Here is a 72,089-nt window from a genome sequence, read left to right on the forward strand (position 1 = left end):
CATGTTTGTATATATCTCAACGTGCATGCATGCATTCGGATAATATTATGTACCTGGTTGGTAAACCTAAGCGTATTCCAAGGATTGTCCCAAGCTACCAACCAGTCAGTGTCTTCGCCCTCTTTGTTTTTGCCACGATAAACGACGGTGCCCATCGAGCCGGAAGCCGCCGCTGTTCTTTTCACATGAAAAAAACAGGCCCACTGCCCATTTTCGATGATTTGTGGGTAGGGCAAGTAAATGCTCCCCCACCAATCATTGTCAGTGTGGTATGTCAGACGTTCACCGGTTCCATTGTAAAGCACGCAAAGTGTTGAGACTCCATTGCCCCATCGCCTCTTCACTTCCCTCACGTAGTCCACGGCGGCGGTGTAGTTACCACCTCGATCTTTCCACTGCATGGCCACCACTGATCTGTCCAAGCGTGCTCTGTTCGCATACTCCGGGATTCCCATCACAAAAGCCTGGTCAATTACCGGCCCAAACAAGTTACTGCCTGACCTAGCTTCGGACAAAGTTAACTCCAAGGCTGCTTCGTCCAGCACATTAACTTCCTCAGACTCAGTAATCGGCTTCTCAGACGCCGTGTTATCTGCCTCCGTAATTGGCTTCCCAAACACGTTCTCCTCCGCCATTGTTGATGGATTGTGGGTGTATATTATGTAAGCTTTATTTGCTTTCTGCTGAAATATATGTACACTATCGTCCTATATATAAGGCTGGACGGTGTCCTTTCTTTCTCAAAATCCAATGATTCTATTCGGATAGACTTTGTCAGACCAATAATAATAAATTTATATTTTAATACTATTCAACATATGTTATCAATCTTTATATTTGTAATTTTTATCGTTTTACTTAATGAGAAAATAAAAATAGTATTATTAATTATTCTTTAAGAAAATCTTTTATTTAAAAATGTTTTATTTTTAATGTAAGTTGGTTTTAATTATTAAATCGACAAATGAGTAAAAGTATAAATCAATTTTTAAAAATAGTTATTATATATGTGTTTTATTGCATTTTGTAATTTTATATTTTGTATTATATTATAATAAATTTATATTATAAAATTATTTTATTAATTTTCGAATTGTACTTTTCTTCATTAATACGATGGCACATTAGTACACACAATTTTTATGGAAAACATTTTTCTTTTGTTGTCTATTTTTGTGGAGGGGTTCTCCTGTAAATTAAAATTTCCCAATTTTTTTTGTGGCCACTTTTTTTTTTGTCCTTCTTAGTATTTTCTTTTGTTCCTTTCATTTCATTTTATTATTATTTTTTATATGTGAGAAAGAAAAGCTTAACTTGATAATTGATGTGTGTGAGATTATATTTTAAATTATATAAATATAATTAATCCTATGACACACAAATACAATTGGACTTGTATCAACAAGTCCCATAGCAAGTAAGAGAAGGTTTACCATTGTACTTGTGGAGATACAAGTCTTCTTGGGTATCCACACAACTCTAGTTGTATCGATACAACTAGATAATTGTTTCAATACAACTGCCTTAAAATTCTTAAACAGTTTATTGTTTAACTTATGTCGATACAACTCAACAGTTATATTGATACAAGTTCCTCAAACTTGGTTAAAATGGTTTTATGAAGATATTTTTTAAAAACTTTTAAAAGTTTAAACTCATGAAAAATATTTTAACACATGCGGGATCATTTTATGAGTTTAAAATCACTTAAAATAAAATTTTATAACTTTATCATTCATTTTGCAAATTCAATTAAAGGAAAATTCTAAATTAATTTTGTTTTATCAAAACGTTTGAAAATAGAGGCTAACGAGCTATATATGGCATATATAAGGCTCAACAATGGTTTTTTTAATTAATACAACAATTTGTATATACATTAATATATTTTACTATTAAAATGTTATATATATATTTCAACACCTATATTATTTAATTAAATTCTTAGTGATACCAACTCATATAATAAAATTACTAAAATCGAAATTTGGTCATAATACATTTATCAAATAAGGGTAATTATCCATTTACTTTTAAGAAATTACTCACTCTTAAAGACCCAACCCACTAATATATATTTTTCCTTTTATCTATAAATAACTACCATTTAAAATTTATCAATTATTTAATATAATTAATTAATTTATTTTTATTTAAAATATAATATATTGAAGACTATTATTAAAATTATTGTTTCTGTAATAGGAATTTTAATATTAATAGTTTGTTATATCCAAGGTAGTCAGCATTAACTAGTGGATTTATCAATTTTGTTCTAATATTAGACATATTGGTATTAATGTGTTTTGTGTAACATTTCGAGTTTATTGATATTTTTCATATATATTATATATACATGTAAATTTTTCCTAATTACATACACATAAATATATTTATGATTATATATTATTTTAAAAATAATATTAAAAAAGAATAATTTAGATAAAAATATTAAAATTAGTTTATAATATAAAATGGTGTTCCAACCAATATTAACCAGTACACATTAGCACAAATTGAAATGAACCAAGGCATCTGATACTATCTAGAATTTACATCAAAATAGAAATTAGAATTTGTTGTTCTAGTTTATTATTTAAAGGAACATTCAAACTGAGATGAGTGATATTAGTATGAAATAAGCTTCCTTAGTTATATCTATACTATATTTAATTTACAGATTAAATTAGTGTCACATGTCAATGAGACATAAACTTAGTTGAAAAATAATTAAAAAACTCTTTTATTATGAGTACAATATATAATATATTTAAAATAATACAAAATATGATACAATAAGAAAATGGGAAGAAAAGAAAAGAAGACAAACCATCAATAATTAAATGCGACACGTTTATATTTTTGTATATGTATAGATATTGGATAAGGTTACTTACACACCATCAATGCATTAGGTGGGGTCTTGTAATATTGATAATGTAATATATGGGACACATTTTACGAATAAAACTTGTGGGGTTGAAAAGAAAATTTTAATTATATTTGTTTTTTATATATTATTTAAAATTATTCGTAAATTTTTAATTTATAAATAAGAAAATAATGTATTTTTATGTACTCAAGCTTATATCCTTCCTCTTCTATTGACAATAATATTCATATTAATCGAACTAAAATTTAATTGATTCAAAACATGTTTTTACATGATTATAATTTATAAAAATAAATATAAGAGTACCGACGTCAAGAATTTTTACTTAGTTAATATATTATTATATTTTTAATTTATTTATTAGATTTATCACAATTATAATAAGACTATAGTTTTATTGAAAGTTAGAAATAGTAGCTGATTTTCTCCACAATTTTTGGATTATATTTCTTTATTTTATAAAGTTATTCCTAATTAATTTTCTTTATCAAACAGTTTTATTTGTTAAATTAAAGTTTGTTTGTAATAATATGTTAAAAATATGGTGCTAATTATAGTGAGAGTTTTTGAAATAAGAATAATAAGAATCAAAATAGTTTTAACCCTTAGATGAAAATGATTAAATATATGCTTTGGGTTTAATATTTAATCTACCTCATTAAAATAAAGACCACAACACTTAATCTTTCCTCTTTTTTTTTTCACCATGTAATAAAGTTTGAGGGTGAAAAAATAGAAAATCTCTTACTTTTAGGTTTAATTTTTTTAAAAAAAATTGAAAGCAGATTTACAACAAGAAGAAAATAAGAGATTAAAGTTATCAAAATTAAATAATTTAGATATTCACTATTTGTTTTCTTTCCAAAAAGAAGGATAAAATTTCACTCTAAAAACTTTGGATATTCAATACTTGATTGTGCTGCTTGAGATTTGGATACTGATGTGTTTCATGTTGTATTTTGGGTTCATTAATATTTTAAATATTTTTCACATATATTAGATATACATTTAAATATATCCCAATTACATACATATAAATATTTATATAAAACATTAATTTAAAATTATTAATTATGTTCAATAGCTTAATTAAATGATTATTCTTAGTTTTAAATACAATTATAAAAATAAATAAAGTTAAGATAAAATATTAAAATTATGTATTGACCGATAAGGGCCAATACATATTGGTACATACCAAAATGCACAGGTGTGAATGATATCGGTCGAAATTTACTGGAACATTTTCAAACAATTTAAAATTTTCCAACTTGCTAGTTAAAATTTGCAATTTCGACATTCAAACAACGACATTCCCTTCATGTTGGTTTTGCAAAATAGTCCATGCTTCTTTTGCTTAATCACAAGTAGAAATAATCTTAAATTGTTCCATGCTAACTCCACTAAATATAAAATTTAGAGTTTGTAAGTTTCCGTGAGCAGTCTTTCTTTCTTTAGCAATGTATTTACTTCTATCTTTTGGACATGTGGTGCAATCAGCAATCGTCACAATGGGTTGAGTCCACCCTTCTTCAATAGCTTCACAAGTAGCTTTATTACTAGACATGTTGAAAGTCCTCATACAAGCCTTCCAATATGCATAGTTTTTTGAACCAAGTAGCAATGGGTGTTGAGCAATCGAAATACTTTCCCTCATGAATTCCATAGGTGCAAATCAAACATAGAATCACCTTCAAACAACTCTTGAAGCCTGCTCTGGTACCAATTGGAAAAGCTTTTGGTTTGCACTTGAAAAATAGTTTTGTTCAAATTGTTGTAGCAACAAAATCAAACAGAATCAAATTAAACAAATTAAATGAAAAGTGAAGCAAGGAGGAAAATAAAAAGAGAGTTAACATATGATATTTGTTAATGCAGTTCAGATTTACCAATCATATTCTGAGGAGCCTCGCTCAGTGTGATTTTTTTAACAATTGTTCGAATCATCTATTGGCTTAAGTCAAATCTACCCTTACACCAAAGTAGTAATGGTAGCCCCAACACCGAACACAATTGTTACAAATTTGTAACTCCCCATACTTAACCTAATCACCAGGCCCAAGCTACGAGATGTCACATTCGTTGTCAAAGCAACTATAATCAATGATGTACAAATTTCATCATGAATCATTAAATTACAGTTGTTACGAGTATAAAAGATGATATATAATAATTTTTGGGTCATATAAGAGCTTACGAAAGCTCAATACCATCTTGGGATCAAATATGGACTAAACTGTAATATTTTTAAAACTTTTTAGGCTAATGTCGCGACTTTCAGGGTTTGGTGTTGTGACATTGAAGACAGTATACAAGCCTCCCAACTTGAGGACCAAGTTGTAAAGTTTTAGAAATAAAACAAAACTAACGTCTCAACCTCAAACAAAGGATATTGCGATGAGGAGGACTGATGTCACTACATTTAAGGTGTATGGCCACGACTTCCATGGCAGACCCCTAAGCTTCCATTTTCCCTTAGTTTCAACTTATCATACTTAACATTAGTTAACCTCAAGTCCCCAATCAACCATTCAAAACAATCACAACATGTTGAAAGCACAATTGTCAAGCCAATAAAACCATTTCTAAGTATGACCAAAACCAAATCCATATATCCTCAACTTATATACAACCATTTTGACCATTTCCAACATTGAACAAAATATTCCTAAGTACATGCTACTGACATAATAAAAGAGTTGTAAAAACTTAGGTTTAGTCGATTGTTGTTGTTTGGATGCTGACTTCACTTTCCTAGGGCTTCGAGAATACCTATACCTGTGCATAGAATAAACAAACCGTACTTTGAATGATAATGCTCAGCGGTACTTCTATGATTCAAGATAACATAAGGAATTAAAATTGGTCATTTATAGCACAATAACATGATTTATCCAAGTTATAATCCATAAAACCAACAATTTCACATCTTAGATACAAGTGAATACATAAATATGACAAATAACCAATTCATTCCTCAACATTTGCTAAACAAGTGATCTATGCATACCATTTGAAAATTACCATTTCTTATACCTTATTAACTATCATTATCACTCCTATAATCACATGTCTTTATATGTCATTAACTTTATGCCATTCATATTCCATGGTAACTCATATCATCTATCTTGTTGTCTTACCATTCAAACTCATTTTTGGAGTCTATTGACTCATTCGCATTCACTTTGGCCCTCAGGGCTCATTTTCAACTAATTCATATAGCCATTCACATACTCTCTTTATTTTAATTCATATATGCATACAAGTGGTTCCATATTATTATACCATTTCATTTCATTATCTTTAAACAAGCTTACCATTTATAATCCCTATTAACATGACTCGAAATCAGAAAGATACACGGATCGTCTAACCAACACACCAACTGACATCATAGTGCATTTTTAGATAAATCAAAATAGGGGAAAATTGGTAGATATAGTGCATACTGGCACATAAAGAGCATCCTAGTACACAAAGTACATACTAGCACACAAAGTGCATACTGACACATAAAATGCATCATGGTACACGAGGTGCATCTTGGCACTTAAACGCATAATCCTATACACAATCCAACCCTATGACATGCCAACTATATCCGACTTGGCCTGACTTGTTAATAGGGTAAGACCATTCAATTTCATTTTGCAATTTAATACATATATCATTTTTCTATTTATTCACAACCATAATCCAATTGATCATCAAATTACATGTATTATATGTCATACAACATATTTCTTTCCATTTACCATGTCACATAACATAATTTAAGTAATTCATGTAATTTTTCATTTTATTCATTTTAGTCCTTTATTTTGATATCCCACGTCAAACTTAATCAAAACAATTCATACTATCACCATATACTCACCTCAATGATAAATCAATCAATAAACATGCATATAAAAGTAAATATTTCTATCCCAAATCATAAAAGTACAAATTGGGATTTCGTGTCACTCGTCGATAACTTTTGCTTTTCCTTTCCCTATTGAAGGTTCCACATTGATGTTAGTTAAAAATAGTCATAAAACATATAACACCATTAATTTCCATCCAATTCACAATCAAGAATCAAGTCATTCATATTTTTCAATTTATTCAATTTAGTCCCTAAACTCGGGACAAACATAACTTTCGATCTAAAACTTCGAATTAAAATCCAATTTCACATTTACTCATTAGGGACCTTCTACTTCCTATTCCTACCACAATTTCATAATAGATTTGTGTTTTATTCAATTTGGTTATGTATCGTCCCTAAAATCTCATGAATTGGAAATAGTGTCAAATTAATAGTAAATCAATTAGAATTTAAGGAAGTTATAAATTGGAAATTATCGGTGTTTGTAAAGCGTGAAGAAAAATATTGAAGTGATTGTAAAAGCTTGTATATTAAGAGAAATAAACTGGGGTATTGACTAGATTGCAAGAGAGTGAAAAGTATTGGCACCAAAGTAAGAAAATTAAGAGTAGGAATGTAACAACCTATTTTTTGTAAAATTGGAATAGCGGTTTTGGGACCACAAATCCGATCTGAAAATAAAATTTATTTTTATTTTATTACATAGTTTGTATTATGTTAGAAATTGCATGTAAAAATTCTGGTAAGAAAATTTTCCCGATTATGTGCTTAATTACGGGAAGGACCAAATCGTATAAAATACAAAAGTTGAATTCTAGTAGCTAGAAGGATTAAATAGCTATGAAATTTAAAACTTGAGGTCCTTATATGGTAATTAGACTATTAATAAAAAGTTAGTAGATATTTTTGGATGATTCATCCATGGAAAATTAGAAAAAGGCTAAGGACTAAATTGGAAATCAAAATTATTAAAGATGAATTAATTAAATAGAAATAAAAAGCATTTATATCATCTTCTTCCCCCAAAATATTCCATGTAAACCCTAGGAGAGAGAGAAGAAACTTTCTTGGTCAAATTGGGTAAGTTTTCTTGTCCCGTTTTTTGTAATTTTGATATATTTGAAATCGGGATAGCTTAATCTATCTATTTGGGGGATCAATTTGAAAATTTATCAAAGTATGGAAATTAGGTTATGTATGAATATGCTGAAATTTGAAATTTATGGTAGAAAATGAAAGGTTGTTGATAGATAAATAACTTTTACAAAGTGATTTTTTGATGAAAACATGATTTATGGACTAAAATGTAAAGTTGTGAAAATTGAAGAAAAATTATGAATTTTATAAAAAATATGTGCTGTAAATTCTACATTTAAATTTCGGTTAGACTTGGAATAGAGAGTAAATTGCATAAATTTCATTTTCCAAGCCTAGGGACGAAATGAGAATTTATGAAAAAGTTAGGATGTAAATTGAGTCCACTTGAATATGAAATGTAATAAATTGATGTAAAATTTACTCGTATAGATCCGGAAAGACCAAATTCAGAGCTAGAACAAGGAAAGAGAAGAATGTTGGATTAGTAGATTTTACGTACACGAATATTTTTCGAAGTAAGTTCGTGTAACTAAATTGTGTATATTTATATGATTGAATTAAATATTGTGCTTGTGAATTGTACAAATATCATATATATATGACATTGAAAATATATCTGACAAAGCCCAATCAATAATAATGCCCGATAAATGATAAATGATAAAAATTTTACTTATATGCTTGAAATGAATGTGGAATGTGTTTACTTGAACTATATGAATGTTACAAATGTATGAAATAATCACATGCCAATAATGTTTGAAAAATGTCTAAATCCCGATTGAATAAATGAAAAATCAATGGATATGTGATTTCCCGAAATGAATGAGGTCCTGCATTTGTTGCTGACGGGATTTAGCTCGAACGAGTAATCTTATTGACCTCATTACAGAAAGGATTTAGCCTGGACGGGTAATCTTGATATAAGTCCTCTCGAGTATATGTTATGGATTGGATTTAGCCCGGACGGGTAATCCAGATCAAACTCCTTAAAGCATATGTTATAAAAAGGATTTAGCCTGGGCTAGTAATCCTATTGTATACATGTGTGGCTCGAGAGTGTACTATCTGAAATAGTACCTTATGGGTACCATTGAATATGAATTGATGGATCCTAATTTGTACACCTTGAGTGTACTGCCTATGTATCCATTGATATTTCAAATAAATTCAACGGGTGATAATCTAGACATGAGAAAATATGAATAATAAAATGAGTTATTACACGTATCCATCTAAAATACAAGCAAATGATGATACACGACAAGTGATATATGAAAGTATGTGATGATGATATTTGTATATGGAAATTACTTGATGAGAATGTTCATCCTTGATTATAGACTTGTAGACCTTGAGTGTACTACTACTCATGTGACCTTGATATTTCAAATGATATGAGTAAAGTTCTGACATGAAATAATCTGAACTCAAGATGAACTATTATGAAATTATACTTGTAATATAAAGAGATGAATTATACATGTTAAATGAATACATGTTGTGGAAAGCATATGTGCGTGGAAACTTGATTGTTGTTGAGCCTATATATATTTTGATGTTATTATGGAATATATGACTAACAAAGGTAGTGGGGATGTGTGTAGGACTAAACGTCAAATTGATTGAATATGCCTTACATAGTTACCTCAAAATACAATGAATGGTAAGTTAAGTACCATGTTATACGAACTTACTAAGCATTATATGCTTACTTAGTTTTATTTTCCTATTTTATAGTAAATTGGAAGCTCGTTGGATTGGAAGCTTGGCGGAGATCACGTTTATTTATCCATCGGCCCATGTCGGTATAATATAGTAGGGCAATTATGATTATAATGGCATGTATAGGTTATATTGGTCATATTGGCATGTAAAGGTAAATGATTATTGTAATCTAGCCATTGGAATGGCTAGTGATGATTATGTTTTGATACATGTAAATATAAGTAATTAAATTTACTTTATGGAGATAACATAAGTGTTTATTATTGATTGATTGAGAAATGTAAGATTTAAGCATGAATGCATGTAACAATATATCATGTTAGATGTTATAAATTGCTTGAATTCAATGCTTGGGCTGGTTAGTGTTTAGATGTAAGTTTGGTGCAGGAATTTGGTATGATTTTGGGTAAGAAATGAAGCTAGGAATGACTTTATTTTCCCACACGGGCAGACACACGGGCGTGTGTCTAGATCGTGCGTGACACACGGTCTGGTACATGGGCGTGTGGTTAGGCCGTGTATCCCCTACACCTTAAATTCAAGAAAGCAGAATGCTTAAAATTGACCACACGGGCAGAGACACGGGCGTGTGTCTCAGCCGTGTGTGCTACATGGACTGAAACACGGGCGTGTGTCTTGGCCGTGTGAAATCTGTACCTAATTTCGAAAGAATTTAATTAACCACACAGCCTAGCACACGGGCATGTGGCATGGCCATGTGTACAAGTCAGATAGTTACACGGGGTCGAACATGACCTGTAGCATGGGTGTGTCCCAAGGTCACACGGGCGTGTCCCTTGGACCACACGGGCGTGTGGGCCATGCGCCTTGGAAAAATTTTGAAATTTCACAAAAAATTCTTAGAGTTTTTGATTAAGTCCCGACTCGATTCTAATGCTTGCTTTGGGCCTTGAGGGTTCATTTAAGGGACGATATGAATAATCTCGGTTAATGAATAGTAAATGTTGAAATTATCTGAAAATGTTCTGAAAGTTTTGGTAATGCTATATAACCTTGTTCTGGCGACGGATACGGGTTAGAGGTGTTACATTTAGTGGTATTAAAGCTACGATTTAGTCGGTTCTTGGGCTGAACGTAGCATATGTGAAGTCTAGAAATACATGCCATTATATAACCTGTGATAGTGTGATATCTCCCAACTCTGATGAAAATTGTTTCACAAATAGATAGAGATGCTCTAATTCTAATGATTCTGAAAGATATACTCAAGTATCTGAGTAAAATGTTACTTATGATGAAACAAAATTCGAAAAGGTATGGATAAATGTTTTATATTACATGAGAATGATAAATGTTATGTTATATGAGTATATATATATAAAAGTTAAATTTTGAGGCTTAAGATCTCCACCCCCTCATCAGTACAGTTTTATACAATGAAATTTGCAAGATTTATATTGATTAAGTTCATAAGTGTGAAAGAAGGGTTCAAAGGCTGAATGATTAATAATGTAGTCAAAATTAAGAACGAGTTAATAAATAAAGACGGTATTAAAAGAGATATCATATTTTTTTCGAGGATTATTCTGAATATGTGATGTCATTGTTAAGGAAAAAGTTCTTCATGAGTAAACAACTTATCCAGATATGATATTTACAGAATGAATTAGCCAAAAATTCTTCCGAATTGACTCTTTCAGTAAACTGAATAGTGTCAGATTATTGATGACTTTATTAGTCAGTAGAATAGTGATGAAATTGCACAGATATTTGAATGCAGCTATTATAATCAGGGATATTGCAGCAATATCTTCTAGGTACTCTATAAGTTCTGTTATTTTTAGAGGTGTATGAAATTGTTCATGTTCAGATGCAATATTTATTATATTGGAAGGCTGGCTAATTATATTAGATAGAATCATTGTAAGTTCGGTTGATTCATGAGCAGTATTGCTCTATCATACTTGGGTTTTCTAATTCATCATGATTGATATAAGATTGGATGATAAGGTTCATATGATATCATTTTCTACTTCTATTGATTGAAGCCTTGAATTACGAATATGCAAAATTATGTTGTCTTTGTCACAATTATTTCTAATGAGTATGCGTGATATTATTATTCCAAATTTTCTCTGAGATATCATCAATCTCTTTATTATTCAAACATGGTTTATCTGTGAAAGATATTCATTGGTCAGTGGTAACTGATATGAATTCTGACTTAGGTATGAGAATTTGGTAATATGGAACATAGATTATAGAAACTCTATTATTGCACTGGTTAATTTTGGAGCCACCCTTGGTTTTCCTCTTTTATTTGAAAAATATTATTGAGGTTGAGGTATTGTTCCATTTATATTGTAGAAACGTAAAATTTATTATAGTATTATGGTTTTATCCTATCTGATGATTGTGACCTTGGAATAATTTAAAGCTTTGATATCCTTTTTAATTTTTGCGAAAATGTTTTCTATGATAGCTACATCAATGATATATATATTATAGAAAGATGAAAGATTTTAATGGACTAACAAATGCTATTAAAGTTTTGATCAGTTGGAAGCCTTGATGACCGAAGCATCAGTTCTGGTTTAGTCTAAATCGGGAAAGGAATTTATTATCACAGTGATACATCATTAAATGGATTAGACTGTATTTTGATGAAGAAAGGTAAAGTAATGGTCTATACTTCCAGCCAGATAAAGCTACAGGAAAAGAATTACCAGGTATATGATCTTGGATTGACAATTATTGTGTTTGCACTGAAAATTTGGCAATAGGATCTGTATGGTGAAAATATCATATATATATATTGATCATAAATTTTAAAACATCCAATGGTTTAGAAAGATTTGAATCTGACACAGAGTAGATGGTTTGAATTATTGAAAAGACCCTGATTTGGTAATTGATTATCATTCAAGAAAAGTAAATATAGTTGCTGATATTTTGAGTAGAAAATTCTTTGTTTGCTTTATGAGTAATAAATACTCGATTGCTATTGTCTGATGAAAGAATCATTTTAGCTGAGCTTAAAGCTAAGCCGATGTTTCTACAATAGATCTGTGAAGCCTAGAAAAGTGATAATGAGTTGTAAGTTAAACGGGTACAGAATGAAATAATTATTGAATCAGGATAGCAGATTTAAATTTGATGATTGTCTGTTATTCTGAGATAGAGCCTGTGTATTGAAGAGTTTGGAACTTTTACAGAAAATTTTACATGAATGATCACAGTGGTACTATGTCTGTTTATCTGGGAAATGATAAGATGCACAATGATTAGAAAAAGATTTACTAGTAGCCCGAAATGAAAGGTGGTATTTCTGAATCTATATTAAAATGCTGGATGTATCAGTAAGATAGAGATGATACTTTTAAAATGGTTATAGTTAGTAAAAATACCGAAATGGAAATGAGATAAAGTTACTATGAGTTTTATATCAGAATTCTCCCTGTCTATGAAAAAGAAAGATACTATTTGAGTAATTTAATTGTTTGGCGAAGTCTATACATTTTATTCTAGCATGAATGGATTTCTCACTTGATAGATTGCCTGAATTATCTGTATTTGAGATTGTCAGATTATATGATGTGCTAGTTTCTGTTATTTCCGATAGAGATCTACAGTTTATACTCTGATTCTGAAACAAGTTATAAGAAGCTCTAGGTATACGGTTACATTTTAGTACCACATTTTTTATTTTAGATGGATGATCAATCTGAACACATGATTTAGATTTTTGAAGATATGTTTCAGTGTCGTATTATAGAATTCAAAGGCAATTGAAAAAGAAATATTTGCCTTTAGTTGAATTCGTATATAGTAACAGTTAACAGTCAAGTATAAAATTTTACCTATGAGGTTTATATGGTCACAAGTGTAAAACTCTAGTGTTTTGGACTGAGTTCAGTGAGAAAAGATACATGTAGTTGGCTTGATTCGTTGAAACTGAAGAAAGATGAAAGGGTTCTGAGATAGTTTAAGAGCAGTATTTGATCGTCTGAAATTCGATGTGAATCTAAAAATGAAAAGAAATAGAGTTTCAGATTGGCAGTAAAATATTTTTGAAAGTCACGCCATGGAAGAAAGTTCCTTGGTTTGGGCGTAAAGGCAAATTAAGTCTGCGGTTTGTCGGGCCATATAAGATTATTGAAAAGAATTGGACCTGTTGCGTATTGATTGGTATTATATCAGAGTTCTACAGAGTTCACAATTTTTTTTTATGAGTATATGTGTTATGACAGCATCAATCAAACCCATAATCTGTTATTGCTTTGATAAATGTTAAATTTAACCTAACACGATTTACAGTGAGAGATTGATTGAAATTCTGGCACTTGAAGAGAAAAACTGAGAAATAAAAAGGTAGCATTAGTAAAAGTTCTTTGACAATGACATGATATACAGGGAGCTATCTAGGAACTGAAGGAAACTATGAGAAAGCAATATTTGAATCTCTTTACTGGTAAAATTTTCAAGGACGAAAATTTCTTAAGGGAAGAGAGTTGTAACAACCCATTTTTGGTGAAATCGGAATAGTGTTTCAGGACTACAAATCCAAGTCGAAAATAAAGTATTAGGGCCAAAGTAAGAAAATTAAGAGTAGGAATGATTAAATTAAATTGAAGGAAAAAGGAGGAAGGACTAAAGTTGAAAATTTACCAAAAGGATATATGACTCATGAGTAGTATTATAGAAAAAGTTGAGGGACAAAATAGTAAATACTCAAATAAGATAATTATGAAAAATGTAATGATTAAAGGTTTAATTTTATCAAACTTTGATTGGTTGGAAAATTTTATTATTAGATATTTTTATTATTAAATTATTAAATCAATAATATGGAAAAATGGAGTTCATCCATCTTTTTACATACTATACACGTCACTCTCATTTCCATTATTCCAACACTTGTTTTTCTTACAACTAAGTCCTTTCCACCATTTCTAAGTCTATCAAGCTTAATTTTTCCACTTTCTTTCATGATTAGTGAGTGAAATCAATAGAGAAGTGTAGTAGCTACCTAAATTTCATAAGAAGTGCATCCATGGTTGTCTTGGAGGAGAGAGAAAATAAGAATTAATGTTGAGTACAAGTGATTGAGGTAAGACATGATAAGTTTTTCATGAAATTCATGTTAAAGAATACAAATTATGATATTTGATTATGATTTTGATGTGTAAATATTGTGAGTTTGATATGGAAATGAAGAAAAAGAGAAGGAAATTGAGAAGCAAGCGGAGGACTAAGGCAAATAAGTAGTCAATGGTAGTAGTAGTAGTAGAGGCAAATGAGTAGTCAACGGTAGTAGTAGTAGATGAAGAACAAGAAGAAGAAAGCTTGATTCCAAGCTTTTGGTTGTAAGTACAACTAGAATTTTACTTACTTTAAATAAGTTGTTAATTATCAAGTTTAATTAGATGTATAAAAATTTACATGATATTTGGTTATTAACTTTTATGTTACATAAATAAATAAATGATGTTAATTAAGGATAAATAAAGTGATGATGTGTAACACCTCTAATCCTTATCCGTCGCCGAAACAGGGTTACAGAGCATTACCGAACTTTTCAGATCAAATATAAACATCTTATATCATTTAACATACATAACAGAAACAATTCATAAATCATTCATATTGTCCCTTATATAAGCCCTTGATACCCAAAATACGCGCTAGAAATAAATCGGCACTAAACCGGAAACTCAAAATTTTTTTTCCAAAATTTCAAAATTTTCCTTGGGTGCAAAGGACTCATGTCGGTATGGCCAGGCCGTGTGGCTCACATGGCCAAGAAATAAGCCCGTGTCTTAGGCTGTATGGGCATTTGATGTGAGGCACACAGCCATGTCCCAGCCCGTGTCCATACTCGCGTAACTCTCTGACTTGGGTCACACGGCCAAGCCATACACTTGTATGCTAGGCCGTGTAATATGAAATTAAGGTGGAGGGGTCACATGGCAAAGCCACACACCCGTGTGCTAGACCGTGTGAAAATACCTAGGCATTCTGTTTCTCAATTTTAAAGATGCAGAGGACACACTACCAGACCACACGCTCATGTGATAGGCCGTGTGTCACACACGGCTGAGACACACGCCCGTGTAGACAAAATTAAGCCATTTTAAGGCCACATTTCTCACCCATTCCTGATTTCAACCTAAACACCACACATTTCATACTTATAGGCCATAGCAAGACTTTCAATACAACAAATTCTTAGCTCTAAAAATGTCATATTATCACATATAACCTAACATTTTAAACTACCACATTAATAAATTCACAGATTTGATTACCTATATCAACCATGTTTTACCAACTCATTCATCAACATGACTAAAAACTATCTATCAATTAGCCACATCAATACATATATCAAGCATGATATAACTATATATATAAGTTGTTTGGAAATATAAACAAAATGTAATTTGTAACACCCCAAACCCGGCCCAGACGTTATGGCCGAATCTGGCGGCGTTACATGAGAGTGCTTTTATAAAAGCTTAGTAAGTTAAAATCATTTAGATTATTATCTTTACTTAAATCGGGAAATCCTTATTCCATTAATTAGTTGAAAACCATTCTTTTACGCGAAGCTAAAACATCAATAATTCATAAATCAACAAGTTAACAATTTAAAAACCCCAAAATAAACCCAAAACAAATAGCTCAAGTCCAAAAATTAAATCCCAAAACAAATATAGGAAAAAAAATTGAATAGATGAAATAAACGATACTAAAAAATCCATGAGTCTAATAGTGGTTACGATCGAGCCCTCAGCCACACCGATCCATCTACTGCTGAGGATTACCTGACATAAAATAAATAAAGGGGCAGTTTTCGCAAACGTAGTGTGTACATCCCCACAAACATCATGTGTACAAACAGATAACAAAATACAGATATTCAGCCTTAGCCATATAGTTATCGCATGCAGATCAGATCAGATATCAGAGAACAGAAATCATGCCCCCAACCCTGCACACCATCTCCGTCTAACCCAACACACCATGTGGGGATAAAATCGACCCACCCAGCCCTACACACCAAGTATGGGGATAAATTTGATCCATCCAACCCTACACACCAAATGGTACTGTAAAACAGTATATAACAGATATATGCAACGTAGATGCCCGATAATAGGCTAATTCCCTCTCAGACTTCCTTCTCTTCACAACAACCCAACCCAATGTAATGCATCATAAATATCGTGGCATGCTTATATGCAGAAATCAGATCTTATCAGAATCATGGCAAAACAGATATACGGAATCAGACAGATACACGTGCTTATAATAACATGCTTTTGCATACGATTCAGTAATCAATTAGAGTATGAGGTTTAAGTAATGCTTACCGTACCTACAGTCAGGTCAAAGTTGACTTAAGATACCCGTGCAACCTTACAGAACATTTCAAACAAATTGGGCTCACACGGCCTAAATTAGCCTTTCCCGTATAGATCACACGTCCTGGCCCAAGATCCCCACGCTCGTGTGGTTCACCTGCGTGACCCACACGCCCGTACAACCTATACAACTCAAATGGTCGAGCCCGTGCCTCGCATTGCAGCCTCGCCGACCTCATCGCCTGTGTGGCGTAGCAGCAACGCAACTTGGCGTCGTCATCACACGCCCATGTCTCATGACACAAGCTACCACACGGGCAGACCACACGCCCGTGTGACATCGACAGACTGGTTTTTTGGCTCTCGTCGAAACTCGTTTTCTGTACAATTGGAGTACACACCTGGTTCATTTTCGCTGCTAATCTAACCACGAGCACTCCAAAGCCTAAGATTGTCAAAACTGAGCCTAAATCAATCACTTAAATCATTTTACCTAAGAATGAACAAATCCCGAAACGCGAGATCTACTTACCTTCGACGAAGAACGGTATTTTCCTCGTTTTCTAAGAACACGATTACTGATCTACCGACCCTTTATTAATCCCTAAACAGCAACCAAAGTCACTCTTAACAATCTCCAACAGAAAACACTTAACTTAATTTAAACTCTACTTACCGAATCGACAGAACCGCTTGAACACGCCTAAGCTTATCGAAAAAGAAAAGCAAAACGAAGGAGAATGGAAAGGAAGCAGAGAATTTTTGGTATAAGGGAAATTGAGAAAAAAGAAAAATGGCAAAGAAAGCAACTGTTGACAGAAAAGAGGAAAAGAAAAAAACCCTAGGTTTTCCCTTCAGCCCACAACTCAGAATTTACTAAAGCCTATCACTTACTGGAACTTGCAGCAAAAATAATCCCATCGCTACTGTCGAAACCATTTTTTTGAAAAATGGGGTCGACTTTATATTTTGAAAAGAAAACAAAAATTGGGAGTCGCCACCAATCCTTTTTGTTTAGGTGTGATCGGATCACCTCGTAATTTGATTATTTTAATAAAATGTTTTGTTTTACTAAAACAAAGATTTTGGCTTACGAAATTCGAGAAAACGGGTTTGGGAGTCAGTTAAGTACGAGGAAGGATTAGCACCATCGTAAAGCCCAAAATTGGTACCTAATTGATTAATTAATATCTTAATGTCGAAATTTAAAAACTCGAAAAGAATTAAAAAAATACGATCCTCTTTTTTTTAATGTTGATTTTTTACGAATAATTTGCTTACGTAAATCGAAACGAATGTTAAAGACCTTCTTGTCTCGAAGTAATAAAATGCCACATCCAATAAGTTAGGACACAACATTTTAAAACCTCGAGAATAAGCTTGTCTTTTAATTTTCAAAATTCATACGTTTTAATTTCAAAAGGTTATTCGGTCATTTGGATTAATTGAGAAAAATCGAAACCCAGTAAGTTAGGGCACGATTTCTTGAGTTTCCTAAAATACGAAATATTGCCTTATTTCGAAAAACTTTCATTTTTAGAATAATGTCAAGTGTTTTACTTAAACGAAATGTATTTTATTTTACAGCGATGACATGAGTATAAAATTGCCGTGCAAGTGAGAACGAATATACAATCAAGAACGATTTACGAGAGTTGCATAGCGTGCACTAATTCAATAATATAAAGATGAGTGAGATAATAAAATAAATGATGACGATGATAAAATAGCGCACAAAAGGAAAAGGCCAATTTTTAAAATAAATAAGGCAAAGAACTAAATATGCGGATAGATACAAGAGAAAATAATTCATAAAATATCAAAAACGAAGAACCAGGTTAAAGTAAAATAAAATACATAAATACTTAATAATAGTAATAATAGTGAAATCTAAAAGCATATATATAAAATAAATAAATGAACTTTAAATATAAAAAGTTAAAAGGAAATGAGTAAATGAATAAGATAATAAATAAAATAATTTGGTTTGAAATTATAAAAGAATATAAATAAATGAAACAAATAAAACCAAAAATAACAAATAATATTAATGAAAAAAGAAAATATGATAATGATATTAATAATATAATAGTGAAACGAATAAAAGGCTAAACTTTTAAAATTATATATACATAAAAAGATATATATAAAATATATGGTACGACAAAATAAATGTATATAGAAATTTTTAAAGTGAACAAATAAAAATATATATATATATATAATGACAATAATGATTAAGATGCAAAACCAAACAATTTAATAGTATGACAATAATGACAAACAAATATAAATGTGACAATGACAATAATGTTAAATTAATTAATTTGAAAATAAAATTGCAGAAATAATGAAAAGGGACCAAATTTAAAGCAAAATAAAATAGTCTTTAAAAATTATGTCAAAGAACACATATAGATAGACGATAAAGGAAGATATATATATGTATGTATATATATATATATATATTTAGGTAAATAGATATATAAAAAATAGCAATAATGTGGCAAAATAATTAATTTGGTAATACCAGAATAGAACAAATAATTAAATGTGGAATGGAAAGTATAATAATAATATTGTTATTAAGTTAATTAATTTAATAATGAAATAACCAAAAATAACAAAGAAAGGATTAAATTGAACCTAAAATAGAAGTTCAGGGCGAATTCGAAATAAAAATAAAAAGAAAAGAACCAATTTGGACGCGCGAATAACAAAGGAGGACCAAAATGGGCAACATCCCACCCTCCCAAAACGCACAGCACCAAGAGGGACCAAATTGAAAGTCAAAATAAATTATAGGGAAAAATTGAAAAATAAAAGAAACTTGATTATAAAATAATAGAAAAGCGGAAGGGCTAAAATCGAAAATAACCCAATTGCCCAAAAACACACGGATCCTAGGCAGGTCGGGTCGGGTCGGGTTGGTCCGGTCCAAGTCAAAACGACGTCGTTTTGGCGCCTAAAGCTAAGGTCCAAAACGACGCCGTTTTGCATCATTATATAAACCAATTTTTTTTTTTAAAAATTCACTTTTTTCACTTCCTCAAAAAAACAAAAATAAATTCTCTCAAATTTTCTCTTCTTCCCTTTCGTCTGCGAGCTCCGGTGAGAACTCTGGCGCTGGTAGCCACCGTCTGCCTCTGCGTCAGCCACCGTACACGGCGATCGAAAAATCACCAAATCCCCCCTTTTCCTCGGTGGTTTCAAAAAAGAGTAAGCCCTATTCTCTTTTCTTTTTACTTGCATTTTTTATGCTTTAAAGTAAGTTAAAGAAATAAAAAATAAAAGAAGATAAAATAAAACGAAACAAAAATAAATAAAAAAAATCGAGATAAAAAAGAAAAGATCGAAATCAACCTTCTGAAGTTTTTATTCTTTTTTTATTCCTGACATGCGTATTTTGTAAAAAAGGAAGAAGAATAAGAACCCCCCAAAATGTCTATTGTTGTTTTTTTATATACCATTACAAACTATTTTCTTTTTTCTTTTATCTTTGTCCTTTTCTATTTGTTTTTACTGCTTGTTGGTCTCTGTTGCGTTTTCTTCTTGCTTTGCAGGTATCAGACGCGCGTGGAGGCAGGTGGTGTCAGAGGAGCGGCGGCAGAGGGTGGTTGAAGAAGGCTGGGGCGGGGCCTAGGGTTAGGAGTGGCTAGGGTTTTTTTTTTCTGTTAAGGTTTGGGCTGTACTGGGCTAGGGTAATTAGACTTAGTTGGGTTAAGCTGGAACAGGGTTACGGAGCATTACCAAACTTTTCAGATCAAATACAAACATCTCATATCATTTAACATACATAGCAGAAACTATTCATAAATCATTCATATTGTCCCTTATATGAGCCCTTTATACCCGAAATACGCATTAGAAATAAATCGGGACTAAACCGGAAACTCAATTTTTTTTTTTCAAAATTTCAAAATTTTCCTTGGGTGCAAATGACTCACGCCCGTATGGCCAGGCCGTGTGGCTCACACGGCCAAGAAACAAGCCCGTGTCTTAGGCTGTGTGGGCATTTGATGTAAGGCACACAGCCATGTCCCAGCCCGTGTCCATACTCGTGTAACTCTCTGACTTGGGTCACACGGCCAAGCCATAGGGCCGTATGCAAGGCCGTGTGATATAAAATTAAGGTGGAGGGATCACACGGCTAAGCCACACGCTCGTGTACTAGACCGTGTAAAAATACCTGGGCATTCTGTCTCTCAATTTTAAAGATGCAGAGGATACACGACCAAACCACACGCTCATGTGATAGGTCGTGTGTCACACACGGCTGAGACACATGCCCGTGTGGACAAAATTAGGCCATTTTAAGGCCACATTTCTCACCCATTCCTGATTTCAACCTAAACACCACAAATTTCATACTTATAGACCATAGCAAGACTTTGAATACAACAAATTCTTAGCTCTAAAAATATCATATTATCACATATAACCTAACATTTTAAACTACCACATTAATAAATTCACATATTTGATTACCTATATCAACCATGTTTTACCAACTCATTCATCAACATGCCTAAAAACTATCTATCAATTAGCCACATCAATACATATATCAAGCATGATATAACTATATATATAAGTTGTTTGGAAATATAACCAAAATATAATTTGTAACACCCTAAACCCGGCCCAGACGTTATGGCCAAATCTGGCGGCGTTATATGAGAGTGCTTTTATAAAATCTTAGTAAGTTAAAATCATTTAGATTATTATCTTTACTTAAATCGGGAAATCCTTATTCCATTAATTAGTTGAAAACCGTTCTTTTACGTGGAAGTTAAAACATCAATAATTCATAAATCAACAAGTTAACAATTTAAAAACCCCAAAATAAACCCAAAACAAATAGCTCAAGTCCAAAAATTAAATCCCAAAACAAATATAGGAAAAAAATTTGAACAGATGAAATAAACGTTACTAAAAAATCCATGATTCTAACAGTAGTCACGATCAAGCCCTCCGCCACACCGATCAATCTACTGCTGAGGATTACCTAACATAAAATAAATAAATGGGTGAGTTTTCGCAAACGTAGTGTTTACATCCCCACGCAAACAGATAACAGAATACAGATATTCAATCTTAGCCATACAGTTATCACATGCAGATCAGATCAGATATCAGAGAACAGAAATCATGCCCACCAACCCTGCAAACCATCTCCGTCCAACCCAACACACCATGTGGGGATAGAATCGACCCACCCAGCCCTGCACACCAAGTATGGGGATAAAATCGACCCATCCAGCTCTATACAATAAGTGGTACTATAAAATAGTATATAACAGATATATGCAGCGTAATTGCCCGATAATAGGCTAATCGCCTCTTAGACTTCCTTCTCTTCACAATAACCCAATCCAATCCAATGCATCACAAATATCGTGGCATGCTTATATGCAGAAATCAGATCTTATCAGAATCATGGCAGAATAGATATACAGAATCAGACAGATACACATACTTATAATAACATGCTTTTGCATACAATTCAGTAATCAATCAGATTATGGGGTTTAAGTAACGCTTACCGCCCCTACAATCAGGTTACAGTCGACTTAGGCGACCCGTGCAACCTTACAGAACATTTCAAACAAATTGGGCTCACACGGCCTAAATTAGCCTTGCCCGTGCGGATCACACGGCCTGGCCCAAGACCCCTATGCCCGTGTGGTTCACCCATGTGACCCACACGCCCGTGCGGCCTACACTACCCAAATGGTCGAGCCCGTGCCTCGCACACAGCCTCGCCAGCCTCAAACGCCCGTGACCGTCGCCAGCCTCCAATGGCCAGTCTGTTACACACCCGTGTCTCGCGATGTAAGCTACCACACGGGCAGACCACACGCCCGTGTGGCATCGATAGACTGGTTTTTTGGCTTTCGTCTAAACTCATTTTCTGTGCCATGGAGTACACACCTGGTTCATTTTGCTGCTAATCAAACCACGAGCACTCCAAAGCGTAAGATTGACAAAATCAAGCCCAAATCAATCACTTAAATCATTTTACCTAAAAATGAACAAATCCCGAAACACGAGATCTACTTACCTTCGACGAAGAACGGTATTTTCCTCGTTTACTAATAACTCGATTACTGATCTACCGACCCTTGATTAATCCCTAAACTGCAACCAAAGTCACTCTTAACAATCTCCAACAGAAAACACTTAACTTAATTTAAACGCTACTGACCGAATCGGCAGAACCGCTTGAACACACCTAAGCTTATTGAAAAAGAAAAGCAAAACGAAGGAGAAGAGAAAGGAAGCAAAGAATTTTCGGCACAAGGGAAATTGAGAAAAAAGAAAAATGGAAAAGAAAGCAACTGTTGACAGAAAAGAGGAAAAGAAAAAAACCCTAGGTTTTCCCTTAAGCCCACAACTCAGAATTTACTAAAGCCTATCACTTACTGGAACTTGCAGCAAAAATAATACCATCGCTACTATCGAAACCATTTTTTTGAAAAACGGGGTTGACTTTATATTTTGAAAAGAAAACGAAAATTGGAAGTCGCCACCAATCCTTTTTGTTTAGGTGTGATCGGATCACCTCGTAATTTGATTACTTTAATAAAATGTTTTGTTTTACTAAAACAACGATTTTGGCCTACGAAATTCGAGAAAACAGGTTCAAGAGTCGGTTACGTACGAGGAAGGATTAGTACCCTCGTAACGCCCAAAATTGGTACCTAATTGATTAATTAATGTCTTAATGTCGAAATTTAAAAACTCAAAAAGAATTAAAAAAATACGATCCTCTCTTTTTTAATGTTAATTTTTTACGAAGAATTTGCTTGCGTAAATCGAAACGAATGTTAAAGACCTTCTTGTCTCGAAGTAATAAAATGCCACATCCAATAAGGTAGGACACAACATTTTAAAACCTCGAGAATAAGCTTGTTTTTTAATTTTCAAAATTCATGCGTTTTAATTTCAAAAGGTTATTCGATCATTTGGATTAAACGAGAAAAATCAAAACCCAATAAGTTAGGACACGATTTCTCGAGTTTCCCAAAATATGAAATATTACCTTATTTTGAAAAAAATTCATTTTTAGAATAATGTCAAGTGTTTTACTTAAACGAAATGTATTTTATTTTACGGCGATGACATGCGAATAAAATTTCCATGCAAGTGAGAATGAATATACAATCAAGAACGATTTACGAGAGTTGCATAGCGTGCACTAATTCAATAATATAAAGATGAGTGAGATAATAAAATAAATGATGACGATGATAAAATAGCGCACAAAAGGAAAAAGCCAATTTTTAAAATAAATAAGGCAAAGAACTAAATATGCGGATAGATACAAGAGAAAATAATTCATAAAATATCAAAAACGAAGAACCAGGTTAAAGTAAAATAAAATACATAAATACTTAATAATAGTAATAATAGTGAAATCTAAAAGCATATATATAAAATAAATAAATGAACTTTAAATATAAAAAGTTAAAAGGAAATGAGTAAATGAATAAGATAATAAATAAAATAATTTGGTTTGAAATTATAAAAGAATATAAATAAATGAAACAAATAAAACCAAAAATAACAAATAATATTAATGAAAAAAGAAAATATGATAATGATATTAATAATATAATAGTGAAACGAATAAAAGGCTAAACTTTTAAAATTATATATACATAAAAGATATATATAAAAATATATGGTACGACAAAATAAATGTATATAGAAATTTTAAAGTGAACAAATAAAAATATATATATATATATAATGACAATAATGATTAAGATGCAAAACCAAACAATTTAATAGTATGACAATAATGACAAACAAATATAAATGTGACAATCACAATAATGTTAAATTAATTAATTTGAAAATAAAATTGTAGAAATAATGAAAAGGTAATTAATTAGAGAATAGAACAAATAATTAAATGTGGTATGGAAGGCATAATAATAGTAATATTATTAAGTTAATTAATTTAATAATGAAATAACTAAAAATAACAAAGAAAAGATTAAATTGAACCTAAAATAAAAGTTCAGGGTGAATTCGAAATAAAAATAAAAATAAAAGAATCAATTTGGACGCGCGAATAACAAAGGAGGACCAAAATGGGCAATATCTCACCCTCCCAAAACGCACAGCACCAAGAGGGACCAAATTGAAGGTCAAAATAAATTATAGGGTAAAATTAAAAAATAAAAGAAACTTGATTATAAAATAATAAAAAAGAGGAAGGGCTAAAATTGCAAATAACCCATTTGCCCAAAAACACGCAGATTGTAGGCGGGTCGGGTCAGTCCGGTCCAAGTCAAAACGACGTCGTTTCAGCGCCTAAAGCTAAGGTCCAAAACGGCTCCGTTTTGCATCATTATATAAACCAAAACATTTTTTTAGAAAATTCACTTTTCTCACTTCCTCAAAAAAACAAAAATAAATTCTCTCAAATTCTCTCCTCTTCCCCTTAGTCTGCAAGCTCCGGCGAGAACTCTGGTGTCAGTAGCCACCGTCGGCCGCCGCGCCGACCACCGTACACGGCGGTCGAAAAATCACCAAATCCCCCCTTTTCCTCGGCAACTTTAAAAAAGAGTAAGCCCTCTTCTCTTTTCTTTTTACTTGCATTTTTTATGCTTTAAAGTAAGTTAAAAAAAATAAAAAATAAAATAAGATAAAATAAAACGGAACAGAAATAAACAAGAAAACTGAGAACAAAAAGAAAAAATTAAAATCAACCTTCTGAAGTTTTTATTCTTTTTTTATTTCTGATATGTGTTTTTTGTAAAAAAGAAGAAGAAGAAGAACCCCCCCAAAATGTCTATTGTTGTTTTTTTATATACCATTACAAACTTTTTTCTTTTTTTTTTTCTTTTATCTTTGTCTTTTTCTATTTGTTTCTACTGCTTGTTGGTCTTTGTTGCGTGTTCTTTTTGCTTTGCAGGTGTCAAACGCTCGTGGAGGCAGGTGGTGTCAGAGGAGCAGCGGCAGAGGGTGGTTGAAGAAGGCTAGGGCGGGGCCTAGGGTTAGGAGTGGCTAGTGTTTTGTTTTTTTCTGTTAAAGTTTGAGCTGTATTGGGCTAGGGTAATTAGGCTTAATTGGGTTAAGTCTGTTGGGTTTGGAATTGGGCTTTGGGTTTTAATTTTTGGGTTAGGTTTAGTTAGGCTTTGGATTGTAAATGGATTGGAATATTTGGACTCTTTTTTTTGTTTGGTTTGTTTGTTGTTTGTGGGCTCGAGCAAAAATGGGCTTTTACAGCTACCACAGGGAATCGAACCCCTGACCCTAAGCATAATCCCTTGCCACTTAACCACTAGACTAGCAGGCCCATTCTGTTAAGTCTTTACTAACAACTCCTTAAAAGCCCATTGATCTCAAGTCAGGCTTTATTCCAATAAAACTCAAATTTAGCCCAAATTACAACTTGAGCTTAGGACCTCCCAGACACACCCTAGAGCTTAAAATTACTTAACCCAACATACATTTAAGCTAAAATAACACGAACCACAAATTCAAACACTTCCAAGCCCGAAAATCACAAATAGTCAAAAATAAAAAATTTAGGGCGTTACAACTCTACCCTCTTAAAGAAAATTCATCCTCGAATTTGACCTGATCAGAAAAGGTGAGGATATTGCTGACGCATTGAATCCTCTGGCTCTCAAGTAGCCTCCTCAATGCTATGATTCCGCCACAGCACATTCACTAAGGGAATAGACTTCCTACGCAGTACCTTAACGTCGCGATCCAAAATTTGAACCGGCTCTTCCTCGAATGTCAGATCCGGTCTAACCTCAATCTCCTCCACAGGCACAATATGAGTAGGATCGGAGCGATAATGTCTCAACAACGACATGTGAAACACGTCGCGTATACGATCCAACTCTGGAGAAAGCTCCAACTAATATACGACTGGTCCCACTCGCTTCAGAATCCTGTACGATCTAATAAATCGAGGACTCAACTTGTCCTTATTACCGAACCTTAGAACCTTCTTCCATGGCGAGACCTTAAGAAAAATCATGTCTCCCACAGAATACTCGATGTCCTTCCTTTTCAAATTCGCATAAGACTTCTGTCTATCAAAAGCCACTTTCAGTTGATCCCGAATCAAGTGGACCTTATCCTTAGTCTCTGATACTAACTCTGGACCCAGAATACGTCGCTCACCTAACTCAGTCCAGCACAGGGGAGTGCGACACTTACGTCCATACAGTGCCATATACAGTGCCATCTGAATACTAGACTGATAGTTATTATTGTAAGCGAACTCTGCCAACGGCAGGTACTCCTCCCAACTACCTCGAAAATCCATAACACAACCCCTCAACATATCCTACAGTACCTGAATCACCCTATCTGACTGGCCATCTGTCTGAGGATGAAAAGCAGTACTGAAGTTAAGACGAGAATCAATAGCCTCATGGAGTTTCTGCCAAAATTGAGACATAAAACGAGGATACATATAGGAGATGATCGAAACAGGAACCCCATGCAACCTCATTATCTCGGAAATATAGAGCTTAGCCAGCTTTTGCAAAGAGAAGTCCGTCCTAACAGGAATGAAATGTGCGGACTTGGTCAATCGATCCACGATGACCCAAACAGAATCCTTCTTAGTGGGTGTTAGAGGCAACCCACTAACGAAGTCCACCGTTACTCGCTCCCATTTCCACAACGGTATTTTCACTGGCTGTAGCAAACCCAAAGGTAACTGATGCTCAGTCTTAACCTACTGACAAGTCAAACAACGAGCAACAAAGTCTGTCACCTCATGTTTCAACCCTGACCACCAGTACAACTTTCGAAAATTCTTATACCTTTTGTTCCCACCAGGATGCATAGCGTAAGGACTACTATGCTCCTCCTTCAGAATCGACAACCACAGATCCCCATCATTAGGTACACAGATCCTATCTCGAAAATACAATATCCTTCAGACTCAGTCTAGCGAACAACGCCCTCAAATCGGTCATAACCCTACGACTTAACGCATCAGCCACCGCAATAGCTTTTCCTAGATGCTACTTAACCACACAGTTATAATCCTTAAGCAGCTCAACCTAACGACGCTGCCTAAGATTTATCTCCTTCTGAGTGAGGAAATACTTGAGGCTCTTGTGATCAGTGTAGATGATACACTTCTCACCATACAGATAATGCCTCCAGATCTTAAGAGAAAAAACAACTGCTGCCAACTCTAAATCATGCGTCGGATAATTAGCCTCATGAGTCTTCAACTGTTAAGATGCATAGGCCACTACTTTACTGTCTTGCATCAAGATGCAGCCTAAACCCACTTGTGACGCATCACTGTAAAGCATAAAGTCCTTACCGGGTTCAGGCTGAATCAGAACTGGAGCCTGAGTCAAAACTGTTTTGAGCTTCTCGAAGCTCTTCTACTGTGCAGCAGCCTAAACAAAAGGAACTCCTTTGCACAACAACTTAGTCAATGGAGCAGCGATCAACTAAAAACCCTTCTACGAAGCGTCAATAATATCCTGCCAAACCCAGAAAACTGCGAACCTCAGACACACTCTTCGGCTGTTCCAATCCAACACTACCTCAACCTTACAAGGATCCACTCTAATCCCCTCTGCAGAAACTACATATCCCAAAAATGTCACCTCTTGAAGCCAGAACTCACACTTACTAAACTTCGCATATAGCTGTTCCTCTCGAAGAATCTGCAGAACCACCTGCAGATGCCTATCGTGCTCATCCTCTGTCCTAGAGTATAGCAAGATGTCGTCGATTAACATTACTACAAACTGATCTAAGTAGGGCTGGAACACTCAATTCATCAAGTCCATAAATGCCGCTGATGCATTAGTTAACCCAAAGGGTATAACTAGGAACTCGTAATATCCATATCGAGTCCTAAATGTCATCTTATGCACATCAGCCTCTTTTACTCTCAACTGATGATATCTTGATCGCAGATTGATTTTAGAGAACACAGAAGCCCCTCTGAAATGATCAAATAAATCATCTATCCTCGGAACTGGGTATTTATTCTTAATCGTCAACTTGTTCAATTGACGATAGTCAGTATACATCCTCATTGTACCGTCCTTCTTCTTTACGAACAAAATCTGTGCTCCACATGGAGACACACTAGGACGAATAAACCCACGATCTAACAACTCCTGAATTTGAGCCTTCAATTCTGCCAGCTTCTTCAGTGCCATTCAATAAGGGGTGATAGACACTAGAGCCGTACCAAAAATCAACTCAATCCCAAATTCTACCTTACAGCTCGGAGGTAATGCTGGTAATTCCTCTAAAAAAACATCTAGAAAGTCCCTCACATTACGAGTGTCCTTAATCAAAGAGTCCACAGAATCAGAAACACTAATGTAGGCCAAGTATGCCTCACATCCTTTCCTCACCATCTTCACTGCTACCAATGCAGATATCACATTACTCAGATAATTCCATCGTTCTCCAATCACGACTACCTCTTTATCCTCCTAAATCCTCAGAACCACACTTTTTTCAGCACAATCTAGACTTACACGATGCTTCACTAACCAGTCCATACCCAGAATTAGATCAAACTCCCCAAACAGAAGTTCCATCAGATCAGCCAAAAATATTGTCCTTTGGACTTCCAATGGAACGTCCCTGAACATCTTACTAACCCTAATGGTCTGTCTCAGCAGACTCACCATAGAAATCTCACTAGAAGTACTTTCAGACCAAATTCTCAAAGTCTCAGACACCAAACATGCAACATAAGAATGTGTAGAGCCTATGTCTATCAGTACAACATAAGGTACATTAAGAATAAAAAATGTACCAATGATGACGTCTGGAGCATCTCCATCCTCACGACGACGTACAACATATACAAGTACAGACTGCCTCGCCTCAGTCGGCCCAGCACCTCTGCCAGGTGCTCTCTGACCTCGCCCCAAACCATTACCACCTCTAGCCTGTCCTCGGCCCCTAGGTGGCTGCTGTACTCCTCTTGGCGGCTGCACAGTCTCAACAACCAGAGCTTGCACCTGATTACCTCTCAGCGGACAATCCTTAACTCAATGCTCAGTCGATCTACACCTCAAACAAGCGCCAGTAGATCTCCAACACTCGCCTGGATGGTGTCTATTACATAGCTAGCAGATCGCTACCCCAGCAGGTGCAACAGTAGGCCCAACTCTAACAGACCCGTCAGTCCTAGCCTTTTTCTTAGGCCTCATCCCAGAACCAGTAGACTCAGAATCCCTCTTTACTTTCTCTTTCTCACGGTTTTGGCACTCAGAGCGCTTCACCTCCTTGCTATCTTGGTCTTCTTGACCAAGACTGAGAAATCCCGCTCCCTCTGAGGAGCTATCAGAACTCGTAGACTATCCCGAAGACTGTCCTCAAATCAAACACAGCGCTCATACTCATTCGTCACGATGCCCCTCGTATAGCGACTCAGCCTCAGAAATTCGGCCTTATACTCATCCACTGAACGGTCTCCTTGAGTGAGATTCAGAAACTCACATCGCCTAGCGTCAGTGTAGCTGGCTCCCACATACTTACTCTGATAGGTGGTCTTAAACAAATCTCAAGTCAACCTATCAGGCTAAGTACCCTCATTAACGGTCAACCACCACTGGTATGCCTCATCGCGAAGCAGAGACACAGCCCCCTTGAGCTTCTACTCATCAGTAAAATCCAAGTTATCCATTATGTGCTCTATGGTCTCCAGCCAATACTCGGCCACACTCGGAGCAACTCCAGCGATGCCCCTTAATATCTCAGCCCCATTCAATCGGAGTCGTTCCGTAACCGACCCACGGCCTCCAGATCCAACATTAGCCCCAACGACCCTTTCTAAAATTTACAAGATGGCACGGGGCGGTCGTCGTCCCCAACACCTGATCTTGAGACTCAAAGACCGGTCTCGATAACGGTGACATCGACGTCTCACTAGTGTCCAGATTAGGGATCGTATCAGATGCGAAGGACTCAGCTCGAATCCTTCTACAGCCTCTAGCTTGGCCTCTAGTACCCCGTTCACGAGTACCACGTGTGCTCATCGTAATTATCGAATTAATCTGTATTTAGAAGTTTTATGCATATTAGTTTACAGTTTCGATAATCATTAACAGATATTTTATACAATATGGTAATAGAGTTTCAGAGTCAGTTATCGCGAGTAATAAGCTAACTACGGTTTTCAGTTTACATTACCTAAAGTGTTTCATAACACATGCACAGTATTTCAGACAGATACAAACAAAATTTCAGTATAAGCATGCTCTCAAACAGTACATATAAGATTTTCAAAGAACTTACAGGATCTGTGCTGGAGGCTCGGTGTACCACTTACTTATTATCAAAATATTTCAAATCATTTCACAAATTATTTTTTTTAAACCAAATTTTGAAACCCAAAATTCACAGTCGAATTTTAAACCTGGCTCTGATACCACTAAATGTAATACCCTAAACCCTGTCCAGACGTTATGGCCGAATCTGGCAGCGTTACATGAGAGTGCTTTTATAAAAACTTAGTAAGTTAAAATCATTCAGATTATTATCTTTACTTAAATCGGGAAATCCTTATTCCATTAATTAGTTGAAAACTGTTCTTTTACGCGGAAGCTAAAATATCAATAATTTGTAAATCAACAACTTAACAATTTAAAAACCCCAAAATAAACCCAAAACAAATAGCTCAAGTTCAAAAATTAAATCCCAAAACAAATATAGGAAAAAAATTGAACAGATGAAATAAACGTTATTAAAAAATCCATGAATCTAATAGTGGTCACCATCGAGCCCTCCGCCACACTGATCCATCCACTGCTGAGGATTACAAGACATAAAATATATAAAGGGGTAAGTTTTCGCAAACTCAGTGTGTACATCCCCACAAATAGCATGCATACAAACAGATAACAGAATACATATATTCGGTCTTAGCCATACAGTTATCGCATGCAGATCAGATCAGATATCAGAGAACAGAAATCATGCCCACCAACCTTGCACACCATCTCCGTCCAACCCAACACACCATATAGGTATAAAATCGTCCCACCCAGCCATACACACCAAGTATAGGGATAAAATCGACCCATCCAGCCCTACACACAAAGTGGTACTGTAAAATAGTACATAATAGATATATGCAGCGTAGCTACCCGATAATAGGCTAATCGCCTCTCAGACTTCCTTCTTTTCACAAAAACCCAACCCAATGCAATGTATCATAAATATCGTGGCATGCTTATATGCAGAAATCAAATCTTATCAAAATCATGGCAGAACAGATATATGGAATCAAACAGATACACATGTTTATAATAACATGTTTTTGTATACAATTCAGTAATCAATCAGAGTATGGGGTTTAAGTAACGCTTACCGCCCCTAAAGTCAGGTCACAGTCGACTTAGGTGACCCGTGCAACCTTACAGAACATTTCAAACAAATTAGGCTCACACGTCCGTGTGCCCTGACGGTGTGGGCCTACAAGCCCGTGTGGCCCACACGGCCCAAATTAGCCTTGCCCATGTGGATCACATGGCCTGGCCCAAGACCCCCACGCCTTTGTTGTTCACCTGTGTGACCCACACGCCTGTGCGGCCTACACGACCCAAATGGTCAAGCCCGTGCCTTGCACACGGCCTCCCCAGCCTCACAAATCTGTGTCTGTCGCGCCCGTGTGGAGCGCATATGGCCTGGCTCGTCTGTCACACGCTCTTGTCTCGCGACACAAGCTACCACATGCCCATGTGGCATCGACAGACTGGTTTTTCAGCTTTCGTTGAAACTTGTTTTCTGTGCAATCGGAGTACACACCGGGTTCGTTTTCGCTGCTAATCCAACCACGAGCACTCTAAAGCCTAAGATTGACAAAACCGAGCCCAAATCAATCACTTAAATCGTTTTACCTAAGAATGAACAAATCCCAAAACGCAAGATCTACTTACTTTCGAAGAAGAACGGTATTTTCTTCGTTTGCTAAAAACTCGATTACTAATCTACCGAGCCTTGATTAACCCCTAAACAGCAACCAAAGTCACTCTTAACAATATCCAATAGAAACACTTAACTTAATTTAAACGCTACTTACCGAATCTACAAAACTGCTTGAACACGCCTAAGCTTATCGAAAAAGAAAAGCAAAATGAAGGAAAAGGGAAAGGAAGCAGAGACTTTTCAGCACAAGGGAAATTGAGAAAAAAAAACAGCAGAAAAAGCAACTGTTGATAGAAAAGAGGAAAAGAAGAAAACCCTAGGTTTTCCCTTAAACCCACAACTCAGAATTTACTAAAGCCCATCGCTTACTGGAACTTGTAGTAAAAATAATCCCATCGCTACCACAGGGAATCGAACCCCTGACCCTAAGCATAATCCCTTGCCACTTAACCACTAGACCAGCAGGCCCATTCTGTTAAGTCTTTACCAACAACTCCTTAAAAGCCTACTGGTCTCAAGTCAGGTTTTATTCCAATAAAACCCAAATTTAGCCCAAATTACAACTAGAACTTAGGAACTCCCAGACACACCTCAGAGCTCAAAATTACTTAACCCAACATACATTTAATCCAAAATAACACGAACCACAAATTCAGACACTTTCAAGCCCGAAAATCTCAAAAAGCCGAAAATAAAAAAAATTGTGGCGTTACATAATTCTTAACATTTACACAAACCAATCTAACCCTATAAATGCCATATAAACCATAATATGCATTGCAAAAACTACTAGAACTAGTTGGATAGTGTGGCTTGTTGTGTTGATCCGATTTCCCAACCTCACGCTAATCTACAAGAACATTAAACAACACATGTAAGCTTAATGAAGCTTGGTAAGTTTGAATCTTACCAAACTTAATAGAGCAAAGTAAAGAGTAAATTATTTATGCACTCTCCCTGCCAATCACAACATAAATTGATGAACACATTTCTTTCAAATCAACATCATTAATAACAATAAATCTTTCAATTTCAATATCATAAGTCATTTACCAAATCTTACCGAATCGAAGAATGACTTACAGATATGAGTACATCGTTTTCAGAAGCCCGAAGGCTGAATAGAAGCACATAAGTGCTAAAAAGAAACCCATAAGGGTTGAACGGAAGTTCATAATACCTAAACGGAAACCCATAAGGGTTAAACAGAAGCTCAATAGAGCTGAACAGAAACCCATAAGGGTTGAAATGAAACTCATATGAGTTAAAAAGAAGCTCGTTACAGCTAGACGAAAAGTAAACACAAAAGTTAACAACAAATGCTGAAACTCGATTTACTTGGGCAGTTTTGCAGTCAATTATTCCTTTGCTGTCTTTTGCCATAGAACGATTGTACTCAATCCCGCGTTCCATTTGTTTTGAACATTCAATTCAATTTCATAATTTCCACCTAGGTTCAATTGTAAAATTTGTATAAGTTCAGGGACTATTCTGCTAATTTCCCCTTTTCACGAGTATTTACGACCTCTTGATCTAAAATATAAAATTATTCATTCATTAGCATATATCTCGGTTTCTATTCACTTCACAAGTAATACCCCTCAAATTTCAAAATAACACAATTACCCCAACTTTAACAACTTTTGTAATTTAGTCCCTTATTAATTAGTCTATCAAATGAACTAATTTTTTTTCTCAATTGAAAATTTATCTAAATATTCAAGCCTATCATACAGCCTTTGTTAAACAGAGATTTAATATCAAACGAAAATTTTTAGTCTTTTCTCAATTTAGTCCTAAAATAAATATCTATCAAAATCACTTTATAAAATCATCATACAACAAAATTAAAGCTCTAAATCCATGTTAATTCATCAAAAACATTCAGTATTCATCAATGGTAACTTTTAAAATTACTAATAAAATCAAAAGCTAATGAAATAGATAGTTGGACCTAATTGTAAAAGTATTAAAAACATAAAAATTCAAGAAAAAAGCAAGAATTGAACTTACATGAAGAAAAATAGAAAACTAGGTTTTTAAGAGCTCTTCAATGGTGTTTTTAGGCTAAATTTTAGAGATGAAATGTCTAGAAATCATCCTTAACCATTTATTCTATTTTTTTTCTCTTAAATTTCCAAATGACCATTTTGCCCTAAATCATATGATTTTTTTGTTTCTTTTCTGTGCTTATGTCGTCTCAGCCATCTCCTTTAGCTAATTTACTCTTTAAGTCCTCCCTTATTTAACACTTAATCAATTTAGTCACTATTTCGTTAATTAGCAAGTTTTGCATCTTTTTCAATTTAGTCCTTTTTAATTAATTAACTATCAAAATGTTACAATTTTCTAACGAAACTTTAATACTACCTTAATGACATTCTGTAAATATTTATAAAAATATTTATGGCTCGGTTTATAAAATTAAGGTCTCGATACCTCTTTTTCAAAACCACTTAATCAAATAAATCATTATAAAACACAAATTACTAATTCAATTTTTTTTCTAAAATCACATTTAACTCGTAAATACTAAATAATAAATTTACGGGCTTACTTATCAGATTTGGTGGTCTCGAACCACTGTTTCTGACGCCACTAAAAATCAGGTTGTTACAATCTTGGGAATAGGTTCAGATATTGTGATCTCATCGATTCTTCTGTTTCCCAAGTAGCTTCTTCTGAACAATGACGATGCCACAATACTTTTACTAATAGTACTCGTTTATTTCGCAATTCTTTAACCTCTCGAGTTAAAATTCTCACTGGTTCTTCTGAATACATCATATTTGGTTGCAGCTCAATCTCATTATGAGGAATCACATGTGAAGGATTAGATCTGTACCGCTTCAGCATCGATACGTGAAAAACATCATGAATTTTCTCAAGTTCCAGTGGCAGAGCTAACCTATAAGCTACTGGGTCAATTTTTTTGACAATTTCATACAATCCGATAAATCTTGGACTCAGTTTCTCTTTCCTATCGAACCGTAATACTTTCTTCCACGATGAAACTTTTAGGAATACTCAGTCACCTACATCGAATTTTATATATCTCTTTTTCAAATTTGCATATGATTTTTGACGGTCAGAAGCAACTTTCAAGTTGTCCTAGATAATCTAAACTTTATCTTTAATCTCCTAGATCAAGTCGACTCCCACTAGTTTGGATTCACTCAATTCAAACCAATACAATTGTGTTTTACATTTCCTCTTGTAAAGAGCTTCAAATGGTGCCATTTTAATACTGGATTGATAGCTATTATTATATGCAAATTTAGCTAACGGTAAATACTTTTCTCAGCTACCTTCAAACTCAAGTATACAACATCTCAACATATCTTCTAGAATCTAAATCACTCGTTCTGATTGCCCGTCAGTCTGAGGATGAAATGTTGTGCTGAAATTTAGCTTAGTACCTAGAGCCTCTTGTAGCTTACTCCAAAATATTGATGTAAATATCAGATCTAAATATGAAATAATGGATGTTGGAACTCCATGTAACATCACAATCTCTGATATATAAAATTTTGTTAACTTCTCTAGTGTAAAGTCTATTCTGACTGGGATAAAATGTGCCAACTTAGTCAATTTGTTAACAATCACCCAGATTGAATCTTTCTTTCTCGGAGTCACAGGTAAACCATATACAAAATCCATCGTGCCATGCTTCCACTTCTATTCAGGTATCATAACAGGTTGTAATAAACCCGTTGGTACCTGATGTTCTGCTTTCACTTGTTGACAAATCAAACATTTTTTTACAAATTCACAGATTTCCCGTTTTATACCTGACCACCAATACAGCTGTTTCAGATCACAATACATCTTCATACTACCCGGATAAATAGAGCACATGCTGCTGTGAGCTTCAAAAAGAATATCATTTTTCAAATCTGAATTATTCGGAACACAAATTCTATTACGATAACGTAACATACCACTATCATCAATGTTAAACTCTAAACTTAGATTGTTCTGAACCATCTGTCGTTTCAACACCAATTTCGGAGCAACATCTTGCAATTCTCGAATTCATTGAAGAAACAGAGGTTTTGTTCTCAACTCTGCTAATACAGAACCATCTTCATTAAGAGATAAATGAGTGTTCAACATTCGGAGTGCAAACAATGACAGCTTTCGACTAAGTGCATCAGGAACCACATTAGCCTTTCCTGGATGGTAGTCAATAACCAGATCATAATCTTTCAGTAATTCTAGCCACCATTTCTGTCTCAAATTCAGTTATTTTTGAGTTATCAAATACTTCAAAATTTTGTTATCCGTAAACATATAACATTTCTCGTCGTATAAATAATGTCTCCAAATCTTCAAAGCAAATGCAGCCAACTCAAGATCATGTGTAAGATAATTCTTCTAGTGTGGATTTAATTGTCGAGAAGCATAGGCCACTACCTTTCCTTACTACATCAACACACAACCCAAACCATTTAGAGACACATCACTATAAACAACATACAATACACCAAATTCTGGCTGAGTCAAGATCGAAGCTTCTATCAACATTTTCTTTAATTGATCAAAACTTTGCTGACACTCATCAGATTAAACAAATTCAACATATTTTTGTAATAATCAGGTTAACAGCGCAGAAATCATTGAAAAGTTCTTGACCAAAAATCGGTAATAGCCTGCTAGACCCAGAAAACTTCGCACTTCTGAAACATTTTTCAGAGATTTCCAATTCACCATAGTAGAAACTTTACTTAGATCAACTCAAATCCCATCGGATGATACAATGTGACCCAAAAATCCAACCTCATAAAGCCAGAATTCACATTTACTAGACTTTGCATACAACACTTTTCTCTCAAGGTCTATAGTACAATCCTCAAATGTTGTGTTTGCTCGGATTCTGTCTTGGAATAGATTAATATATCATCGATAAACACAACCACAAATCTATCCAAATAAGGTAGAAAAATCGATTCATTAAATCAATGAAAGTAGCAGGAGCATTAGTCAAGTAGAATGGCATTACCAAAAAATCATAATGACTGTACCAAGTTCTGAAAGCAGCCTTTGGCACATCACACTCTTTAACCTTCAACTGATAATACCCGGATCTAAGGTCTATCTTCAAAAACATCACGACACCTTTTAGCTGATCAAATAAGTCGTCGATACGTGGCAAAGGATATTTATTTTTAATTGTAACCTTATTCAATTGTCTGTAGTCTATACACAGTCTCAAAGAATCGTCTTTCTTTTTCACAAATAAGATAGATGCACTTCAGGGAGACATACTTGATCTAATAAACCTCGGTCTAATAACTTTTGCAACTATGCCTTTAATTCAACTAGTGCTATATCGTATGGTGTTACTGATACCAGAGCCATTCTAAGAATCACATCAATTACAAACTCAACTTCACGATCAGGTGGTAAACCAGACAATTCTCTAGAAAATACATCAGCAAACTCATTAACAACCAGTAACTGTTCTAACTTCGATTCAGAATCCCGGGTATCAAAAATGTAGGCTAGAAATGCCAGATTACCTTTTTGCATCAATCTATGAGCAGAAAAAGCTGAAATGATTCTAACAATATCCTTCGGATTCTTAGACTTAACTAAAATCATCTCTCCTGTCTAACATTTCAAATCAATATGTTTCTATTTGTAATTTACCATAGCATCATGCAAAGATAACCAACCCATTCCCAGAATAACATCAAATTCTTGAAAGGGTAGCAACATCAAATCAGTAGGGAATTCACAGCCTTTCACTTTCAGTGGACAATTACGGCACACTAAATTAACTATTACAGTTTGGCCTAATGGATTAGTAACTTGAATATCATAATCGGTAGGTTCAGCAGGTAATTTCTTTTCTATTACTAACGCAGTTCAAATATAAGAATGCGTAGACCCGGGGTCAATCAATACATATATAGTAACATCAAAGAGATAGAATGTACCAGCGATCACATCTAGAGCCTTAGCTTCTTCTCTTACTCGGATGGCATAAGTACGTGCAGGTGCTCTAGTTTCTGACCGAGTAGCAGTACCTTTCATACCTGAATGAGCAGTTCCAGTTGTACTATTTTGGCTCGAACGTCTACTTCTCTGAGAAGTAGCCATTTACTTTTCTTTTTTCTCTTCCTCCTCTTTTTGCAGTTGAGGACAATTTCAAATAAAATGGTCAGTGGCTCCACATTTATAACAAGCCCCCATTTTACTTCTATACTCACCAAGATGGTATTTCCCACAATACTTGCATTTAGGCTTAGGAGCATTTTGTACACTACCCACACTAGCAATGGGTCTAGTAGATAACCCGTAATCAGGTTGAGTCACCTTGTTTTTATTTGATCGTTCAAGCATTGAAGTGGCTCGATTGAAGTCATCTCTAAACTTTTTCTCAGGTAATGTTGAAAATGATTTGGAGGAACTTTTTTTGTAAGACTCTTTATTCCGTCTATCTTGCTGCATTTGTCTGTTGTACACTTCTTCCATCTTCTGTGCACGATTTGACAGAATGACAAATTCTCCTATTTCGGTACCCCCAATCATCATTCAGATTTCATTATTCAACCCTTCTTCAAACCGAGTGCACATTTCTTCTTTAGTTGGTACAATTTTCTAGGCATATTTACTGAGGTATACAAATTTCCTCTCATACTCGGCTACCTATCTATTTCCTTGGTGTAGGATAAGAAATTTCTTCTTTTTCTTGTCAAATACCTCTTACTGACATATTTCTTTTTAATTTCACTCTGAAAGAATTCCCAAGAGATTTTCTCTTTTGGCACAACAACCACTATTGTTGACCACCAATTATATTATTTTTCAGTAATGAAACAACACATCTCAGATAATCATCGAGAGAACAAGCTATTTCTTCAAAAACTCTTATCGTATTCTGAAGCCAATACTCGACTTTCACTAGATCATCTTCAGACTTACCCCGAAATTCTTCAGCCCCACACTTTCTGAGTTTCTCAATTGGAGTATGTATACTAGATTTAGTCATTGGAGAAGGTAGAGGTGCAACTGGTGGCTCTACAGGTGATACAATAGGAGGACGTTGTTGAGCCAGATTTCTTCCCTACATGAACTCACTAAACCATTGGTTCATATATCCAAAGAACATGTTTTTAAGTTAATGTTTTTGAGCCTGAGGGATCAAGACATTACTACTCATCCCATGTTCAAAAGTCTGTGTTCTACTATTAACCTCATCATTATCAGCATGTTTAGATCTTTCTGACATCTTTACAATCTATAAGAAAACAAAGGTTAGATTGGATCGTACACATTACACTATCACATATTTATATAGCATGTATTTTTAAATATTTCACACGCTATATTCAGCCCAAGAATCAGCTAAGTCGTAGCTCTAATACCACTAAATGTAACACTCCTAACCCTTATCCGTCGCCGGAATAAGGTTACGGAGCATTAACTTTTAAGATCAAATGCAAATATCTCATATCATTTAACATACATAACAGAAGCTATTCATAAATCATTTATATTGTTCATTGTATGAGCCCTCGAGGCCCGAAATACTTGTTAGAAATAAATTGGGACTAAACCAGAAACTTAAATTTTTTTTTTCAAAATTTCAAAATTTTCCTTGGGTGCAGGGGACACACGCCCATATGGCCAGGCCGTATGGCTCACATGGCTAAGAAACACGCTCGTGTCTTAGGCCGTGTGGCCATTTGACGTGAGGCACACAGCCGTGTCCCAGCCCGTGTCCATACCCATGTAACTCTCTGATTTGGATCACACGGCCAAACCACATGCCTGTGTGGTAGGCCATGTGATATGAAATTAAGGTGTAAGGGTCACACAGCTAAGCCACACATGACCCTGGCTAAGCCACACACCGGTGTGCTAGGCCATGTGAAAATACCTGAGCATTCTGTTTTTCAATTTTAAAGATGCAAGGGACACACGACTAAACTACAAGCTTATGTGATAGGTCGTGTGTCATACACAGCTGAGACACATGCCGTGTCTCTGCCCATGTGGATGAAATTAGGCCATTTTAAGGCCACATTTCTCACTCATTCTTGATTTCAATCGAAACACCTCAAATTTCATACTTATAGGCCATAACAAGACTTTCAATACAACAAATTCTTAGCTCTAAAAATGTCAAATTATCACATATAACCTAACATTTTAAACTATCACATTAATAAATTCACATTTGATTACCTATATCAACCATGTTTTACCAACTCATTCATCAACATGCCTAAAAACATATATCACTTAGCCACATCAATACATATATCAAGCATGATAAAACTATTTGGAAATATAAACAAAATGTAATTCTTAACATTTACACAAACCAATCTAAACCTATACATGCCATATAAACCATAATATGCATTGAAAAAACTACCGGAACTAGTTGGATAGTGTAGCTTGTTGTGTTGATCCGATCTCCCGACCTCACATTAATCTACAAGAACATTAAGCAACACAAGTAAGCTTAATGAAGCTTAGTAAGTTCGATAGGTTAAACATAAATCTTACTGAACTTAATATAACAAATTAAATAGTAAATTATTTATGCACTCTTCCTGTGAATCACAACATAAATTGATGAACACACTTCTTTCAAATCAATATCAATAATAACAATAAATCTTTCAATTTCAATATCATAAGTTATTTACCAAATCTTACCGAATCGAAGAATGACTTACGGATATGAGTACATTATTTTCAGAAGCCTGAAGGTTAAAAAAAAAACACATAAGTGGTAAACAGGAACCTAGAAGGGTTGAACGGAAGCTCATAAGAGTTGAATGGAAACCCGTAAAGGTTAAATAGAAGCTCAATAGAGCAGAACGAAAACCCATAAAGGTTGACCTGAAACTCATATGAGTTAAACAGAAGCTCGTGACAGCTAAACGGACAGTAAACACAAAAATTCGTAACAAATGTTGAACCTCGGTTTATTTGGGTAACTTTTCCGTAATTCTTTCTTTGTTGTCTTTCGCCACAGAACGATTGTACTCAATCCCGATTCCATTTGTTTTGAACACTCAATTCAATTTCATAATTTCCACAATATTTCTTTCAACAATAGATATGAATACATACATAATATCATTCATCAATTTAATATATAAACATTATAGTTTAACCATAAGAACTTACCTGGGTTAAATTGTAAAATTTGTAGAAGTTTAGGGACTATTCTACTAATTTCCCTTTTCCACGAGTATCTACGGCCTCTTGATCTAAAATATAAAATTATTCATTCATTAGCATATATTTCAGTTTCTATTCACTTCACAATTAATACCCTTCAATTTTCAAAATTACACAATTACCCCAACTTTAATAACTTTTGCAATTTAGTCCCTTATTAATTAGTTTATCAAATGAACTAATTTTTCTCAATTGAAAATTTATCTAAATATTCTAGGCTATCATACAGCTTTTTTAAATAGAGATTTAATATCAAACCCTAATTTTAGCCTTTTCTCAATTTAGTCCTAAAATTAATATCTATCAAAATCACTTTATAAAATCATCATACAACATAATTAAAGCTCTAAATCCATGTTAATTCATAAAAAACCATTCGGTATTCAACAATGGAAACTTTCAAAATTACTAATAAAATCAAAAACTAATAAAATAGATAGTTGCACCTAATTGTAAAAGTCTTAAAAACATGAAAATTTTAAGAAAAAGACAAGAATTGAACTTACACGAAGCAAAATAGAAAACTAGCTTCTTAAGAGCTCTTCAATGGTGTTTTTAGGCTGAATTTTAGAGATGAAATATCTAGAAATCATCTTTAACCATTTATTTTAATTTTTTTTTCTCTTAAATCCCCAAATGACCATTTTGCCCCTAAATCATATGATTTTTTTTGTTTCTTTTCTGTGCTTATGCCGCCTCAGCCATCTCCCTTAGCTAATTTACTCTTTAAGTCCTCCTTTATTTAACACTTAATCCATTTAATCACTATTTCGTTAATTAGCAAGTTTTGCACCTTTTTCAATGTAGTCCTTTTTAATTAATTAACTATCAAAACTTTAAAATTTTCTAACAAAACTTTAATACTACCTTAATGAAATTCCATAAATATTTATAAAAATATTTACAGCTTGGTTTATAAAATCGAGATCTCGATACCTCATTTTCAAAACCACTTAATTAAATAAATCTTTATACAACACAAATTACTAATTGAAAAATCTTTCTAAAATCACATTTAACTCGTAAATACTAAATAATAAAATTTACAAGACTACTCGTCGGATTTGGTGGTATCAAACCACTGTTTCCAATGCCACTAAAAAACAGGATGTTACATGATATAATTCCATCTACTAAGTAGTTTGTTAAAGAGAAAAGGAACAAAGATGGGAGAAAGATAAAAAGTGAGAAAAAGGACTAAATTTTAAAAGATGTAAAAGTTGATAGAAAATGAAATTATTATAATTAAGTGTGTAAATGAAGAGAAATATGTTGATGAGTGATATGTGGAATCTTGCGATAATGTTATGATGATACTTACTGAATTATGAGAAAGAAAAGGACTAAATTGCAAAATATGCAAAAGTTACATGTGAGAAATATGGTAAGTTTTAGCAGTGAATTATGGAATTTTTATGAAGTAGTGAGATATGTTATATGTATTAAAGAAAGATTATCGAGGATTAGTAGCCTCACATCTCATCACATCACTAAAGCCAGGAAAAGAGTAAATTACTTCTTTGTTTTGTTTTTAAGTAAATTACATGTACATAAGTAAGTGCTTATGTTAGTAAATGGAAAAAAATGGACTCCTACATTGTGTAAATGTGTTTCAGCAAGTAATTATAGAATATATGTGGAAATTGAGTATGCCTTTGATGATTTAATTTGAAAAAAAATGGAAACAAGGCAAAACAGAATGGACGTTGTGACGACGGCAAGCCAGAGAGTGACGTTGTGATGAGGAACCCCCGACGTTACGACGTCAGCTTTAAATTTTGGAAACTTCACATTTTAGTCCCTATTTAAACTTAGACCACTAAAAGTGCTACATAAGCTCGTATATAACCAAATTTGTCTTCAAATCTTGTTGTAAATGTATAATGATCTTATTAACTTGAATGAAATGATCAACTGAACAGAAATTAATTGCCGTTGCTCCGACAACAAATGTATCATTCCAATACTTTGACTCGGCGACTGAGTCGGGTATAAGGGTGCTGCAGGTCCCTAATGCACAAAGCTAATAATTAAACTTTACAAATTAGTTCTTTTTACAATCTAATTTTAATTTATATCAATTTCATACCTAATTCATCCAATTCTCAACAGTGGCAACTTATCAAAATCTCACTAATTGAACAAATTGATACATGAGTTACCTTAATCAAGCTCTCATGATAATAATAAAAAATCTATAAAAGTCAAAGAAAAATGGTTAAGGACTTACTTCAAATGTTGGTAGAATATAAAGCTAGGTTTTTAAGCTTTTCTTTTTAGCTCAACAATGGTGGACAGTGGCTTTGAGATGAAGATGATGACTTTTGTCATCTTTTCTCACTTATTTTTACTTATATCTTAGATTAATTTTAGTTAAACTTAATTAATTACTTTAAGCGTGCTTAATTAAACTTTAATCTTTAGTTAATTAAGTTAAACTTAATTAATTACTTTTTTGTGTTTAACGTTTCAGGTTTATTGGTATTTTCTCATATATATTATATATACATGTAAATATATCCCAATTACATACAAATAAATATATTTAGATGGAAATATTAATTTCAAAATTTTTAACTGTGTTCAATAACTTAGTTAAATGGTTATATTTTAGTTTTGAAAGTAATAATAAAAATGAAAATAAAATTAAAATAAGAATATTAAAAGTTGGTTTATAATATAAAATAGTGTTGCAACCAATATCGGCCTGTGTACATTGTCATAGATTGAAATGTATTAATGTGACTGATACCAACTAGAATTTATATCATAATAGAAACTAGAATTTATTGTTTCGGTTTATTGCTAAAAGGGACATTCAAACCGAGATGAGTAGATTGACTAAATTAGTGTCACGAATAAATCAGACATTAACTTAGCTGATAAATAATTATAAAACTCTACTATTTTAAAAGTAATAAATATTATTATGAGTGTTTTATTTTATATAAAACCTAAAAAATAATTTAAACTTACAATAAATTTATAAATTATGGGATTTGAACTTACATCACTAAAATACTCAACACCTCATTTTTATATTTTTAATCAAAATTTTATTTAATTTTTATGTGAATGGTTTACAACTATATTTTTATAATCTAATTAGTCATTATATGAACATGTTTTTTTTTTTGAGAAAATGAGCACGTTTTATTACTGTCTGTAATTTTATATTTTGTATTATATTTTATTTTCAAATTGTAATTTTCTTCATTAATACAATGGTACATGTGTCAACTTTTGGTGGGAACATGATTAAATTCCAGCCTGGTTTGATTACTTGAACACGTTACACTCTTTTTTTTATGGAAAACGCTTTTCTTTTGTTGTCTATCCTGACTCTATACGGCTCTTTTTTCCGCCTATTTTCTTTAATTTATTTTTTGATATTTGTGAAATAAAAGCTTCCCTTTACAATTAATTTGTGTGAGTTTATGTTTTAAGTTTTTTAAATTTATTTTGGTTTTTTTTCACTTTAATTTTTGAAATTAAAAATTAGATTTATTTTGATTCTTGAACTTAGAAATTAGATCTATTTTAGTACTTGAAAAGATTCGATGACATGATCAGTATTAATGAAACAAAACCAGATCAAATGAACTGACAACTAATTTCTATAACATTTTGAACAAACGGTTGAACAGATTAACTCGAAAACTGCTTGAAATTTGAAAAAAAATAAAATAAAAATTCATGACAATAATCGACACTTGAACAAATTGAACCAATTTTTTTTATTTTTAAATCATTTTTTATTTTTATGAAATTTTAATTATTTATTTAATTATTGCTAGTTTAGCGGTCAAAACGATCTAACTAGTTGAATTGAGATCAAGTTGTCTGGTCTATTCAACCACTAATTCGGTTATTAAAACACTAAATATGACACTTTGAAATTGTACCACATCATCACTTGAAAAGTTATATAATTTTTTATTTTCAAGTGATGGTGTGGTACAATATCAAAATATCAAATTATCAAATTTTATATAAATCAAAATGAATCTACATGTCAAGTTCAAGTGCCAAAATAAATAAAAAATATATAGTTACCAAAGTGAACCTAATTGCTAAGTTCAAGGGTTAAAATTTATAATATCTCCTTTTTAAAATATATAAATATAACGTGGATAAAAAGTTTAAAATTATAATAAATATTTAATTAATACTTATTTTTAAAAATAATAATCATTAATGAATCTGCAATAGATTTATTTAATAACAAATATAGATAGGTTAGAAATGAATTTGTATTTTATATTATTAAATATGTGTTTGATCTTTAAATTTGTAAGTGTTTTATTTAAAGATGATGTAAAAATATAAAAGATAAAAGTATTACCATAATAATATTAATTATAATTTAAAAGAAGAAATAATATTATAATTTGATAATTAAATTGGCGATACTATTAAGGGTGATTTTGACTCAATAAAACAAACAAATCCCCAAGATGTGAGGATTGGATGGAAGTGGATGGAAGTAAATTTTAAAAGTTAAATTTTTGAAAAATTAAATTAGATTTTTTTAAATTTAAATTTTTGAAAAACAAAAATTTTAATTTTTGAAAGTTAATAAACTTTTTGGAGAAATTTTGCTCAAGATAATTTTTGAGTCGTATTATGGGTCGTGTCTTTCATTGTTAAACTAAAAGCCTTTTATAGAGGGTTTTTGTCACTTTACAATGTTTTTCTTCGTGAATTTGATCCCTTATATTATTACAAAGATTACACAATTACTATTTTCAGGACTATTATTACAATTGCAAAGAATATATTCTTTGAATTACAAAACTTTTCAAGGAATCTCTATTGTATATATTCATTTTTTTTCTTTTTTGAGAGAATTTTGTCAAAGAATTGTTACTGTTCATCTTTATTTTTTATTTGCAAAGATTTTTTACTATTTATCTCTGTTTTTTCTTTGCAAAGAATCACTCATGTTCATCTCCGTCTTTTCTTTGTAGAGAATCTCTCTTATTCATCTCTATCTTTTCTTTATAGGGAATCACTCTTGTTCATCTCTGTCTTTGCTTTGCAGGGAATCACTCCGGTTTATCTTCATCTTTACTTTGCAGGGAATATTTGAAGGTTGCAAATTTGTTTCTTTTTTTCATTATTATCTGTTTCTAGTTTTAGTGATTATCACTGTTGTGGTGTCATCTGCAAGATCCACCGTTTTGATAGAAGATGTCGAGGATTTTTCATTTTCTTAGTCGAAATCTATTGAGTCGAGCACCTCAGCCATAAGTTTTTTTGTATTCCTTTTTTGTTTTGGCTAGATTCAACAATGTGCTGACATTCGATTTGCCTTGAAGAAACTTTGCAATAGTTTGATTTGGGGTAGCAGATTTTCATAATCTTGGGTTTTTGTTGAAAAAATCATCCAAATACTTGAAATCAAAATTTTCATCATTGAACTTGTCCCACCATTTCGTTTTGAAAATTTGAGCTAACAATGGGATTCCAATGTATGGGTCTTGTTCATAAGAAAAATTCTAAGAAACAATCTAAGAAATACACAACTTTGAAAATAAATTGATTGTTTTGTATATGTGTTTTTTGTCTAGTTCTAACTGGAATTTGTCAAAGAACTTGGGCCATCAATTTTGGATTTTTTTTGGTAGAATATCAAAAGAAGATGGTCAATACCAGCTCCATCATTCTTGAAACCAATTTAGAATTTGATTTGGGTACTGTACTTGAAATATATGAGCCAAGAATGTCTCATATGTTGGCTATTGATAAGGAAGGCATTGTACTAGGTTGTTTGATAGTCCCAGTATGTAAAATATGGGTGGTGGTCTATTTTTGTTGGGAATATTTTTGGGGGAGAGTTTAGGTTTTCACCCCAACCTCTTGATCTAAGATTTTTAATTATTTGGGTTATTGAATGGGTAATGAAGTTAAGATCTTTTGGATTTGTGTAATGTTCGAACAAAACTGATCCAGTTTGAACCAATATGTTTTCATAATATTGTTAGGGTTTTTTGTAAGTCTAAGAGCTTAAAATGTCATCCTTTGAAAAGTTCTTTGATAACAATATGTGGAGGTTTTTCAAAAAATTCTTCCTCTATAATGAAATTATTTTTCCAAAACATTTGTTTGTAAAACATTGTGAGGATTTTGTGTAGCAATCTTTGAATATGCTACTTCTTTTGGGGAAAAAAAACCTCTTTAAGAGATGTTTCTTTTGAAATATTTTTGAGAGATTTTGGTTTGTGTAAAACAATCTCTTTATTTTTTGAAATCCTGACTACTTTAGCAACAATTTGTTTGAGAAGAAGATGATGATACCACTTTTGAAAAACCCTTTGGATTGGACTATGGCTAATACAACTTTTGGGGATGGGGAGAAATACTCAATCCATTTTTTTTTAATTTGCGAACTGATTTTATTTGGATCTTGTGCATCCTGGAAGGATGCATTAATGGAGGTTTTTGATGAGGATGATGATCACTCATTTTCTTCTTGTAGGCAAATTTCATACCATGATTTGATGGGTTTTGAGGATATTTTTGTTATGGGGAGGAATCTTTTACTTTTCCTTTTCCTTTGGCTCATAGCTTTGGGGCCATTTTTGAAGAAATTCTTTGTTGATAAAATTAGACAAATAATTAGTTTCTCCTTTGATATATTCAATTTCAAAATTAAATATACATAAAATTGTTTGTCATCTTGTAAAATTCTATTTTGAGGCAATATTTTAAACATATTTTTGTAAAACTTCTTTTACAGAATTGCAATCAATTCGTAAAACAATTTTTTTATTTAATAAATCACTTTGAAATTTTGTAATACATAAAACAAATGGTAAAATTTCTTTTTTGATTGTACTATAATTTTGCTGAGTTGGATTCTAATGTCTAGATGTAAATTGGACTATTTGTTCTTTTCCTCCCTTGATCTATTTCAAAATCCCACCATACCCTATCTTAGAAGCATTTGTTTCTACTATTTTGGGGGCAACTGGATCAAACTAAATGTAAATAAGGAAGTTCAGTGATTTTTTTTTGGGTAACTTTATTGGTGTGAACATTTGTCTAAGGTTGGGGATTCTTCTTGAGCCTCTCATACCGGGCTTACATAATTTGGTAAGACTGAGATAAAAATCTATAACATGGTTTAGGTTACCTAAGAACCTTTGTAGTTGGACTTTATCAAGTATTTGATTTGAGAATTTTTTGGCAAAATCTATAGATTTTATTGGAGTAATGGTCCATTGGGTAACAAAATGACCTAAAAACCTTACCTTTGGTTTAAAACAAACTAATTTTGGATTTAGATACTACTAAACTTGTAGCACCCCAAACCCGGCCCAGAAGTTATGACCAGATCCGGCATGCCACATCAAAAACGTAAAAAAAAAATTTCCATTCTAAGTCCAGAAAATCGTACTTGATGTTCAAAAGATTAATTCATTAAAGGTTAAAGTGAATGGAAGTCATGCACCGGTAGGAAACCGGAAAAGAGGTGGTGAGTCCATCGGATCTTAAGTACCAAGCTCCCTTCGGGTCCAATCCTAGACATGCATACCGCCATTGCCACACTTTAACGTCATGGATATTTCTAGTAAACCGATTTGATTAAGTCATTTTTAGGAAAAGTGATTAATTTTGGAAAATACTTTCATTGTGGAAGCTTTGCTTGTTGTCTTGTTATTTTGAAATCAACTGTTGTTTTTGAAAACGCTACTAAAGCTATCCAATTTCAACAGTTAAAATAAGTATTACCTATCTTAGTAATACATATAAAAAAGACCATCAAAAATAAATAAGCGGCCTTATTACATTTAAAACCCAAAACTTCAAACGTAAATAAAAGGATGTCCAGTTCACGGAAGAAAATCAAACTTTCGAGCGGGTGGCCACTCAAATTCCCTCACGACTCAAGCCCACTATGGTTGGGGATTTCTGTGTGGATGAAAATAAAAGGGTGAGTTTGGGGAAACTCGATGTGTAAGGAAAACCCATTCAAAGCCCAAGTCACTCAAGCCCATTGGGCCTAAGCCCATTTAGGTAATAGTGGTCTTGGGCGAGCCCTTTCAGATTACAATAAAGCGGGCCTTAGCCCTTATTCAGATAATGATATGGCCCATAGGCCCATTTCAAAATACATGCAACATCAATAACATATGCAAGCCCATTTGGGTATATGGTCTTGGGCGAGCCCTTTTCAAATTACAATAAACGGGCCTTAGCCCTTATTCAGATAATAATATGGCCCATAGGCCCATTTCAAAATACATACAACATCGGTAAACATATGCAAGCCCATTTGGGAGACTACTCAACCCACCAACCACTACACTCCACCCGTACCAGCCATACACTCCATGTGGGATAGCTCAACCCACCCAAATTTAACACTCCACAGATTCTTGACATTCTTTGCTCGATTAACGATAAATTGAGGCAAAGCCTCCAAGACGTGGACAAGCCACTTTCAGTACTTCCTCCGTCAATATCCCAATCCCATGCATCAGATAATAACAACATGGCATGCAGTAAATAACAACAGTCAAACATGCATTTAAGTCAATTTAACCTTAGGGGTATTTCGGTAATTTATCTCCTAGGGGTAAAATTGTAAATTTTCCACTTTTAAAGGTATTTCAGTAATTTATCTATTTTAGGGTTTTTCATGCATATTCCTACTTTTCACGTACTAACAGAATCATGTACCGAGTGTTCTTACCGAATTGGGCCCGTTGGCCCATCATTCTAATTTTGGCCCATTAAGCCCAAAAATATCGAGGGCACAGAAATCATGCACTTTGCAGTCCAAACATTGCAGCTTACCAAAAACATTAATCGATTTACCTCACGAGCATTCGCACACTCGCAAATCTACAAAATACCGCTTTTGGCATTTTGACTTTTCGACTTTTGCCGATCTAGACTAAGAAAGAGGTGTTAGTTACACACTGCTTGCGACGATATCTTGATGAGATCCACACGAACCGCCTACAATTGGATTACTAACACGTTAATCTAACTATTCAAATACAAACTACGTATTAACCCCTTACAATATTCGGTCAACCACACCTACAGATCATAGTAAGCTTATAAGAAATCAATAAGCAACTCATTAACAAATTTTTGTCAATGTTTACCACATAATCATAATTTCACTGCAAGCTGTCTTTCTGAGCAACAGTCACTAAATCATTTATAACTAGAGCTACGAAACTCCAAATCAAGTTCCGTTAATTTTCCCTGAAAATAGACTCATATATCTTCTATCCATAAAATTTTCAGAATTTTTGGTTTAGCCAATCAATACCAGAAATTTCTCAAAGTTTCCCATGTTTCACTGTTTGACTAATCTGACCACCCTTCATTACGAATCAAATTTCTCATTGTACAGAATTCGAAATATGTTCTTGTTTATTTCATTAGAAACTAGACTCAATAAGCTTTAATTACATAATTTATTCAGCTTCTAATTCTTCTCTCACAATTTATGGTGATTTTCCAAAGTCACATTACTGCTGCTGTCTCAAGCAGATTTATTACCAAATCACTCTTTCATACACCTATCTTGCATGCATGTTATTTAAACATGTATATCACCAATCAGTCATCACATATCTATGATTTTTACTTAAGCATAATCTCCATTTCATCATTTTAAAGCACAACATGTTAGCCGATTTTTCCCTTTAGCATCTAAGGCACATGCATGCTCATTTGTTTGGCTCAACTTCACCTATCTTCCATTTTTCATCAAAAGAACATGAAACAACAACCATTTCCTTCATTTTAATTCATGACTAAATGCTCACAACACAACTAAAAATCAAAATATACTTCAAGAGTTAAGGTAGAATCAAGAAGAACTCATGAACCTCAAAATAGAAGCAAGGTACCAAGAACTTACCTTCAATTTTCCTCCTCCTAATGACCGAATACTCAAGAGCTTTCTCCTCTCCTTTCTCTTCTCTAACTTTCAGCTATGATGAACAAAGATGGACAAAACTTTGTTCTTTTCACCCCTTTTTCTTTTAATAAAACTTCATATTTCATCCATTTAATTCTTTAATACAAAAGACATGAAATTCTTATCATGAAACATTTACCTAACCCATTATCATGGAATATTTACCTAATCCATTATCATGGAACATTTACCTAACCCATTATCAATTTGTATCAATTTGTACCATAAATTATGGATATCAAGTACTCATATTGTCTACAACAACATGATGGCTAGCCACTTCATGTAAAATGGGAGGTTTGTCATGCAAATCCTCCTATTTTGCACTCCTATTTATTTGGCCACTTCAATTTAGCCTATAGCATTTTCAAACATTTTCACATACGTCCTATTTCATAATTTTACTCCCTTTTTCTTATGGAACAAAAATTAACTACAATTACCGGGTTCTATCTTAAGCTTGGGCCTTCTAGAGGCCCACTAACATAATTAAACCTATGCCAACATTCACAGGATTCCCGAAAATTGGGGCGTTACAACTCTACCCTCCTTAAAGAAATTTCTTCCTCGAAATTTACCTAATCCAAACAGATGAGGGTATTGCTGTTGCATCGTCTCTTCTGGCTCTCAAACTCAGAAGTTTCCCCTTCCTTAACTTGTTGAAAACGAGCAACCAAAGACTCATCGTTCAACTATTTTTCCTTAATCGATCCACCCAGTTGGCCTCACTTGCAACTCACCAATGACTTCCATCATCATCTGACTCAGACGAGCAAACATTGCTCTCAGATCAGATACAGCTCTACGACTCAACGCATCAGCCACCACATTAGCCTTACCTGGGTGGTACTCAATCGAACAGTCGTAATCCTTAAGCAACTCTACCCATCTTCGTTGCCTAAGGTTTAACTCCTTCTGAGTTAACAGATACTTTAGGCTCTTATGGTGCGTGTATATGATACACTTTTCTCCATACAAGTAATGTATCCAAATCTTAAGTGCAAATATCACTGCTGCCAACTCTAAATCATGAGTCAAATAGTTTCCCTCATGAGGCTTAAGCTATCGTGATGCATATGCAACCACCTTACCCTCTTGCATTAACACGCAGCCCAAACCCACGTGTGATGCGTCACTGTACACACTAAAATTCTTCCCAGACTCCGGTTGAATCAACACTGGTGCTTCACTCAATACCTTTTTCAAATGGTCAAAAGCTTTTTGCTGACTCTCAGTCCAGATAAATGCTACCTCTTTCCTTATGAGCCAATCAATGGTGCGACAATCGAGAAAATCCTTCTACAAACCTTAGGTAATAGCACGCCAAACCCGAAAACTCCGAATTTCCGATCGATTTTGGTGGCTTCCATTCCGAATCGCCTCAATTTTTCGAGGATCCACTCTAATTCCTTCAAAGAAACCACATGACCTAGAAAAGCCACTTCTCAACCAAAATTCACACTTACTAAACTTTGCATACAGTTCCTTCTCTCTCGGCACTTGCGGCTGTCGTAGATGCTCCTCATGTTTCTCCTCGGTTTCCGAGTATACCGAATATCATCGATGAAAACTACCACGAATCGGTCCAAGTAAGGTTGGAACACTCGATTCATTAGATCCATGAAAGCGGCAGGTGCGTTCGTCAACCCAAACGGCATAACCAGAAACTCGTAATGACCATATCGAGTCCTGAATGCTGTCTTATGAATATCCACTTCCTTTACCCTTAGCGATGGTATCCAGTTGAAGGTCAATATTGGAAAATACCGAAGCTCCTCTAAGTTGGTCAAATAAATCATCAATCCTTAGCGAGAGGTATTTGTTCTTTCTGTCAGTTTGTTCAATCTGGCGTGTCGATGCACATGCGCATTGTCCCGTCCTTTTTCTTCACAAATAGCACTGGTGCTCCCCATGGAGATACGCTTGGCCTAATGAAGCCCCTATCCAACAACTCTTGAATTTGAGCCTTTAACTCCACTAACTCCTCCGGTGCCATTCTATACGGTGCGATAGACACAGGCGTCATTCCAGGCAACAAGTCTATTCCAAACTCAACTTCTCGATTCGGAGGCAATCATGAAGCTCTTCCAGAAAAACATCTTGAAACTCCTTTACGGTCCTAACCTTATCCACTGTCAGTCCCTCCTCTTTCAACCGACTTACAAATACCAATTAGGCCTCACAACCTTTCCGAATCCACTTTTCGCTCTTAATGCCGACACCACATTAGACAAATAATCCATTCTCTCACCTATCACCATAACCTCCTCATCCTTTGTAGTTCTTAACACCATTCGTTTAGTAGCACAATCCAGTCGCCTTATGCTTAACAAGCCACCATTCCCAAAATGAGATCAAACTCTCCGACGGTAACTCCATCGATCTCAGGGAAAATCTTACCTTGAGTTTCTAAGGGTACATTCCTATACGGTTTGTCTACCCTAACCGAGTTACCCAAGGGACTTAGTACAGATACCCCATTCACAATCTCCTCGAGAGCGGTCCAAGTCGTCCATAATCCGCTCGTGGCCTCCAACCAATATTCCGCCACATTCGAGGCTATACCAGACATGCTCTTAAAGATCTCTGTTAGTTAGTCCGAAGTTATTCGACATAGATCCTCGAATTTCGTTGCTGAACTTACTCAGCAACCCTTTCCGAACACAGTATTGCTGTGATGTGCATCATCCTCGCATCATGGTCATGAGACTCTACCTCTGTTGCCGGTGGTACCGGTGCATCCACCGCCGGATATGTCTCGAGACGAATATCTCACTCGAGCACTTCCTCGGCTCCGCTCTGACCTCTTGTACTCATATCGTATTATCTTGATTACAATTTTTATGCATCAATTAATATTACAAAGTGTTTATTACGATGTTTTATGAATCCGACAAGAGTTCGGGGTTTGTTTTCGCAGAATCAAGTCTAGCTACTGATTTGATCTCTTATCGATTTTTCTATGGTTTCAGATCATCCTATCTAGAGTATCCTAGTAGGATTTTAGTACAGACAGATAATTCAGGAAAATATTCAGAAGAGTTCAGAGTAATACATACAGACTTGAGCCGGAGATTCGGAATGCCACCTTCTAAAGACTAAATTTTGAAAATCGAGTTTTTCGCATTCTTTATAAAATTTTTGTTTTCGAAAATCTTTGTTTTGTAAACCCATTCCACAGTAGTAGTTGCAACCTAGGCTCGATACCACTAAATGTAGCACCCAAACCCGCCCGAAGTTATGACCAGATCCGGCATGCCACATCAAAACGTAAAAAAAATTTCCATTCTAAGTCCGAAAATCGTACTTGATGTTCAAAAGATTAATTCATTAAAGGTTAAAGTGAATGGAAGTCATGCACCGTGTAGGAAACCGGAAAGAGGTGGTGAGTCCATCGGATTGCTTAAGTACCAAGCTCCTTCGGTCCAATCCTGAACATGCATACCGCCATTGCCACACTTTAACGTCATGGATATTTCTAGTAAACCGATTTGATTAAGTCATTTTAGGAAAAGTGATTAATTTTGGAAAATACTTTCATTCGGAAGCTTTGCTTGTTGTCTTGTTATTTTGAAATCAACTGTTGTTTTTGAAAACGCGCCTAAAGCTATCCAATTTCAACAGTTAAAATAAGTATTACCTATCTTAGTAATACATATAAAAAAGACCATCAAAAATAAATAAGCGGCCTTATTACATTTAAAACCCAAAACTTCAAACGTAAATAAAAGGATGTCCAGTTCACGGAAGAAAATCAAACTTTGAGCGGTGGCCACTCCGAATTCCCTCACACTCAAGCCCACTATGGTTGGGGATTTCTGTGGATGAAAATAAAAGGGTGAGTTTGGGGAAACTCGGTGTGTAGGAAAACCCATTCAAAGCCCAAGTCACTCAAGCCCATTGGGCCTAAGCCCATTTAGGTAACAGTGGTCTTGGGCGAGCCCTTTCAGATTACAATAAACCGGCCTTAGCCCTTATTCAGATAATGTATGGCCCATAGGCCCATTTCAAAATACATGCAACATCAATAACATATGCAAGCCCATTTGGGTAATAGTGTACTGGGCGAGCCCTTTTCAAATTACAATAAACGGGCCTTAGCCCTTATTCAGATAACGATATGGCCCATAGGCCCATTTCAAAATACATGCAACATCGGTAAACATATGCAAGCCCATTTGGGAGACTACTCAACCCACCAACCACTACACTCCACCCGTACCAGCCATACACTCCATGTGGGATAGCTCAACCCACCCACCCAACACTCCACGGTTGCGGCATTGTTTGCTTTCGGTTAACGATAAATTGAGGCAAAGCCTCCAAGACGTGGATAAGCCACTTTCAGATTACTTCCGTCAATATCCCAATCCCATGCATCGATAATAACAACATGGCATGCAATAAATAACAACGATCAAACATGCATTTAAGTCAATTTAACCTTAGGGGTATTTGGTAATTTATCTCTTAGGGGTAAAATTGTAAATTTTCCACTTTTAAAGGTATTTCAGTAATTTATCTATTTTAGGGTTTTCATGCATATTCCTACTTTTCACGTACTAACGTAATCACGTCGAGTGTTCTTACGAATTGGGCCATTGGCCCATCATTCTAATTTTGGCCCATTAAGCCCAAAAATATCGAGGCACGTAAATCATGCACTTTGCGGTCAAACATTGCAGCTTACCAAAACATTAATCGATTTACCTCACGAGCATTCGCACACTCGCAAATCTACAAAATACCGCCGACATTTCGCTTTTCGCTTTTGCCGATCTAGACTAAGAAAGAGGTGTTAGTTACACACTGTTTGCGACGATATCTTGTGAGATCCACACACGAACCGCCTACAATTGGATTACTAACACGTTAATCTAACTATTCAAATACAAACTACGTATTAACCCCTTACAATATTCGGTCAACCACACCTACAGATCATAGTAAGCTTATAAGAAATCAATAAGCAACTCATTAACAAATTTTTGTCAATGTTTACCACATAATCATAATTTCACTGCAAGCTGTCTTTCTGAGCAACAGTCACTAAATCATTTATAACTAGAGCTACGAAACTCCAAATCAAGTTCCGTTAATTTTCCCTGAAAATAGACTCATATATCTTCTATCCATAAAATTTTCAGAATTTTGGTTTAGCCAATCAATACCAGAAATTTCTCAAAGTTTCCCATGTTTCACTGTTTGACTAATCTGACCACCCTTCATTACGAATCAAATTTCTCATTGTACAAAATTCGAAATATGTTCTTGTTTATTTCATTAGAAACTAGACTCAATAAGCTTTAATTACATAATTTATTCAGCTTCTAATTCTTCTCTCACAATTTATGGTGATTTTCCAAAGTCACATTACTGCTGCTGTCTCAAGCAGATTTATTACCAAATCACTCTTTCATACACCTATCTTGCATGCATGTTATTTAAACATGTATATCACCAATCAGTCATCACATATCTATGATTTTTACTTAAGCATAATCTCCATTTCATCATTTTAAAGCACAACATGTTAGCCGATTTTTCCCTTTAGCATCTAAGGCACATGCATGCTCATTTGTTTGGCTCAACTTCACCTATCTTCCATTTTTCATCAAAAGAACATGAAACAACAACCATTTCCTTCATTTTAATTCATGACTAAATGCTCACAACACAACTAAAAATCAAAATATACTTCAAGAGTTAAGGTAGAATCAAGAAGAACTCATGAACCTCAAAATAGAAGCAAGGTACCAAGAACTTACCTTCAATTTTCCTCCTCCTAATGACCGAATACTCAAGAGCTTTCTCCTCTCCTTTCTCTTCTCTAACTTTCAGCTATGATGAACAAAGATGGACAAAACTTTGTTCTTTTCACCCTTTTCTTTTAATAAAACTTCATATTTCATCCATTTAATTCTTTAATACAAAAGACATGAAATTCTTATCATGAAACATTTACCTAACCCATTATCATGGAATATTTACCTAATCCATTATCATGGAACATTTACCTAACCCATTATCAATTTGTATCAATTTGTACCATAAATTATGGATATCAAGTACTCATATTGTCTACAACAACATGATGGCTAGCCACTTCATGTAAAATGGGAGGTTTGTCATGCAAATCCTCCTATTTTGCACTCCTATTTATTTGGCCACTTCAATTTAGCCTATAGCATTTTCAAACATTTTCACATACGTCCTATTTCATAATTTTACTCCCTTTTTCTTATGGAACAAAAATTAACTACAATTACCGGGTTCTATCTTAAGCTTGGGCCTTCTAGAGGCCCACTAACATAATTAAACCTATGCCAACATTCACAGGATTCCCGAAAATTGGGGCGTTACAAAACTATCATTTTTTTTTTATAAATTTGATATAACACCTCAAATCCGGCTTGGACGTTACGGTTGGATTGTAGAGGTTACTTCATTTCTAAAAACGCTAAAGTTTAAGTTTTAATAAAAATCCAATTTTATGCAATTATTTGAAAACAAGTTATTTTATCGGAAATCCGTGAGCAATTTGAGGTAAAAACATGTTTAATAGTTTTTACTAAAAACAAATCCAAATTTACTTAAGGCATTTTACGAGAGAAAAATATTCTAGCAAATTTCGATAAAAATTTGGCAGCGAAACCTTTTTAGAAACTTGATCTTATCCATCCCCAATTTACTATTTATTGCCTTGATTTAATCACTGGTTTAAAAATTAGAACAAATCGTAAATAAATTTTAAAGTCCCAAACAAATTAAAATGTCCCAAAAGTCCATAAAAGTCCATGAAAATATAACCCAAAACATACTAAGACAAAAACATGAAAACCGAGCTCCAGTGTCGCCGTCCAATCCTAAGTTTGAGGATCACCTGAAACGAACCAAATAAATGCATGAGCTTTTCGCCCAGTGTGTGATATGGCTTACATATGGCAACACAAATCAAATTTCATAATAACATATTTTATCACATATCATATCATATCATATCATATCATATCAGATTATATCATATCATATCCTACCCCTATCCGCTAAACACCAACTTCATCCAGCCAATCACACCAAATAGGACTTTAAGAGTCCATCCATACAGTCACACCGATATGTGACGGTGTGCCACTCATAAATATGCAGCTAATCTGCAAGACAAAAATTTGCGGTCTAATCACTATATTTGCAGTAATAACTGCCATATAACATTTCCTCTATCATATCATAACTCACCCTAAAACATAAGTATACTCATAAGATCAACATTTACATATAATAAATCACATCTCATGCATACATATATATATTCCTACGGATCATAGTATAGCATATGGTTACTATAACATACCTCCTAAGCTTACCCATGTATGTTCACGTATTAAAACTTACACTTTTTCGACCCCAAATGATGCCTAAGAGCTCAATTTTTGTGTCCCTCAAACGACCCCTAATTAGGCCTGCGTCCCTCAAACGACCCCTAATTAGGCCCTAACATTGGCCAAAAAGGCCCACACGACCCAACAAGCTAGCCTGTGTGGTCCACACGGCCTACCCACACGGGTTGCAAGATTTCAGACAGTCGTGTGCTCCATACGGCCAAGCCACATAAGTGGAAAAAACACACACGGCCGTGTGCTCCACACGGTTTACCACACGGCCTGGCACACCGTTAGGTGGCGTTGGGCAGTTTAGAAAATAGCCCCTGCTACGCATTTTTCTCAAGTTTCAAGCGATAAATAAGGTTAGTTTCACACACTGACAGTATTTCTGAGTAGCCACACAAACAGGAACTCTTGGATCCTATAACCATTCATCTAATTAACTTGATTAGCCAACAAAATACTATCTAACCTCACATTCCTTTAACAAAATTTCAATCCCTAAGCGAGAAGAAATACAGTCACTTACCTCGGAAAGGTATGATGATCTTACAACACCTAATTCGCCTGTGGTACGTTATGACTTTCACGAACTTCACCTAACAAAGAACTTGAACGATTAACATCAAATGCTCAAGATCATTAAGAATCTCCCAACAATCTCACAAAACAAAATCAATTAATTTACCACTAGAAAACACATACTAATCCACCCTGAAACGATTAGGAAACTCTTCATACTCTAATGCGGCACTGCAACAAGGTTGCTCAAAGAACAGTGACAGAATAACGACACCAAGAGAGATTTAATAAAACAATGCAATCATGTATATTTGATTTTTAGTAAGTTTAGTGTAACAACCCGATAGTCAGAGGTGTCGAAAAATATATTTTTGGGACTCCGTTTTCGTAAACCGGACTTGTAAATACTTTTAAATATTTACGAGGCTAGCTTAGTAGCTAATTAATTTTTGGAATAGTGAATTTTGTGGAATTAGGAGTTATTAAAGTACAGGGACTAAATTGGGTAAGAGCTAAAAGTTGAATTATAAATTGGAATAAACTAAAGGGACTAAAGTAGCAATTGTGCCACTTAATTATTGTTTGTGCATAGGTGGCCACTCATGGGCTAAGTAACAAGCATGTATAATAATAATAATTGTAAGCACTAAATTTTTGTTCGACTAGAGTTTCTGTTTAATTTTCAAAATTTCAAAAAAAAAATTAATAAAAAAATTACATTTTGACCCCTAAACTTTCTTTAAATTTCACTTAGACCTCTAAACTTTCCTTAAATTACATTTTAACCCTAAATTTTCTAAAAATTACATTTAGCCCTAGAAGTTTTGCTGCATTTGTGATTTGGTCCTTCAGACAGATTACGTGATTTGGGGCACCCACTTCCCAGATTTTCAGGCCAAAAACATGGGTGGTTGTTCCTTCTTCATCCACTACCTACAAATGGCATAAAAAAGAAGCAAAATGGTAGAAATAAAGGAAGAGACCACACCAAAAAGAGAGGATTCTCTCTCATTGGAGATAAAAGAGCAAAAAAAATTCCAGCAAAAAAAATTTCAGCAAAAAAAAACCAAAAAAAAGGAACATTCAGCAATCTAAGCAAGAAAAAACTTCAATATCCGGCAAGCAACCAAGCAACCAAGGACTAACCACCATTAACACCACAACCAAGCTCCCAAACCGAAACCCACTCTAAATACTCGAGCCAATCGATTATAAGCCACCCCAAAACCCAAACCTCAACTACCCATAGCTTGATTTCACGTGGCACATACGATAGCTGTTGGTGGCACGCACGGTGGAAAGAGAAAGAGGGGTTCGGCGGCTTGAAGCTTGGATTTTTTCTTTCTTTCTTTGTTTGCTGCTGGAGATTTGTTTGTTTTGGGGGGGGGTTTAGTATTAAAAAAGAAATATTTTAGTTAATGGGTTAGTTTATGTAAGGTTTGATGGGTTAAATTTAATTTGGGTTAATTAGTGGGTTGGGTGATGATATGTTAAGTTAGTGGGTTGGGTTGGTTGTGTTGGATTATTAAGTTAGTGGGCTGAGATTGGTTTGTGTTGGGTTGAAGTAATTTGGATTTTGTATATTTTACGTAGATTTTTTTTATAATTGTTCTAAACAAAAATTGGTCTTAAAAAAAATAAAAAAACAATAAAAAATATTAAATTTTAAAATGGTCGGTCAACTTGACTCTATTGGCGTAAATCGATCCGGTTAAGATCACCCACAAAGGCCCATTTCAATAGCAGAAGAAAATAGATTAATTTCAGTAATCCATAATATTGGGGCTTCGGTATATTCTTACCCTTTTATTATTATTTACCTATTTGAATTTAATATATATATTTTTATAACTATATTATGTACATATATATATATATATTTGTACATATCATTATTTTATATTATTGTTGTAAAAAATTTATGTATTTTTATGTATGTTTCCTAATATTTTCTTTTATTGTAGATATTATTATTATTATTATTACATACTTTTATTATATACATATACATATATATATATGTATTTTTATGTACATATTATTATTATTATTATTACCAAATATATCATTTTTCCTATTTTATTATTAGTACATGATTTGTTTTATTTTCCTTTTTGTAAATATCATTATTATTGTTATTCTAATATTCTAGTATTCCATGTTAATATTTTTCATTAATGATATCATTTTTTTTTGCGTCGTTTATCTATTTTAATTTCTCACTTTAGGAATATTTTTTCTCATGTTTTAATTAATTTCAATAAATAAGGCAATGTTTCGCATTTTGGAACATCGAAGAATTGTGCCCTAACTTACGGGGTTTCGGTTCTTTCGTTGGTTCTAAATAGCTAAATATCCTTTTGAGTTTTGAAATACACGGATTTCCAATTTAAATTAAAAGACGACCTTGTGCTCGGGAATTTATGGTATTGTGTCCTAACTTACAGGATGTGATACTCCGATATCTCGAGATAAGGAAATCTTTAAACAAATCGATTTAAGTTAATTCAAGAATTTTAAAATCAGTATTAATAGAAAAGATCATATTTCAAGTCTCTTCCCGATTTTTAATTTTCGACATTAAGACACTAACTAATCAATTCGGTACCAATTTTTTAGGCGTGTCGAGGGTGCTAATCCTTCCTCACACGTAACCGACTCCCGAACTCATTCTCTCAAGTTTCGTAGACCAAAGGCCCTGTTTTAGTAAACTAAAATTGATTTATTAAAACAAAGGTGATCCGATCACACCTAATAAAAGATTGGTGGCGACTCCCGTTTTAATTTTCACTTTGAAACAAAGTCGATCCTCGTTTTCAAAAGAATGGTTTCGACAGCTTGGCGACTCCACTGGGAACCTCGAGAGTCGAGCCTTAAATTGATTATTTTTTGTCTTTAGTCAAAAATTGAAAATCGGTTTTAAATTTACTGCATTGCATGTTGTCTGTTATTTTCGCGACTCTCTTCATAATATGCTTGCTTTAAGTGGTTTAATTCTTTGAGGGATCTTTGCATATCGCATCGCATTATTGGTCAATTTCACCCTCTTAAGTGGAAGTGAAAAACTACTCCTTCATGAGGTCTTCACCTCCATATAGGATAGTGGATCGCTTTCGGGATACATCCGTACCTGCGTCTTCGTGAGGTTTTCACCTTTGTATAGCCGTAGGGAAATGTATTCCCCTGAATCGAACTCGGTCTGTATGAACCTATAATGGGTGAGGATCGAGGAATCTGCTGATTCAGGTACCTTTACTTTAAAACCAAACTACATGTAATGAGCCATAGGAGCCTACCCTAGGTAGAACCACACCGAACCCTAGTGGTTACCTGATTATGTGCTTATTTACTCCTTATTTGCTTTGAATTCTATTCTTTGTATATAATACTGACTTGTTGTATTTTGATTATTTTCGCATGACATTTCATCATAAAAGGGTGTTGATTTACGTTCGGTTACTAATTAGAAGAGTTTAGCATGGAAAATGGATTTCTTGATAGAGTGGAGGATAATGCGGCCGTCCGAGTGTGGTGCGAGAGAACATAACGGAGAAAGGAGATAGTTTGATCGAGGATATGAATCGAGTTATGGGATTTCACTCGCATCAGTGTGACTCAGAACGACCTGCAAGAGTTAAAGGATATATGGAATAGTTGGAATGGCAAAGTCAAACAACTCTTTTACTGTAACTACGGTGACTTACCCTATTCGCTCGATGTAAAAGTGGACAAGTACTTGTTTCGGGCCCTCGCGCAATTTTAGAATCCCGCTTACAGTTGCTTCACTTTCGGAAGAGTTGATTTAGTACCTACGGTGGAGGAATACATGGCGTTACTTAATTGCTCGAAGATTCAGGCTGATAGGGCTTATTCAAGACCTGTCAACGTCCCTCCTTTTTTGAAGAAATTGATGAATATCACAGGGATGAGCGAGCAATGGGTTACGGCCCGCATCAAGCAAAAAGAGGATAGCAAATGTATTCCTTGGAGGAATTTGAAGGACCTGAGCCTTGCGCACCTAGATTCAAAGAAAAAGGTTGATGTTCTTGCCTTAAGCATCTATGGTTTGATCGTCTTTCCTAAAGCACTTGGACACATAGATGAAGCCGTCTCAGATTTATTCGTTCGACTTGATAAAGGTACCACACCCGTCCCGGTAATCCTAGCAGAAACTTTTCGACCCTTGAATGCATGCCGGAGAGAGGGCGAAGGAAGATTTATTGGTTGCGCACAGCTTCTTTTAGCTTGGTTCCATAGTCATTTTTAGAAGGTGGAAAAGGTCTCCTATCGGGTATTCTCTAAGGATTATTCCCCATTAAGAGAATTAGTGGCCACATCGAGGCGGGACGAAATCTCCGAAGACAGGTGGATAACTATTCTCCAAAATTTACGGGCCGAAGACGTTGAATGGAGGGCTCCATGGTTGATTCTTGACGAGATCTTATATAGGTGCGGTGATTTTGACTGGGTCCCTCTGGCTGGAATATGGGGAGCCGTTGGATACGCTCCACTGATGGTGTTAAGGCAGTATCGATCAAGGCAGTTTATACCGGTGACACAAGGGTTGGCACAATGTGAGTTCCCCTATAAAGACAACAATTATAAGAAGAGGGTTCGCGAGATATCAGATGCATGGAACAAAACTCGAAGAATGAAAGGATTCACCGCAGGCCCAATACGGTTTAGGTTTCTAGCCGGACATGCGTCAAAGAAGAAGGCAGTGGAAGAAAGATCAGGAAAGAAGGATCGCGAGAACCTTAGGCTGAGAACCAGAATGGTAGCCTATGGAATTCCCTCTTTTGTCAAGAACATTTACGTCTGCGGGAATGATATACCTGGGACGGGATAATGCACAAGGCACAATGTTAATGATCGAAAAGGGTTTTCAGAATATCAGTATAAACGTCATTGACAAAGGAGCTAACGCAAATAAAGACGTCTCAAGGATACGTCCTTATCCCCTGGGTTTCAGGTTGAACAATTGGACTGCCGAGGATCTTCTTGTAGTTTATAAGTCTTCAGAGTAATGCTCAAACGTTAACATTCTGTTATGTCCTTAGATATAATAGAATTCTTTTGTAAGAGCCTACATTCACTCTTTATCATTCAAATGAATATCAATGAAGATGCATTTTGTCATAATCTTTCACATTATCACTAATTTCATAATCATTTTCTCATTTCATAGCCAATCCTTACATTTGCCTCATGCCATGCCATAACATTTCGTTTGTTGTTTCAAATACTTGGATGCCCCTCTATAGTTTCCTTTTCCATTTAACTTTCAGGTGCTCAGATGTCAACAGCATGAACAAACCCGTTACGAGTCCTGAAATCGATTTTGAGAAGGTTGTTTGTTTAGGAGAATTCGAAGCCGAAGAAAATACTGAAGACTATATCTCGTCTCCTGACTTGCTAAGAATGGTGGAACAAGAGGATAAATAGATTTTGCCTCATCAAGAATCTGTTGAAACAATAAATCTGGGAATTGAAGAAAGGAAGCAAGAAGTAAAGATTGGGAATTCTATTTCAAGGGGCACGAGGCATAATTTGATTGCTTTGCTCCGCGAGTACAAAGATGTATTCGCATGGTCATATCAGGACATGTCAGGATTGGATGAAGATGTAGCGGTCCATAAGCTCCCGTTAAAACCAGAATGCAAACCCATTCAGCAAAAGCTAAGACGGATGAGACCTGAGATGTTGTTAAAGATAAAAGAAGAGGCCAAAAAGCAATTCGATGTGGGTTTCTTACAAGCTTCCAAATATCCAGAATGGGTGGCTAATGTAGTCCCGGTGCCAAAGAAAGACGGCAAAGTACGAATGTGCGTGAATTATCGTGACCTGAATCGAGCAAGTCCTGAAGATAATTTTCCCTTACCACACATTGATACGTTGGTAGATAACACAGCAAAACATTCATTGTTTTCTTTCATGGATGGATTCTCGGGGTATAATCAGATTAAAATGGCCCCTGAGGATATAGAGAAAACTACCTTCGTAACAATGTGGGGAACATTCTGCTACAAGGTGATGCCATTTGGGCTAAAAAATGCTGGGGCAACATATCAAAGGGCTATGGTGACGTTATTCCATGACATGATGCATAAAAAAATAGAGGTCTATGTCGATGATATGATCGCTAAGTCCCGAGGGGAAGAAGAACATGTGGTGAACCTCAAGAAGTTGTTCGGAAGGCTGAAAAAGTTTCAGCTAAAACTTAATCAAGCCAAATGTACGTTTGGGGTTACCTTGGGAAAGTTGCTAGGCTTCATTATCAGTGAAAGAGGTGTTGAGGTTGATCCGGATAAAATAAAAGCCATTCAAGAGTTACCACCTCCGCGCACGAAAAAAGAAGTCAAAGGATTTTTAGGGAGGTTAAACTACATCGCTCGATTCATCGCTCAACTTACCAACCAGTGCGACCCAATCTTTCGGCTTCTTCGAAAACATAACCCGAGAGAATGGAATGAGGAATGCCAGGTGGCCTTTGATAAGATAAAACAATATTTGTCTAGTCCTCCAGTGCTAGTACCACCAACTCCGGGAAGACCATTGATATTGTATTTGACTGTGTTCGAAAATTCAATGGGTTGCGTACTGGGGCAACACGACGAGTCAGGAAAGAAAGAAAATGAGATCTACTATCTCAATAAAAAGTTCACTGAATATGAGGCAAAGTATTCATCCATTGAAAAATACTGTTGCGCTCTGGTTTGGGTAGCTCGGGGACTCAGGCAATACATGTTGTATTATACAACATGGTTAATTTGAAAGCTGGATTCAATAAAGTACATGATGGAATCACCGGCACTCTCAGGAAGAATAGCACGATGGCAGATCCTCCTATCGGAATACGACATTGCCTATGTAAGTTAGAAGTCGATAAAAGGGAGCGCAATAGCTGATTTCTTAACTGCTCGAACGACAAAGGAATATGAGCCTTTGAGATTTGATTTCCCGGATGAAGACTTGATGTACATTGCAGAAAAAGAATACGAGTCATCAAAAAAGAAGTCATGGAAGATGAGCTTTGATGGTGCATCGAACGCATTGGGGCATGGAATTGGAGCAGTCTTAGTATCGCCAGAAGGGAACCATTACCCACTCACTGCCAGGTTGAACTTTTTCTGTACCAATAACATAGCAGAATATAAGGCTTGTATCATGGGACTTCGTGCAGCAATTGGACGAAACATCAAAACTTTAGAGGTATACGGAGATTCAGCCTTGGTGATATACCAAATCTGTGGAGATTGGGAAGTGAGAGATTCGAAACTGGTCAAATACAGTGATCTAGTGGCAGGGCTGATTAAAGAATTCGAAGAAATAACTTTTAATTACCTCCCACGAGAAAAAAACTAATTGGCTGATGCCCTGGCCACTTTGGCTTCAATGTTCAAAGTAAACAGAGAAACAGAAATAATGCCTCTTCAAATGAGCATATATGAAGTCCCTGCACATTGTTTCAGCATTGAAAAAGAGCCGGATGGACGGCCATGGTTCCATGATGTCTTAGAATATATTAAGAATCAAAAGTATCCCGAACAAGCAAATGAGAACGACAAAAGAACAATCAGAAGAATGGCAGCGAGATTCGTTCTTGATGGGTATATCCTGTGCAAAAGAGGAAAAGATCAAGTGCTCTTGAGATGCATAGATGCTGTTGAAGCCAGAAAAATACTTGAAGATGTCCACGAGGGAATTTGTGGGACACATGCCAATGGTTTCACTATGGCCAGGAAGATTATGAGACTCGGTTACTACTGGCTGACGATGGAAAGCGGCTGTATTAGTTTTGCAAGAAAATGCCACAAATGTCAAATTTATGGCGATAAGATTCATGTAGCCCTTCGCCCCTTCATGTCATGACTTCTCCGTGGCCCTTTTCTATGTGGGGCATGGATGTTATAGGGCCAGTTTCCCCAAAAGCTTCTAATGGACACCGGTTCATTTTTGTGGTTATTGATTACTTCACAAAATGGATAGAAGCTGCTTCGTTTGCCAATGTGACAAAGACTGCAGTTTGTAAATTTTTGAAAAAGGAAATCATTGGTTGATATGGTTTGCCTGAGAGAATCATTTCAGATAACGCCTTGAATCTGAACAACAAGATGATGAAGGAAGTGTGTGAGCAGTTTTAAATAAAGCATCATAACTTGTCACCCTATCGCCCGAAAATGAACGAAGCTGTTGAGACGGCCAACAAAAATATTAAGAAGATTATTAGGAAAATGACTGAGACATATAAAGATTGGCACGAGAAGCTACCATTTTTTTTGTATGCATATCGCACATCTGTACGGACATCTACGGGGGCAACTCCTTTCTCTCTGGTTTATGGAATGGAAGCTGTGCTACCTATCGAAGTTGAGATCCCCTCTTTACGAGTCTTAATGGATTCGAAACTAGAGGAGGCAGAATTGGTTCGAGCTCGATATGACCAGTTAAACCTCATCAAAGAAAAACGTTTAAAGGCAATTTGTCACGAACAGATATACCAGAAGAGAATGATCGTGACTCATGACAAGAAAGTACGGCCAAGAGAATTCCACGAAGGAAAACTCGTACTGAGAAAGATTCTTCCAATACAGAAGGACTTAAGAGGAAAATAGGCACCAAATTGGGAAGGACCATACATCGTAAAGAAGGCATTCTCGGGTGGAGCTTTAATTCTCACTGAGATGGATGGGAAGGAGTTACCGAATCCAATGAACTCAAATGCTGTGAAAAAATATTATGCCTGAAAAAAAAAAAGAGAATCAAGGTAAAAACCCAAAAAGGGCATATTGATTAACACAAAAGATTAGGATGAAAACCCGAAAGGGCATTCTAATGAAGCAAACCCGGGCTTAAGGCGGTTGAACGGTGGGTTAAACAGCGAGACTACAGCATTTGAAGCATTTTTCAGTAGCTCAAAATCTTCTACGCAAGAAGCCATGCTCGAAAAGATTCTTGATAAGAAACATGGAAGAGTTCGTGTGTTGAATATCTAGAGCATCTGTATCCATTGAATGCGATCCATTTTCTCTTTATGACACTTTCTCATTATCATTGGTTAATTTTCTTTGTTTGCCACGTTTGAAATAAATAAATGTGAGGTATTCCTTTGTCCCTACCTGACCATTTTCATGCATCTCATTATGTCGTTTATTTTCATGATAAATAGTGAAATGACATACTCTAAATAAAAGAAATGTTAAGCATTACTTGGATAAGAACTCGATAAGTACAAGAGCCTCAAAGCAAGGAAAAAGTTCAACCAGGGGCAAGAGAGCGATAACTAAGAAACGCAGATTGTTCGTGAAGCCTGAGGACGGGTACAGGGCCTAAAGAGAAAGTCAAGAGCCAAAGTAATGAATACAGGTCATCGCAAAAATCATAACGAAGAAGGACATATGACAAACATGCCGAAAGCTCATAGCATAATCATGTAGGCATAAAATCATTCAAGACAACCATGTGCATATCATGATAACGTCATGTATGACATATACAGATACTCCAGTAGAGCGAGAGGATGTGATGATAGCTGTACTAAATCAAAGGAAAAGACACTTGAGTTCCACCAGATGACAGGTTTTGGTATTTTGATGTTGTTACTTCCGTTTTCAAAATTCAACTCATATTGCGAGAAATGAGTTGAGCCTCAAGACACGTTGAGGTAATTTCAATTTCTGTTTTCAAAATTCAACTCATATTGTGAGAAATGAGTTGAGCCTCAAGACATGCTGAGGTATTTTCAATTTCTATTTTTCAAAAAAAAAATCAACTCATATTACGAGAAATGGGTTGAGCCTCAAGACATGCTGAGGTATGTCTTTCAAAAAAAAATCAACTCATATTGCAAGAGGTGAGTTGAGCCTCAGGACACGCTGAGGTAATTTCAATTTCTATTGTCAAAAAATCAACTCAGATTATGAGGCGAGTTGAGCCTCGAGTCACACGCCGAGGTATTTTCAATTTCCGTTTTCAATTTCTACCTTTCAAAAAAAAATCGACTCATATTGCGATAGGTGAGTTGGCTCACGTGCTGAGCTATTTTCAATTTTGTCTTTCAAAAAATCAACTCATATTGCGAGAGGTGAGTGAGCTTGAGATCACACTGCGAGGTATTTTTTCAATTTATATTTTCAAAAAATCAACTCACATTGCGAGATGTGAGTTGAGCCTCGAGTCACATGTCGATGTATTTTCAAAATCTGTTTTCAAATTGTTTTCAAAATCAACTCATATTGCAGAAGTGAGTTGAGCCTTGGCTTACGTGCTGAGCTATTTTCAATTTCTGTTTTTTTTTAAAATTCAACTCATATTGCGAGAGGTGAGTTGAGCTTTTTAATTTCTACGAGAGGTGAGTTGAGCCTTTTGCAAATTCTATTTTTAAAAATCAACTCATATTGCGAGAAGTGAGTTGAGCCTTGGCTCACGTGCTGAGCTATTTTCAATTTCTATTTTTAATATCTAGTTTTAAATAGTCAATTCATATTGCGAGAAATGAGTTGAGCTCAAGATCACATACCGAGTAAAGAATAAAGATTGGACAATTGAACAAAATTTAGTGCTTTTAAGTCTTTGCACTATCCTTGTTTCACAATGATGAGCAAAGAGGGGCAGCTGTAAACACTAAGTTTTTGTCCGACTAGAGTTTGTGTTTAATTTTCAAAATTTCAAAAAAAAATTAATAAAAAAATTGCATTTTGACCCCTAAACTTTCTTTAAATTTCACTTAGACCTCTAAACTTTCCTTAAATTACATTTTAACCTTAAATTTTCTAAAAGTTACATTTAACCCCAGAAGTTTTGCTACATTGTGATTTGATCCTTCAGACAGATTACGTGATTTGGGGCACTCACTTCCCAGATTTTCAGGCCAAAAACATGGGTGGTTGTTCCTTCTTCACCCACTACCTGCAAATGGCATAAAAAAGAAGCAAAATGGTAGAAATAAAGGAAAAGACCACACCAAAAAGAGAGAATTCTCTCCCATTGGAGAAAAAAGAGCAAAAAAAATTCCAGCAAAAAAAATTTCAAAAAAAAATTTTCAGCAAAAAAAACAAAAAAAAAGGAACATTCAGCAATCTAAGCAAGAAAAAACTTCAATATCCGGCAAGCAACCAAGCAACCAAGGACTAACCACCATAACACCACAACTAAGCTCCCAAACCAAAACCCACTCTAAATACTCGAGCTAATCGATTATAAGCCACCCCAAAACCCAAACCTTAACTACCCATAGCTTGATTTCACGTGGCGCATACGATAGCTGTTGGTGGCGCGCACGGTGGAAGGAGAAAGAGGGGTTCGGCAGCTTGAAGCTTGGATTTTTTCTTTCTTTCTTTGTTTGCTGCTGGAGATTTGTTTTTTTTTGGGGGGGGTTTAGTATTAAAAAAGAAATATTTTAGTTAATGGGTTGGTTTATGTAAGGTTTGATGGGTTAAATTTAGTTTGGGTTAATTAGTGGGTTGGGTGATGATATGTTAAGTTAGTGGGTTGGGTTGGTTGTGTTGGATTATTAAGTTAGCGGCTGAGATTGGTTTGTGTTGGGTTGAAGTAATTTGTATTTTGTATATTTTACGTAGATTTTTTTGTAATTGTTCTAAACAAAATTGGTCTTAAAAAATAAAAACAATAAAAAATATTAAATTTTAAAATGGTCGAGTCAACTGACTCTATTGGCGTAATCGATCCGGTTAAGATCACCCACAAAGGCCCATTTCAACACTGAGAAGAAAAGAGATTAATTTCAGTAATCCATAATATTGGGGCTTGGTATATTCTTACCATTTTATTATTATTTACCTATTTGAATTTAATATATATATTTTTATAACTATATTATGTACATATATATATTTGTACGTATCATTATTTTATATTATTGTTGTAAAAAAATTTATGTATTTTTTATGTACGTTTCCTAATATTTTCTTTTATTGTAGATATTATTATTATTATTATTACATACTTTTATTATATGCATATATATATATATGTATTTTATGTACATATTATTATTATTATTACCAAATATATCATTTTTCCTATTTTATTATTAGTACATGATTTGTTTTTATTTTCCTTTTTGTAAATATCATTATTATTGTTATTCTAATATTCTAGTATTCCATGTTAATATTTTTCATTAATGATATCATTTTTTTTAATGTCGTTTATCTATTTTAATTTCTCACTTTAGGAA

General features: G+C 34.5%; 1 protein-coding gene across 1 annotated transcript in view; it reads right to left on the minus strand.

Moving 5' to 3' along the window:
• LOC108488730 (23 kDa jasmonate-induced protein-like) overlaps positions 1 to 715 on the minus strand; it is a 1,167-nt gene extending 452 nt beyond the window's left edge. Inside the window, exon 1 of the mRNA XM_017793017.2 lies at positions 54 to 715. Within this exon, the coding sequence (XP_017648506.1) occupies positions 54 to 635 (582 nt within the window). The 5' untranslated portion in view covers positions 636 to 715. The remainder of the gene's footprint in view (positions 1 to 53) is intronic.
• Between the last annotated feature and the right edge of the window lie 71,374 nt (positions 716 to 72,089).

The sequence above is a fragment of the Gossypium arboreum genome, chromosome 10 (assembly GCF_025698485.1).
Source record: "Gossypium arboreum isolate Shixiya-1 chromosome 10, ASM2569848v2, whole genome shotgun sequence".
NCBI lineage: Eukaryota > Viridiplantae > Streptophyta > Magnoliopsida > Malvales > Malvaceae > Gossypium > Gossypium arboreum.